The 72,089-nt window shown below is 36.9% G+C and overlaps 4 protein-coding genes and 1 pseudogene across 4 annotated transcripts; 3 read left to right on the top strand and 2 right to left on the bottom strand.

Annotated features, from left to right (window-relative positions):
* Positions 1 to 4,688: 4,688 nt before the first annotated feature.
* Positions 4,689 to 7,839, bottom strand: LOC102926273 (olfactory receptor 5B12-like). Its single transcript, XM_006995031.2, has 2 exons — positions 7,755 to 7,839; positions 4,689 to 5,665 (listed from the first exon to the last, which is right to left on the bottom strand). Exon 2 carries the CDS (start codon positions 5,640 to 5,642, stop codon positions 4,689 to 4,691), a length of 954 nt encoding a protein of 317 aa, XP_006995093.1. The 5' UTR covers positions 5,643 to 5,665; positions 7,755 to 7,839.
* Positions 7,840 to 12,870: 5,031 nt separating this feature from the next.
* On the top strand, positions 12,871 to 16,226 carry LOC102905656 (cell division cycle and apoptosis regulator protein 1 pseudogene; annotated as a pseudogene).
* Positions 16,227 to 36,592: 20,366 nt separating this feature from the next.
* LOC102926583 (olfactory receptor 5B12-like) lies at positions 36,593 to 37,537 on the bottom strand. Its single transcript, XM_006995032.1, has one exon. It carries the CDS (start codon positions 37,535 to 37,537, stop codon positions 36,593 to 36,595), a length of 945 nt encoding a protein of 314 aa, XP_006995094.1.
* A 6,001-nt stretch (positions 37,538 to 43,538) lies between these two features.
* Positions 43,539 to 44,480, top strand: LOC102905967 (olfactory receptor 5B2-like). The gene has a single exon (XM_006995046.4). The coding sequence runs from the start codon at positions 43,539 to 43,541 to the stop codon at positions 44,478 to 44,480; it is 942 nt and encodes a 313-aa protein (XP_006995108.4).
* A 14,529-nt stretch (positions 44,481 to 59,009) lies between these two features.
* Positions 59,010 to 59,939, top strand: LOC102906271 (olfactory receptor 5B17-like). The gene has a single exon (XM_015988585.2). The coding sequence runs from the start codon at positions 59,010 to 59,012 to the stop codon at positions 59,937 to 59,939; it is 930 nt and encodes a 309-aa protein (XP_015844071.2).
* Positions 59,940 to 72,089: the final 12,150 nt, after the last annotated feature.

Below are 72,089 nucleotides of genomic sequence, written 5' to 3'. Positions count from 1 at the left end.
CTGATCTGTCCACTGGTGAAAGTGGGGTGTTGAAGTCTCCCACTATTAATGTGTGGGGTTTTATATGTGGTTTAAGCTTTAGTAATGTTTCTTTTACATATGTGGGTGCCCTTGTATTTGGGACATAAATGTTAAGAATTGAAACTTCATCTTGGTGGATCTTTCCTGTGGTGGGTATGTAATGCCCTTTTTGATCTCTTTTGATTGATTTTAGTTTGAAGTCTATTTTGTTGGATATTAGGATGGCTGCCCCTGCTTGTTTCTTAAGACCATTTGATTGGAAAGTCTTTTCCCAGCCTTTTATTCTTAGGTAGTGTCTGTCTTTGAATTGAAGGTGTGTTTCTTGTATGCAGCAGAAAAATGGGTCCTACTTTCGTATCCATTCTGAAAGCCTATGTCTTTTTTATAGGTGAGTTAAGTTCATTGATATTAAGGGATATTAATGACCAGTGATTGTTCATTCCTGTTATTTTTTGGTGGCAGTATATGTGTACTTCTCTTCTTTGGGGTTTATTGCTGTGGCATTATCTATTGCCTGTGTTTTCAAGGGTGTATCTGACTTCCTTAGGTTGGAATTTTCCTTCTAGTGTTTTCTGTAGGGCTGGTTTATGGATAAGTATTGTTTAAATCTGCTTGTCTTGGAATGTCTTGTTCACTCCGTCTATGATGATTGAAAGTTTTGCTGGGTATATTAGTCTAGGTTGGCATCCATGGTCTCTTAGTGTCTGTAGTACATCTGACCAGGGCCTTCTGGCTTTCAGAGTCTCCATTGAGAAATCAGGTGTTTTCTGGTGGGTTTGCCTTTATATGTCACTTGGCCTTTTTCCTTTGCTGCTCTTAATATTCTTTCTTTATTCTGTAAGTTTAGTTGTTTAATTATTATGTGGCAAGGGGACTTTTGGGGAGGTCTATTCTGTTTGGTGTTCTATGGGCTTCTTGTATCTTCATAGGCATTTCCTTCTTTAAGTTGGGAAAGTTTTCTTCTATGATCTTGTTAAATATATTTTCTGTGCCTTTGAGTTGGTATTCTTCTCCTTCCTCTATTTCTGTTATTCATAGGTTTGATCTTTTCATGGTGTCCAAATTTCTTGGACATTTTGGTTCATGACTTTGTTGGCTTTAGTGTTTTCTTTGACTGATGAATCTATTTCTTCTATCGTTTCTTCAATGCCAGAGATCCTCTCTTCCATCTCTTGCATTCTGTTGGTTATACTTGCATCTGAAGTTCCTGTTTGTTTACTCAGATTTTCTATTTCCGGCATTCCCTCTGTTTGTGTCTTCTTTATTTTTTCTATTTCCCTTTTCAGGTCTTGGACTGTTTTCTTCATCTGTTTCACTGCTTTTTCATGTTTTTTTTCTTGGATTTATTGTTTTCTTCTGCCTTGTCCTTTCCTCTAGTTTTTATGGTGTTCTTCCCATTTTTTGTTTGTCTTTTCCTCAGTTTCATTTTTTATTTCTTCTATATAAGGCTCTATCCTCTTCATGATGTTATTCATAAGTTTGCTTTCTTCTGCTTCTTCCATTTTGTGATGTTCAGGTCTAGCTGTTGGAGGAGGGCTAGGTTCTGGTGATGCTGTATTGCTCTTCATTTTGTTGTATGTACTTCTGCCTTGACATCTGCTTATCTCCTTGTGGATTCGTTCTTGGTCTTATCAGCACTCTTGGTCCAGACAGAGCTAACAGATTCAGGAAGCCTCTCTCTGATCCAAATGGAAGCTCTCTTGTCCAGATGGGAGCTCAGGGGTGGGATGGGAGCTAGGGGCTGGTCTCTGAGTCTCAAGGAGTGGCTGGGGTCGTGGGCGGATGGGCATGGGGGCAGGGCATGGAGATTGCAGGGTCTGCTGGGGGTCTTGGAGAAGGAGAGCCTTCCCAGTGGAGGTAGAAGGGATCCTGCCCAATGGCCAGAATCTGGGGCCAAGTTGGGCAGGTCTTCCCCAGAGTGGCTGGTGCCCAGGGATGGGATCTAGGCTGAGCCCAGGCATTCACCTCTTGTCCAGAATGGAAGTCCGGGGCAGGATAGGAGCTGGGGGGTGGGCCCATATCACATTTTTGTAAATTCAATTCTTCAGTTGAGGGACATCTAAGTTGTTTCCAGGTTCTGGCTATTATGAATAAAGCTTCTATGAACATAGTTGAGCATGTGGTATGATTGGGTATTCATATGACCAAGAGCGGTATAGCTGGGTCTTGAGGAAGATTGATTCCCAATTTTCTGAGAAACTGCCACACTGATTTCCAAAGTGGTTGTACAAGATTGCATTCCCACCAGCAGTGGAGTAGAGTTCCCCTTGCTCCACATCCTCTCCAACATAAGCTGTCTTCAGTGTTTTTTATCTTAGCCATTCTGACAGGTGTAAGATGGTATCTCAGAGTCATTTTGATTTGCATTTCCCTGATGACTAAGGATGTTGAGCAATTCCTTAAATGTCTTTCAGCCATTTGAGTTTCCTCTGTTGACAATTCTCTGTTTAGCTCTATAGCCCATTTTTTTTTAAATTGGATTGTTAGATATTTTGATGTCTAGTTTCTTGAATTATTTATATATTTTTGAGACCAGCCCTCTGTCAGATGTGGGATTGGTGAAGATCTTTTCTCATTCTGTAGGCTGTCATTTTGTCTTATTTACCATGTCCTTTGCCTTAAAGAAGCTTCTCAGTTTCAGGAGGTCCCATACATTAACTGTTCCTCTCAGTGTCTGTGCTACTGGTGTTATGTTTAGGAATTAGTCTCCTGTGCCAATGCATTCAAGACTACTTCCTATTTTCTATTCTATGAGGTTCAGTGTAACTGGTTTTATGTTGAGGTTTTGATTCACTTGGACTTGAGTTTTGTGCATGGCAATAGCTATGGATCTATATGCAATTTAGACCAATACCTATGGAGCCTCCATGGGGCTGGACTAGGGCCTTTGCTTAAGCAAGACAGTTTTATAGCTTGATCTGCTTAAGGGGTCCCCTGGCAGTAGGATCAGGATACATCCCTGGTGCATCAGCTGGCTTTTTGGATCCAACTACCTATGGTGGGACACCTCATACAGCCTTGAGGCAGGGGGAGGGACTTGGTCTTGCCTCTATTGAATGTAGCAGGCTCTGCTGCCTCCCCATGGGAGGCCTTACCTTCTTGTAGGAGGGAATGGGGGTAGGTTGGGGGGAAGGCTGGAGGGATGAGAGGAGGAAAGAGGGGAATCTGTGATTGGTATGTAAAATGAGTAAATTTTACATACCAATCTTTCTTAATAAAAAGAAAAGAAAAAACAACCAATAAAGAAAAAAAAAGAAAATTGATAATGCAGTGAAGTACGAAGCATAGATGGATATAGTCTTTCAATATCCTACACTGGACTGCATTTTTAAGTTTGTGGTAAAAATGAATGTAGGATATCAGATAATTAAGACAGCAAAAATGACATTGAAGCTCACTGTATAAACAAGAACCAGCTCAGTGACATATCTGTCAGAGCAAGCAAGAACAATAACTTCTGGAATATCACAGATGATATTGGATGGTGGATCACATGGGGCCCACAGAAGGAAAGACTGAAAGTGTTCTGATTGTGGATGGAGGCATTCAGGAAACCACAGAAATAGGAACCTATAGAAAGACACACACTTGTAGTCATTGTGGTGGCATAGTATAGGAGCTTAACACTGCTGCGTATAGCTATCACAGGCCTTTGAGGCCAGCAGGTAACTTTCCAAAGTACGAAAGGTTACAAAAATGAACATCTGAGCAGCACAGTCATTGTAGGAAATGTCTTTTCCTGTGTCAATGAGTTAAAAATAACAAATACTAAAATAGGTGCAAGGAAAAGGAAAATTCATTTACTCTTGATGAGTTTTTAAACATGTGTAGCCACTGTGAAAATCAGTACAGAGAATTCTCAGAATGCTAAAAATGGTATGATCAAGCCATACTATACATATGATCAAGATATATTATTCCTTGGCATATGCCCAAAGACTCAACATCCTATTCCACAGACATTTTCAGAGCTGTGTTCATTGATGCTCTATTCACAATACTTAAGAAATGGAAACTATCTAAAATCCTTTTAAATAATGAATACATAATGTAAATATTGTAGATATACTCTGTGGAATACTATTCAACTGTAAATAAAAAGGAAAACTTGAACCATACAGGTAAATGGAGGTAACAAGAAAAAATAATGTTGAATTAGTTAACCCAAATGCAGAAAGACAAATATCAAATATTCTCTATCAATAGAGAATCTTAAAATCTTCAAATGTTAGCACATATCCTTAGTAAATAAAAAATTATGATGATAAAAAGATACCATTTTGGTGTAAGTGAGTTGAGAAGTAACAGAGGATAGCATTTTATATGAGATCTGATCTGGTAAATATGAAAGACAGTGTCTTAGAGAGTCAGCATAGAAAAGATAAAGAAGAGAGCATAATAAATATATTCATACTTTTAAGACACTTTATGCCAACTATGTGGAGTAGTTTGTGATGTTGAGTATACCTGGTGTTATAATTTTGGTTTTGAACTGAATTAAATCTTGTTTCGGGCAAGATGATCACAGTTTACTCTAAATTATATTCCAAAAAAAAATGAACAATGAAGTTTCATATGAAAATCACAGATAAGAAATAATTACAATTGAAGATATTATTAGACAATATAGGCCCAATGAAGTTTTTCATGCCTTGAAAAAGCTTTAGTTAGTTGACTAAGCCCCATGAAGACAGCATTTTTCCAGCAACCTTCTTGAATGCATTCTTGACTTCTTTGTTTCTCAAGCTATAGACCAGAGGGTTCAACACAGGAGTGATCATGGTGTAGAACATAGATGCCATTTTGTCTTTGTCCATAGAGTGACTGGAGTTGGGCCGTAAGTACATGAAGATGATTGGCCCATAGAAGAGAGAAACAGTGGTGAGGTGTGATATACAGGTTGAGAAAGCTTTTTTTTTGCCTTCTACTGAACGAATCCTCAAGATTGCAATGAAAATAAGTAAGTAAGAACTCAAGATAACCACAAGAGCAAAAACCATATCAAATGTGCAGAACATAAAGACTATAATCTCATTTATGTGAATATCAGAACAGGACAGAGCAAGTATTGGGGGAATGTCACAGAAAAAGTGATTAATCACATTGGAATGACAGAAGGAGAGGTGGAAAGCAAAAGCAACATGGATGGAGGATTGCAGAAGTCCATTGATGTAGCAAAAGGTAACAATTAGGACACATGTGGTCCTTGTCATGGAGCTTGAATAATGTAGGGGCTTACATACTGCTGCATGACGATCAAAAGCCATTGAGGCCAGAAGGAAACTTTCAGCAGTGGCAAAGGCTATCAAGAAGAACATCTGGGCAGCACATGCATTATAGGATATGATCTTCTGTTCTGTGAGAAACCCTTCCATTACTTTGGGAGTGACTGCTGAAGCATAAACAAAGTCCACAAGGGAGAGGTTACAGAGGAAATAGTACATGGGAGTGTGCAGTCGGGAGTCTAGGAGAATCAACATGATCATCCCGAGGTTCCCAATCAGTGTGATCAAATAAAGGAGAGTAAAAGTGATAAATAAAGGGACCTGAAGCTCTGGGGCATCTGTTAACCCCACAAGAATAAATTCAGTCACTTCTGAAATATTTTCCATGAAAGTCATTTGGGAATTGCTGTGTGATATGCCTAAGAGGAGATAAAAAAAAAAGTTAGCTGATAATCACTATCAAATAAAAAATGTGAGCAAGTTCTTGTGCCTATATTTTGTCTTTCTATCCAGAGCAGAAGTTACATGCATAATGACATACTGAAACTGGGTAGGAGCAGGTAAAGTTTGTTCATGTGGAATTGGTACATCTGGTAATTCAAACTTCTTTGTAGGCAGTTGCTGCCACAGGTGTTCCATATCATAAGTGTGGGGCTCAATTTCATTTGACTGGATTTACAACTGTATAGCTTGTTCTAAACTAAACTGTATAATATTAATTATAACCATTTCTAATAGCTACAAACATTCTTGTTTAAGATAAACATTGAAAACTTACCCAGCAGAGAAAACTGCAAAGAACAGGTCATCAAAATTTGTTATTATACAACAAATTTGAAAATGTGTTTCCCTTCTCCAATATATCCTTCACTACTTTAAATATATCCAATGATCTGTGACACTCCTCTACGGACACACAGATCTAATTAATTTCTACACAATTAATGAGAACCTTTGTTGGATAATTTCCTTTAAATATTGGCATCTTTATGAAGGTGTATATTCTATGGAATACATTCTTACTTAAGTACTGATATATTCTAACATGTCAAAGTAAAGGTGTAGGTCAGTGGGGTGGCATAGTGAGTATATGGAATTGGTGCCACCTGGTGAAAGAAAAGACTGACTTCCCATGTATATTATGGCATGTTTGTGCACCACAAATACGTACTCTAATAAATATATTAAAAAGAAAAACAAACAAAAAAGGACTAAGGGTTAAGATTCAGAGGTAGGGGAGCTTGCCAGCTTGCACAATACCCTGGGTTCATTCCCCGGACACAAATTAAAAACAATAAGTAAAAAGGGAATTTTCAAAAAGGCAGAAGCAAAGATTTGTTGCTCACTCTTCATATAATTTTTCTTTTTCCTACAGAACATTTCTTTTTTCCCAACAGCATTAATTTATTTACTTCATTTGTATTTAAAGAATGAAAACAATAAAATGGAAGAATTTCTCTTAGTCTTCCCTATATTCTTACTCTCACAACCAAGCCATATTTCATAGTGCATCTGGCTGTATTTCCCTCCATGGTAGAGGAAGTAACAAGTGACTGTACTACGGTGACTTCAGTAAGAAACAGCCTTTGAATCCTGCAGACAGGTTTGACTATGGAATGTTAATCTTACTTATTTTTCTGCACCAAGCATCCTTCTTATTCAGAGCAGGAGATGCTTGCTACTGCCTCATCTTCCTTTAAGGGTAGCTATCCCCTTAACCTTTTCTAATGGAATCTGGTTGTCTGACCTTAGAGAGTTTTATACTTTAATGACATTTAATGGAATGAAAAGTGAGCCCAGAGTGAGAGGCCTGCTAGAAACGGTGGTCTGTTCTTTAAGGGCTTAAAATGTCTGGATGCTATTTTTCATTTTTTTCCTCATTAGTAAATTTAAAATGGTTGGGCATTCTATCCCCTATTACAGATCTAACTTGCTATGGATAATTACTTGTTTGTAGTTTTTATTCTTCAAACTTGATTTTAGATGATTTTCCAAATACATTTTTAGGAATATTGTCTGTTTTCAGCCTCCCTTTTTATAACCCCTGTTAACATTCCCCCTCCCCACAAATCTTTCACATGTTCATGTTTGTTCATTTTGTTTCATGACTCACTGTGATAAACTGCACATTTTGTACACATGTGGGTCAGCAGTAATCTGTAGCTTGGTGAAGCTTGGTGAGCTAGTAGTGGGTATACAAATGCAGAGAGTCATTCCTGCTCTTCTAGGGTCTAGCAATATAGCCAGTATTTCAGAGATAAGGTTTTGTGTCCTGTGAAAATCTTCCCCTTCAATGATGTAGTTTTGGCAGTCTTTTCTGGTCCCAGTGCAGGCAACTACAGTAATTTCAATAGTTTTATGTACAGTCTAGAGCATGATATTTTGTATTACTCTAAACCATCATTTTGCTCCAGCGTACTTTCTGCAACTTCCTCTAAAATATTTCCCCAACTTCAGAGAGGGGGATATGAGTGTCTTGTTTAAGATGTATGCCTTTAAAATACTTACTGTTGTCCTAGGAACCGGAAAGTAGAGGAAGAAGGGCTGCAAAGATGGGATATGGATATGTAAAACTTTCACATCTACAGCATTGACCCAATGTCCACATCCAGGAAATCATCTCCTTGTGTATTCTTCTTCCACATCTGAAACTTTGCTTTGGAAGTAATTCTGGGCTTGTGCTTAAAAACTTCAAGTTACAGGTTACAGGCTTTGCAAATATCAAGGGGAATAGTGTCATGAGATTTCATATCTCTAGAGGCCTATAATCCAAGCAAACACTTCAGAGAGTTGTTAGCATTTTTTCTAAGAGTGTTTATGAAGGTGTTGGGGAATAGCAGTTCAGGGACTAAACTTACAATCATCAGTTCTACTGGACTACATCCATGTTAGACAGAAAAATAACAACAACAAGCTTCATTGAAGTCTCTGCACACATCATAGAACTCTTGTTTGCATTCATTATTATATTTTTCATTATTTAAAACAAGTTTCAATTCAAATATGTTTGATCACATTCTTCCCCTCTCCAAATATACAGCTTTACCACAAAAGAATTGGTATGACCTCAACACAAAATTTTCTTTCAGCTTATGTTTTGTAAGGAAAATATCCATTTTTTTTACCACCACAGATCTAGTTTGGTTTAATTTATTCATATTTGTTTTATTTTTAAATTGCAATACATAATGAATATAAGTGCATTGTAAAATATAATGACATAATATAGATATATATAATGAAATGATCATTCTGTAGGTCTATTTTGCATAGTCCTCATCTTATGCATCCTTATTTTTTTTAATTCTCAGAACTTTAATGTTCTTCCTACCTTAAACTCCATTCAATTTATTTAAATAATACAATAAGATACCTTATAACTAAACTACAGGAAAGAGTTACTTCCTCGAAAAATTAAGAGAATTTATTGTTTTTCTGATCTCAAGTCCTATGGTGGAACTTTCACTAGCCTTAGGGACACGGCTCCTTAATACATTGGAATATACCTGAATCGTTCTTTTCCAGAGATCTGTACCCATGATAAACTGGATTTGTGTCTTGAATGGAATAATATGTTTCAAAAATATGATGCCCAGTTAGAGCTTTTAAAAGCAGAATGGAAGGTGCTCTATGGACCCTGGGTTAAGAATCCTGACAAGAAGCCGGGCGGTGGTGGCGCACGCCTTTAATCCCAGCACTCGGGAGGCAGAGCCAGGTGGATCTCTGTGAGTTCGAGGCCAGCCTGGGCTACCAAGTGAGCTCCAGAAAAGGCACAAAGCTACACAGAGAAACCCTGTCTCGAAAAACCAAAAAAAAAAAAGAAAAAAAAAGAAAAAAAAAAAAAGAATCACATTTAAAAAAAAAAAAAAAAAAAAGAATCCTGACAAGACAAGTGACGATTTCTTAAAGAAGTGTCATATTAAAGTATATTTTTATGTGTATGTGTGTGTGTGTTTCCAAGGTTTATCTCTAAAGGTTACTTCTCTCTCTCTCTCTCTCTCTCTCTCTCTCTCTCTCTCTCTCTCTCTCTCTCTTCCAATATTACCCTAAAATATGATTTGTTATAAGGGCAAATGTTAAAGAATTCTGTCCCAGTAAACAAAGTTGCAAGGTGGACTCATCAGGAGTATCATTCAGAAAAGTAGGGTTCTAGGGACATTGGATTACGCATCATATTAAATCTAAGTAATCACATTATAGTTACTGTCTTTGACATCCTTCATTGAAGTGTCTCTCCGAATGGATTATTTAGATCTAAGTGAGCACAATTTACTTACTGTTCCTCTGACAAGATGCCTTTGAAAAACACATTCTGTATCTGAGAGCCATTGGTCATTATCAGTGGCATATAAAGTTCCCTGCCTTTTGTCAGCAGTAAAATAAGATTAGATCATAGGAGCAGAGCCTCCTACCTCATCCAAACTATTTTCGCAATTATTGGAATTCCCTGTCTTTCTGGCCTGCCTGAGTACTATCTTTTATCAATTGGGTTATATTAGTTATTTTTCTGTTTCTGTGATAAAAGACCATGACCAAAAGCAACTCACACATGACAGAGTTTGTTTACATTTATTGTTCCAAACACTTAGAGTCCATGATGGTGGGGAAAACATGCCAACTGGTAGCACGATCTGGAAGCTGGCTGATGACAGTTCTTCCCCATACAGGAAGCAGAAAAAGAGAACTGGATGAAGAGTGAGGCTGTAAACTTTCAAAACCTACCCCCGGTCCTCCAACAGCAATGTACCTCCTACAGATTCTGTAACTTCCCAAATGTCATTATTATCTGGGAACCAGGTGTTCAAATACATGAGCCTCTGGGATAATTTTCTCATTCAAATCCATACCAAAGTTAATTAGAGTAAGACTATTGATTTGTGTGATCCAGTGGCCTAATTTTGAATCCTAAGTTGCCACCTGTGGTGGCATGACCTTCCTCAAGGTATTTATATCTAAAAATTTCAGAAAAAAAACATACAAAAATAATAGTGATGTGTTTTCTTGGGTGAATAATAATGATAAAGTGAGCAGACACGTGCTCAGAGCTTAGGATAGCATGAGGAACATGTTAAGAGTTCAACAAATTTGTGTCACTATTTATTTGTCCATGAAACTGATATCACCTATGGACCTAGGCAGGGCATCTAAATTTTATACTGACTGCCTATCATTCTAAAAACCTCAAAATTAATAGGATTATAAACTTGTTGTATAAAATGCATTGTAGCAAAGGTAGGCATGTCAGGTTTAGGCACTCTAGCCTGTTTTACCAGCTGCTGGAGCTGGTGGGAAGGTCCTGATAGGCTCCCTGACAGCACTGTGGTTCTTGTCTTCTCTCAAGCCTCTCCATGTTGTTGAAGTCACCAAATATCAGAAGATCAATCTCAATCCCTAACATACTTTCTTTCAGGATAATAAATTCATTTGTCGGGAATAACTGCCAACCCCATAGGACAAACATAATTTTTTTCACCTGAATTCTACTTTTCATTAATGACTGTATTGAATTGTTCCTAATATTTTCAGGCATATCCAACTTTTTGACATTGTGAGACTATGTTTCTAGATACAGAGTTCAATGTCAAGAACTACAAATTGAGTTTAAAAAACAAAAAAAAACCCATAAAATAATTTCATATCATTTTTTTAATCAGAATATTATTTTGTATGGCCACATGTAGATCTATCCCAGGGTATATGAAGCTCCCAAGTTGTAGCCTCACCATGACTACAAGCTTACCAGAAGCTCACTAGCCCAATATTGGCTTTCCAATAAAACTTTTCACCTAGGTAATCCAAGTGGACAACAATCTTGTCAAATTCATTGATCAGGAAAGACACTTTTGGCATTATTTTTTTTCAAATCCTATTGTATTATTTTGGTACTTTACTAACTGAATTTACAAGCTCCTCAAAGTTCTTCAAAACTCATTGAAGCCTTTTTCACTGCATAAAGATTAAATATACCATGAGACTCAGGTAAAGCACTGTCACAAGATCACTGTTCATAAACTCATGAAGGCACACACACACACACACACATAAATAAAAATAAATAAATACACCTATTATATTTGAAGTAGCATTTTATTTCTGGCAAAAGAAATATAAACTTTACTTGAACATTATCATAAGAGGAAAACAAATGGGCAGCCCTGAAAACATATGTACAAGTATTATTATACAGACTGAGCAGTTTATACTCAGAAATATGTTAAGTATAAACATGTACATATATGTACAAAATAAGAAGTAATATAAAATGCCATTAATTTGAAAGGAAGTACATATTAAAGTATTTGAAGTGGAAATATATAATTTTAATCTCAAAATACAAGAAATAATTTAATGATAAAAATAAGTTTTAAATGTAAAATAAGGGAACATACAGAAAAGAGGAGTATGTAACAAAATTTATATTCAGAGACATTGTAGTATTAAAATTATAATAAAATTTTCTTACATGATAGAATGTTTATAGAAATTTCTTGTGGCTTATAATCTACAATTAATTTGCTAAGGATTTTGAAGACTGCCTTCCACCAGCCTTCTTAGATACACTCTTAGTCTCTTTGTTCTTCACACTGTAGGCCAGAGGGTACATCATGGGCCTGATCATGGTGGAGAATAAGGTTACCATTTTGTGAATGCCCCCAAAGTAACTAAAGTTGGGTTGTAAGTACATGAACATATTGTTCCATAGAAAACTGAAACACTGATGAGGTGGGATGCACAAGTGGAGAAAATCTTCCAGCCTTCAGCTGGTGAAGAAAGTCTTTCAGCACTTCGAAGACCAATAGAGAGGAATCAACATTTATTGCTGCCAACATGAGCATTACCCATCTCATTTGCATGATTAATAAAGAGTCAGTAATGATATAATGTCACAGAGAAAGAGGTTAACAACATTGGAATAGTATAAAAATGGAAAGTGAAGACAACATGAATGGAATATTACAAGAGTCCACTGATATAGGAATCATCAACAAGCAGAACAAGCAGGACACATATGGTACTTGTCATGTTGGTGGAGTACTGTAGAGATGTACATATGGCTGCATGATGGTTTTAGGCCATTGAGGCTAAGATGCAACTTCCAATAGTTTCAAAATCTGCAAAGAAAAGCATCTGAGAAGCACATTCATTGTAGGATAAGATCATTTCTCCCCTGAGAAATCCCTCCACACCTTGAGAGTGACAGCTGAAACATAAACACAGTTTACCAGCCAGAGATTACTGAGAAAAAAAGTAGACTATACTGTGAGTAGACTCAGGAGCCAATAGAACAAGCACAACCATCCCAATATACCCAATCAGAATGATCCAAAACAGAAAAAATATTATAAATGATGGGTCTTACAGTTCTGGGGTATCTCTTAACCTCATATGAATAAATTCATTCTCCACTAAAATATTCTCCAGCAAACGCAATTGGGAATGATCATCACTTGCTCCTAAGAGGTGATGATGTAATAACATCTGAAGCATGATCAAGGTCATGATATAGCATCATTTCTTTTGTGAAAAATTTTACAAAAATTAGGCCACCCGTTCCTCCCCGCGCTGGGAGGAGGAGGAGGCGGCGCAACGCGGAGGAAGAGGCCGAAGTTGGTGCATGCACCCGAGCCTGACGGCTTTTAAAATGGCTACGGTGTTCAACCGGCCCCGACTCAGATATCTGTTGTAGAGGAGAAACACGTGAAGGTTTAACCTCCTTGCATCATGGCTCAGTTTGAAGGACAGAAGAATCCACCATGGACTACTCAGTTTACAGCCACTGCGGTATCACAACCAGCTGCACTAGGTGTTCAACAGCCATCACTTCTGGGAGCATCTCCTACCATTTATACCCAGCAGACTGCATTGGCGGCAGCAGGCCTTACCACACAAACGCCAGCAAACTACCAGTTAACACAAACTGCAGCGTTGCATTACAGCAGCAATATTCACAACCTCAGCAGGCCTTGTATAGTGTGCAACAACAGTTACAGCAACCCCAGCAGACAATTTTAACACAGTGCTGTTAAAGGGAAAACCCCTCAAGTTGGTGATAGAGTATTGGTCGAAGCAATTTATAATCCTAATATGCCTTTTAAATGGAATGCGCAAAGAATTCAGACACTACCAAATCAGAATCAGTCCCAAACCCAACCTTTACTGAAGACTCCTACTGCTGTTATTCAGCCGATTGTGCCACAGACGACATTTGGTGTTCAGGCACAGCCCCAACCCGTCATTACTGCAGGCCCAGATTTCAGCTGCTTCTATCTCACCGCTCCTGCAGACACAGCCGCAGCCCTTATTACAGCAGCCGCAGCAGAAAGCTGGCTTATTGCAGCCTTCTGTCCGAATAGTGTCACAGCCTCAGCCGGCCCGGAGACTAGATCCGCCATCTAGATTTTCAGGACAGAGTGACCGCGGGGATCAAGTACCTAATAGGAAAGATGACCGAAGTCATGAAAGGGACAGAGAAAGACGCAGATTCAGAGAAAGATCACCTCAGAGGAAACGTTCCCGGGAGAGGTCACCCCGCAGAGAAAGAGAGCGATCCCCTCGGAGAGTCCGACGTGTTGTTCCCCGCTACACAGTGCAGTTTTCAAAGTTTTCTTTAGATTGTTCCAGTTGTGACATGATGGAACTAAGGCGCCGTTATCAGAATTTATATATTCCTAGTGACTTTTTTGACGCTCAGTTTACATGGGTGGATGCTTTCCCTCTGTCAAGACCATTTCAACTGGGGAATTACTGCAATTTTTATGTGATGCACAGAGAAGTAGAGTCCTTAGAAAAAAATATGGCTGTTCTTGATCCACCTGATGCTGACCACCTGTACAGTGCAAAGGTGATGCTGATGGCTAGCCCTAGTATGGAGGATCTATATCATAAGTCATGTGCTCTTGCTGAAGACCCACAAGAACTCCGTGATGGATTTCAGCATCCTGCTAGACTTGTTAAGTTTCTAGTGGGCATGAAAGGCAAGGATGAAGCCATGGCCATTGGAGGCCACTGGTCTCCTTCGTTGGATGGACCAAACCCAGAAAAAGACCCCTCTGTGTTGATTAAGACTGCCATTAGTTGTTGTAAGGCTCTGACAGGCATTGATCTAAGTGTCTGCACACAATGGTACCGTTTTGCAGAGATTCGCTACCATTGCCCTGAGGAGACCCACAAGGAGCGTACAGTTCCAGCTCATGTGGAGACAGTGGTTTTATTTTTTCCGGATGTTTGGTATTGCCTTCCCACCCGCTCAGAGTGGGAAACCCTCTCCCGAGGATACAAGCAGCAGCTGGTCGAGAAGCTTCAGGGTGAACGCAAGAAGGCTGATGGAGAACAGGATGAAGAAGAGAAGGATAATGGCGAAGTGAAAGAAATCTCCACTCCTACCCATTGGTCCAAGCTTGATCCAAAAGCAATGAAGGTAAATGATCTCCGAAAAGAATTAGAAAGTCGAGCTCTTAGTTCCAAAGGACTAAAATCCCAGTTAATAGCTCGCTTGACAAAACAGCTTAAAGTAGAAGAACAGAAAGAAGAGCAGAAGGAATTAGAGAAGTCTGAGAAGGAAGAGGAAGAGGAGGATGATAGGAAGTCTGAGGATGATAAAGAGGAGGAAGAGAGAAAGCGACAAGAGGAAATGGAGCGGCGGCGTCAAGAAAGAAGGTACATTTTGCCCGATGAACCAGCCATCATTGTCCATCCGAACTGGGCAGCAAAAAGTGGCAAGTTTGATTGCAGCATCATGTCCTTGAGTGTCCTTTTGGATTACAGATTGGAAGATAACAAAGAGCATTCGTTCGAGGTTTCATTGTTTGCAGAACTTTTCAATGAAATGCTTCAAAGAGATTTTGGAGTCAGAATATACAAATCATTACTCTCTCTTCCTGAGAAAGAGGACAAGAAAGAAAAGGAGAAGAAAAACAAAAAAGACGAGAGAAAAGATAAAAAAGAAGAAAGGGATGATGATACTGATGATCCAAAACCAAAACGGAGAAAATCAGGCGATGATAAAGACAAAAAAGAAGACAGAGATGAGAGGAAGAAAGAAGAAAAAAGGAAAGAGGATTCTAAAGATGATGATGAAACAGAAGAAGATAATAATCAGGATGAGTATGACCCGATGGAGACGCCGAGGAAGAGGAAGAAATGAGCAAGGGAGACGTCAGCCGCTATTGCAAGGAGAGGCCCTCTAGAGACAAGGAAAAAGAGAAGACTCAGATGGTCACAGTTAACAGGGATCTACTGATGGCCTTTGTTTATTTTGATCAAAGCTATTGTGGTTACCTTCTTGAAAAGGATTTGGAAGAAATACTATACACTCTTGGATTGCATCTTTCTCGGGCTCAGGTAAAGAAACTTCTCAATAAAGTAGTACTCCGAGAATCATGCTTTTATCGAAAACTAACAGACACCTTGAAAGATGAAGAAAACCAGGAAGAGTCAGAATCATTGCAGGAAGACATGATAGGAAACAGATTATTACTTCCAACACCGACAGTAAAACAGGAATCAAAAGATGGAGAAGAAAATGTAGGACTTATCGTGTACAATGGTTCGATGGTGGATGTTGGAAGTCTCTTACAAAAATTGGAAAAGAGTGAAAAAGTAAGAGCTGAGGTAGAACAGAAGCTCCAGCTATTAGAAGAAAAAACAGATGAAGATGGAAAAACTATATTAAACTTGGAGAATTCTAACAAAAGCCTCTCTGGTGAACTCAGAGAGGTCAAAAAAGACCTTGGTCAGTTACAAGAAAACTTGAAGGTTTCAGAAAACATGAATTTGCAGTTTGAAAACCAATTGAATAAAACACTCAGAAATCTATGCACAGTTATGGATGATATCCACACTGTCCTCAAAAAGGATAACATAAAGAATGAAGACAGAGATCAGAAATCCAAGGAGAATGGATCAAGTGTATGATAAAATGCATTTGGTGATGAGGAGTCATGTTATATAATGTACTATATAAAAATCATGATACAGGAATGTGTGAAGGCAATGCATGTTTGCTTTTAGTATTATAAACATATATGTTAGTTCAAATGATGTATAAAGTTTTATGAATGTGAGTCTGCTTTTCAAAATTGCCTGGAATTTCTAGCATTCAAATTAAATACTCACTGAGTGGAAGAATTTTGCATTGCAAAATCTTTTAGGATGAACTTTGTTATAGTTTTAACCCCAATAAAGTTCATCAGTTTAATTGACAGTAACATTTAATTACTAAATGTCTTTTATTGAAATATGTAGAAAACTAGCTTTTATTTATAGAGTTATTGTTAGTTTTATAGTTCCTTTTTGGTTTTGGTACAGATCATAAAACAGCATGCTGCTTAATATTTGCAACTTTTTTTAACTAAATATTTTCAGTCTTTAAATGCATTTGTTAAGAAGTTAATTCCTATTCTGGGCCTGATGACTCATTCCAGAAATCCCAAGATTTTGAGTTGGTAGACCAGGCTGGGCTGCATAATGAAATATAGTCTCAGAAACCATTCAATTCATCCAAAAGACACTGTATCTAAAACCCACAACTAGGAAATCGATATGAACTAGCGTTGTGCTTTTTAGAGTTTACATAGATTACTAATCTTGACGGTACTGTTACTGCACTCCGTTGTTTTACTTGCCCTGAATACTTCTATTTTAATTTTGAGAATTAAAAAAAAAAAAAGCAGTGGACTTCAAATGTACAGTTTAGTAACGAGCCAGTAGATTGTCAGTATGATTGATGCCTTAAGTTAAGTCATTAATTAAAAATATTTTTTAATTAATCTGTGTACTTCCTTCAGAATTTTGGTGGATGCTTAGGACTTCAAAAGACAGGAGATAGAATTTACCACACATCAGGAGTTTTTTGTTTGTTTGTTTTTTGAGACGGGGTTTCTCTGTGTAGTTTTGGTGCCTCTCCTGGATCTTGCTCTGTACACCAGGCTGGCCTTGAACTCACGGAGATCCACCTGGCTCTGCCTCCTGAGCTCTGGGATTAAAGGTGTGAGCCATGACCACCCAGCAATATTGACAGTTTTAAAGTTTTCTTTGTGTTGGATGGATGCTGCTGACATCTGATTGGTAGAGCTAAGGGTGTCGCTCAACATCCTGTTTTGTAGGACAGCCCCAACAAGGAGTTAGTAAGACCCATATGCCAGTAGTGCTCAGTTTGAGAAACACTAATAAGGAAGAGAGGGCTAGGTGACATTCTGTGAGTCACATTACACTAGAGAAAGCAAATTTATGGTCAGATTTGGCTACATTCCTTTGATTCAGCACTTGGGAGCCAGAAACAGGCAGATCTCTTGTGAGTTCGCAGCCAATCCGGTCTACATAGTGACTACCAGAACAGCCTGGGCTATTTAGAGACCCTGTCTTGGGCAAGGGTGGGGTGGGGTGTGTGTGTCAGAATTTGTCTGAGGTAATTAACTAGAAGGATGCCTTACTTTCATAAAAAGATAGGTTTGTATTTTATTTCATTTTCTTTTGCTTTGATTTTGATAGAATAATGGTCAAATATTCAGGAACAAGACATTCGAAGACAAAGCCAGATTTAAACAGTACCTATCCACAAACCCAGCCCTACAGAAAGCACTAGAAGGAAAATTCCAAGCGAAGGAAGTCAGATACACACTCGAAAACACAGGCAATAGATAAAGCCACAACAGTAAACCCCAAAGAAGGGAAGTACACACACACTACCACGAAAAACAACAGGGGTGAACAATCACTGGTCATTAATATCCCTTAATATCAACGGACTTAATTCACCTATAAAAAGACATAGAATTACAGAATGGATACAAAAGCAGGACCCATCTTTCTGCTGCATACAAGAAATACATCTCAAATTCAAAGACAGACACTACCTAAGAATAAAAGGCTGGGAAAAGACTTTCCAATCAAATGGCCTTAAGAAACAAGCAGGGGTAGCCATCCTGATATCCAACAAAATAGACTTCAAAGTAAAATCAATCAAAAGAGATCAAGAAGGATATTACATACTCACCACAGGAAAGATCCACCAAGATGAAGTTTCAATTCTGAACATTTATGCCCCAAACACAAGGGCACCGCCATATGTAAAAGAATCATTACTAAAGCTTAAACGACATATAAAACCCCACACATTAATAGTGGGAGATCTCAACGCCCCACTTTCACCACTGGACAGATCTCCCAAATCGAAACTTATCAGAGAAATAAAGGACTTAACTGATGTCATGACCCAATTGGACCTAATAGATATCTACAGAACACTCCATCCTAACAAGAAAGAATACACCTTCTTCTCAGCACCCCATGGAACTTTCTCTAAAATCGACCACATACTTGGCCACAAAGCAAATCTCAATAGATACAAAACAATTAGAATAACCTCCTGTGTTCTATCAGACCACCATGGTTTCAAGTTAGATTTCAACAACAACAAAAACTACAGAAAACCTACAGTCTCATGGAAACTGAATAATGCTCAACCGAATCACCAATGGGTTAAGGAAGAAATAAAGAAAGAAATTAAAGACTTACTAGAGATCAATGAAAGTGAAGATACCACATACCCAAACTTATGGAGCACTATGAAAGCAGTGTTAAGAGGGAAATTCATAGCACTAAATGCCCACATAAAGAAGTTGGAGAAATCTCACTGTAGTGACTTAACAGCCGACCTGAAATCTCTAGAACAAGAAGAAGCAAAGTCTCCCAGGAAGAATAGACACCAGGAAATTATCAAAGTGAGAGGTGAAATTAATAAATTAGAAACTAAGAGAATAATACAAAAAATTAATGAAACAAAGAGTTGGTTCTTTGAGAAAATCAACAAGATAGACAAGCCTTTATCCAAACTAACCAAAAGACAGAGAGAATCCAAATCAACAAAATCAGAAATGAAAAGGGGGACATAACAACAGACATTGAGGAAATCCAGAGAATTATCAGGTCATATTTCAAAAACCTCTACTCCACAAAACTGGAAAACCTAAAAGAAATGGACATTTTTCTGAATAGGTACCACATACCTAAGTTAAATCAAGACCAGATAAACTATTTAAATAACCCAATAACCCCTAAGGAAATAGAAACAGTCATTAAAAGTCTCCCAACCAAAAAAAGCCCAGGACCAGATGGTTTCAGCGCAGAATTCTACCAGATTTTCAAAGAAGAGTTAATACCAATACTCTCTAAATTGTTCCACATAATAGAAACAGATGGAACATTACCAAACTCCTTCTATGAGGCTACAATTACCCTGATTCCTAAACCAAACAAGGATACAACAAAGAAAGAGAACTACAGTCCGATCTCCCTCATGAACATTGATGCAAAAATATTCAATAAAATACTGGCAAACAGACTCCAAGAACACATCAGAAGAATTATCCACCATGATCAAGTAGGTTTCATCCCAGGGATGCAAGGGTGATTCAACATACGAAAGTCCATCAATGTAAAACACCATATAAACAAACTCAAAGAAAAAAACCACATGATCAGCCGGGCGGTGGTGGTGCATGCCTTTAATCCCAGTACTTGGGAGGCAGAGGCAGGCGGATCTCTGTGAGTTCGAGGCCAGCCTGGGCTACCAAGTGAGTCCCAGGAAAGGCGCAAAGCTACACAGAGAAACCCTGTCTTGAAAAACAAAACAAAACAAAACAAAAAAAAGAAAAGAAAAACACATGATCATCTCACTAGATGCAGAAAAGGCATTTGACAAAATCCAACACCCCTTCATGATAAAAGTCTTGGCGTGATCAGAAATACAGGGAACATACCTAAACATAATAAAGGCAATATATAGCAAACCAACAGCCAACATAAAATTAAATGGAGAGAAACTCAAAGCAATTCCACTAAAATCAGGAACAAGGCAAGGCTGTCCACTCTCCCCATACTTATTCAATATAGTACTCGAAGTTCTAGCCAGAGCAATAAGACAACATAAGGAGATTAAGGGGATACAAACTGGAAAGGAAGAAGTCAAGCTTTCCCTATTTGCAGATGACATGATAGTATACTTGAGTGACCCCAAAGATTCCACCCAGGAATTGATAAAGCTTATAAACACCTTCAGGAACATTGCAGGATACAAGATCAGCTCAAAAAAATCAGTAGCCCTCCTGTATACAATGGACAAAGAAGCTGAGAAGGCAATTAGAGATACATCACCCTTTACAATAGCAAAAAATGACATAAAATACCTTGGGGTAACACTAACCAAGCAAGTGAAGGACCTATATGACAAGAACTTTAAGTCTCTGAAAAAAGAAATTGTAGAAGATGTCAGAAAATGGAAAGATCTCCCATGCTCATGGATAGGCAGTGTTAACATAGTAAAAATGGCAATCTTACCAAAAGCAATCTACAGATTCAATGCAATCCCCATCAAAATACCAGCACAATTCTTCACAGACCTGGAAAGAATAATACTCAATTTCATATGGAAAAACAAAAAACCCAGGATAGCTAAAGGAAACCTGTACAATAAAACAACTTCTGGAGGCATCACAATCCCTGACTTCAAGCTCTACTATAGTGCTACAGTAATAAAAACAGCTTGTTATTGGCATAAAAACTGACATGTGGACCAATGGAATCGAATTGAAGACACTGACATTAACCCACACACCTATGGACATACAATTTTTGACAAAAAAGCCAAAAGTGTACAATGGAAAAAAGAAAGCATCTTCAACAAATGGTGCTGGCATAACTGGATATCAATGTGTAGAAGGCTGCAAATAGATCCATATCTGTCACCTTGCACAAAACTTAAGTCCAAGTGGATCAAAGACCTCAACATAAATCCAGTACTCTGAACCTGCTAGAAGAGAAAGTAGGAAGTAGTCTTGAACTCATTGGCATAGGAGATCACTTCCTAAATATAACACCAGTAGCGCAGACACTGAGACAAACAATCAGTCAATGGGACCTCTTGAAACTGAGAAGCTTTTGTAGAGCAAAGGATACGGTCAACAAGGCAAAGCGACAGCCTACAGAATGGGAAAAGATCTTCACCAACCCCACATCTGACAGAGGACTGATATCCAGAATATATAAGGAACTCAAGAAATTAGACATCAAAAAGACCAACAGTCCAATTGAGAAATGGGCTTTAGAACTAAACAGAGAATTCTCAAAAGATGAAACCCAAATGGCTGAAAGACATTTAAGGAATTGCTCAATATCCCTAATCATCAGGGAAATGCAAATCAAAACAACTCTGAGATACCACCTTACCCCTGTCAGAGTGGCTAAGATCAAAAACACGGAAGACATTTTATGCTGGAGAGGATGTGGAACTAGGGGAACTCTCCTCCACTGCTGGTGGGAATGCAAGCTTGTACAACCACTTTGGAAATCAATATGGCACTTTCTTAGAAAATTGGGAAAAAATCTCCCCCAAAATCCAGCTATACCACTCCTGGGCATATACCCAAGAAATGCTCAATCATACCCCAAGAGCACTTGCTCAGCTATGTTCACATCATCATTGTTTGTAATAGCCAAAACCTGGAAACAACCTAGATGCCCTTCAACTGAAGAATGGATAAATAAATTGTGGCACATATACACAATGGAATACTACTCAGCAGAGAAAAACAATGACATCATACGTTTTGCAGGCAAGTGGATGGATCTAGAAAAAATCATCCTGAGTGAGGTAACCCAGACTCAGAAAGACAAATATGGTATGTACTCATTCATAGGAAGATGCTAGATGTGGAACAAGGATGACTGGACTGCTACTCACATCACCAGTGAGGCTACCTGAAAAACGGGACCCCAAAAAAGACACGGAGAAATGGATGAGATCTACATGAACAGCCTGGTCATGAGTGGGAACAATGAAGAGCAACGGTCGAGGGAAAGAGAGTGGAAGATCCTAGCTGGATCAAGAAAAGAGAGGGAGAACAAGGAATAGGAGACCATGGTAAATGAAGACTACATGAGAAGGGGAGGAAGCAGAGAGCTAGGGAGGCCCACGGAGATCCACAAAGATACCCCCGCAAATGACTGCTGGCAATGGTCGAGAGACAGCAGGAACTGACCTACTCTGGTGATGGGATGGCCAGACACCCTGATAGTTGTGCCATAAACCCCATCCAAGGACTGAGGAATCTGGATGCAGACATCCACGGCTGGGCCCCCGGTGGAGCACTGGGAGTCTAATTAGTGAGAAAGAAGAGGGTTTATATGAGCGAGAATTGTTGAAGCCAAGGTTGTATAAAGCACAGGGACAAATAACCAAATGAATGGAAGCACAGGATCTATGAACCAAAGGCTGAGGGGCCCCCAACTGGATCAGGCCCCCTGAATGGGTGAGACAGTCATTTGGCTTGTGAGGCAGCGGTGCGTTGGTGCCGGGTCCTGGGCTCGTTGCATGAGTTGGCTGTTTGAATCCTGGGACTTATGCAGGAACGCTTGGCTCGGTCTGTGAGGCGGGGACTGGACCTGCCTGGACTGAGTCTACCAGGTCGACCTCGGTCCTCAGGGGAGACCTTGATCTGGAGGAGGTGGGAATGGGGGTGTGGGCTGGGGGGAGGGGGAGGGGGGCGAGAGTGGGAGAACAGGGGAATCTGTGGCTATTATGTTGAACTGAATGGTGTTGTCAAATAAATTTAAAAAAATTACAAAAATTCTTATTAGGGCAGGTTGCATGAGGTCACTAATGTGGGAGTAGTATAAATGAATATTGGAACTTTATACTTAGGGCTCATTTCAAATTGTCTGGTATATGATATTATTTATTGCAGTAATTCACCTCATTATCTTATTTTATTTACATTTTGCAATGTCCTAGAAGCATACTTAAGGCACACTTTGATTCTTTAACTATGCATCCAAAGTTTATTCAGAAGTTAAGAAAGGTGCATGCTTTAAATATCATGGTGAAAAGAACCCTAAAATGCATTTCCTGTCTCAGATAGCTGTACCAAGTTACAGAGGGTAGTGTCTGGAGCACTGCTCTAGGAATATACACACTTTCTTCTTCTATAAATTCTTTAAGTGAAAGCTTCAGTTTAAAATTTGGGCCATTTGGGTATCTACTTGATGGATGAAGCCTATGTATCGAGATATTTGGATATATTTACACATGTCAAAAATAAGAGAGTATTTCAAAACCCAAGCTATTTGGTATCCTTTCATATCTTGAGTTTTTTATGTAGGCTGGTATTTTCTCTTTTTCGATGACACAATTCTGCTTTACTTGTTTTGGGAGGAGACTAGAAGAAGCATAAAGAACTACTGTTCTTCTCCCCATGGACTCTGTGCCCTCAGCCAAGCTGTATTTTCTGATGTATTTGCTTATTCTCACTTCCATGATCAATCAAGTGACACTTGCCTATGAATTCTTGGTTAGAGTAGGAAGTTGCCTTTTAAGCCCCCAAATTATTCTAGTCTAGAGTCTTGGGTCTTCCTCATTTGCATTTATATATTAAAGTAAGAAATGAGGTAGCCTTACTTTAAGGGCATTCTAAATGAAAATCATCATTCCTTTTATTTACACCTACATAATAAATAATATGTAAGTTCTTTGCAAGTTATAAAAGACACTATAGTTTTAAAACCAGGCAAGCAATGGGAGATATTACTTCACATAATGTATCTCATACATTATTGGATACTACATTGTGTTCAGTTCACAATACTAATGCCTAACTATTGGTAGTCCTAAAGAAAGTTACATAATTCTTTGTGCACTCAAATAGGTGTTGGAAGATCTAATGTCTCTGAAATTACAAAGAGTGTTATCATCATTACACTTCTACTCTTGAACAGCATTCTAGATAGAATAAATTTATGAATGTAGTGTCACCTTTTTTTTTTTTTTTTTTTTTTTTTTTTTTTTTTTTTTTTTGGTTTTTCGAGACAGGGTCTCTCTGTGTAGCTTTGCACCTTTCCTGGAACTCACTTGGTAGCCCAGGCTGGCCTCGAACTCACAGAGATCCGCCTGGCTCTGCCTCCCGAGTGCTGGGATTAAAGGCGTGCGCCACCACCGCCCGGCTTTTGAACATCGCAATCTCTCCAGAGTCAAATAGACCTGAGTAAGAAAATCTATAGGCCTGAAGCAACACAGTACTACAGAAATAACAATGGTTCAAGGTTAAGAAAATTTTCAGAAATATTAAGGCTGTCGTGTTGCTCAGCTGTTTATACTTTCTGAACATTAGTTTTCTTTCATTCCTGTGCTTTCATTTAAAGAGTAAAGAAGATTGCATATTTTACAATCTTTTACAGTTCTAATTGGCTATGCTGTCATATTGATATGCTCTTTAATGCTTCCTGGTGTCAGACAAATATCGAGACAAAGGAAATATCAAAATTGCTTCATATCCAAAACAGTGGTTCAATGTTCACATTTAGGAAGGCATCTTGCTGTTATCCTCCCCCATCTGTAAAGTGATGATACAGAATGGAACCTGGGCTTGTACCCTTACAAATATCAAGGCAGAGGTGGAAGCTTTGCCTATGTCTCAAGGGAAGGAGTGCCATGTGAGTGGTGATCTCTAAATGTTTGTTACCCCATATTGGCCCTTCAACCTGACATTGGTAAGCACAACACAGTAAAGTGTCTCAATTGTTTGTGGAATGCTTATAATGGCAAAGGAAAAAAGAAGATTGGAATAAAGAACCCCAATTATCAGATCAGTGAGAACAGTATTTTTTTAAAGACAAAAAAATTTAATGTAGTTGAGACAGATTCAGAGTTCTTAGACAGAATAAGATTAGAGGGCTTGCACATATAGTTAGTAATGACGAAAGCCATAGAAAGTATCTCACTGAAAATCTTATAGTAGATAAAGACCAATGATGTAGTAATAAAAGTACAATTCATAAATGACTAAAGATCTAAGTAGACTTTTCTCCAAAGGACACATAGAAAGATGCACATAAAGCACATCAAACAATGCCAATATCTTTAACCACTAGGTACATGCAAACTAAAAGCATAATCACATGTCATTTCACCTACACAGGGTAGCCAAAATAAAAATGAAAGATAATATCAAATGTTAGATAATACCACTATAAAGAAATGAGTATCCAAACACCTTGATGGGCCCATTAAAAACAAATAATTTGAGAAATATTCAGTAAACTCAAAACCAATTAAGTACTTAGTCATCATATAACTCATTTATTTTGCTAGAAAGAAATGGCGTGGACTGTGTGATTTATAATGAACATTATTTCTGGCAATTCTGAGGCTTAATGCTTGAGCACTCCACACAGCACAGCTGAAGAGGAAGAGGAATGTAGTATGAGAGAGAAGCACAGACTCGGGTTTTGCCTTATGGTCCTCTCTGTCCATTGTTCTAATCTCAAGATCTGGGTACTGTGAGTCTTTGATGGGAAGAACATCCTTAACATGTTTGCAGTATCTTTAGGGTCATCGTCCTGTTTAATAGCACCTGAAATGTCTGTTCTTGCTACTCTCTCCCAAAGTTTGCTGGACCATAGCCTCAGCTTTTTAAATATTTTAGAGTCAGGGAGTCTTCCAAATCATTATTTTCTGTTATTATAATTCACAACTTCATGTAATTTCTGTCTTTTTAAATTTTATTCTAGACACTCAAGCAAAATTGCATAACAACTTTAATGTCTTGCCATTTGAAGTTATTTTTTACCCAAAATTTAGTTCATCAAATGACTTTAACTTCATTATAGACCCACTTTTTTGCTAAAAGACATACTTCTTATTACCACAGAGAATATCAGCTGTCATGATCATGAATGGAAACAAATATACAAAGAACAAGACTATTCTTTTCCAAAATTCCTAAAAAATCTTGTCAATTCAAAAATATACAAATATCTGGAATTTCAAAACCAGCATCCACATATAAGAAAACATGCAACACTTATCTTCTGGGCCTGAGATACCCACCTCAGTTTAATCATATCCATTTTGGCATTTTGCCACAAATTTCAAAATTGCTTTAAACATAATATTTTATGACATTATTCATAATATTCATACACAGCCACAATGTATTTTTGTCATGCCCAATTTCCCCAAACCTCCCATATCATTTTTCCACACTACTTCATGTTTTCCTTCACTCCCTCTCTCTGTTAATAATACCTGAATCTAATTAGTGTAACCCATATGACCCTGGGTCTGGGACTATCCACTAGTAGATTGCTAATAGAAAGAATCCAAGCATCCATCAGTTGCCAGTAGCTGATCAATTGCAGATGAAGCCTCAGAAGCTCCTGCCCCAGAGAAGAATTGCTGTGAGATAATACTTTTGTACATGGGTTTAATAAAATGCTGATTGGCCAGTAGCCAGGCAGGAAGTATAGCAAGAATAAGCAGACAAGGAAAATTCTGGGAAGAGGAAGGCTGAGTCAGGAGATGCAAGCCTGCCTTCCAGGGAACGGCATGTGATGGCACACAGGTAAAGCCCCAGAAAACATGGCAACATATAGATTAACAGAAATGGGCTGAGTTTAAGTGTAAGAGGTAGTCAGTAGTAAGCCTGAGCTGATGGCTAAGCAGTTTTAATTAATATAAACCTCTGTGTGTTTACTTGGGGGACACAAGTGAAAGAGATTTGTCTTGACCGCTGGCTGGCAGGGACACAGGAAAACTTCTGACTACAAATGGTGCCCTTTAGTTTATTGATACAAATTTAAAGCTAATTTTGTTAATATATATATATATACATATATATATATATATATATATATATATATATATATATATATATTTCTATTCTTGTTTAAGGTATTATGCTTATGTAACTCATTTAAATTGTAATGGATAATTAAGAAATACAGATTAGTTTCTGGACCAGCAGTGAGTATCCGGGCCCAACCCAGACCCCATCCCTGGACACCAGTCACTCTGGGAAGACCTGCCCAACTTGGCCCCAGGTTCTGGCCACCAGGCAGGTCCCCTTCTAGCCCCACCGGGAGAGATTCCCTTTTCCAAGCCCCCCCTGGCAGCCCTGCAATCTCCATGCCCTGCCCCCACGCCCATCTGCCCAAGACCCCAGCCCCTTCCTGAGACTTAGAGACAGGCCCCCAGCTCCCATCCTGCCCCCGACTTCCCTTCTGGACCAGAGGTGAGTATCCGGGCCCAACCCAGACCCCATCCCTGGGCACCAGCCACTCTGGGAAGACCTGCCCAACTTGGCCCCAGGTTCTGGCCAACAGGCAGGTCCCCTTCTAGCCCCACCAGGAGGGATCCCCTTTTCCAAACCCCCCGGCAGCCCCGGCAATCTCCACGCCCTACCTCCACGCTCATCTGCCCAAGACCCCAGCCAATACCAGAGACTTAGAGACAGGCCCCCAGCTCCCATCCTACCCCCGACTTCCCTTCTGGACCAGAGAGAGAGGGCTTCCATCTTGCCCTGGACTTCCCTCCTGGACAAGATCTCACATCCTGACCTGGACTTCCCTTCTGGACAAGAGCGCACATCCTACCCTGGACTTCCTTGTAGCTTTATATTAAAATTTACAAGATTAACATATATAGATATATATACATTTTAAAATTTGTTAAGATATGAATGGTCATATAGAGTACTAATTCTAAAAAAAAAAAAAAAGGCTTCAATTAGCTGCATATATATGTCTTTGTGTTTGAGTCTCTTATCAGTTTTCTGCAGGAAATCCCGGCCAGGCCTAACATCAACTGAAGTCTCCAGAAAGAAGATGGGGCCCCACAACAACAACAATTCCACGTGGACAATAATAATATCATTAAGCTGACAAACATCATCTACAGATCAGCTTTGAACTACAAGGTGCTCAGAGCAATTTTGAGATGACTAGCTGAGATGATCCAGTCTCAAAGACTACTTGAATAAGGACTTGAGATAAACCCTGAACTTTGGCATTATACACAGACTGGATAATGAAGGATATAGTTACCTTTCCTAGAATTTGACAACTAAACTAAAATTTTTCTTTCAGGATAAAGAAAACTTCGCCCATACCCAGCAGGAAGCAATTTTAAGAATACGACGCCCACATTCCCAAAGAGGTGGTGTGGGGCGGGTGGTTTTTTGGTCTTTTTAATGGGTTTTGTGTCTGGGATAATTTTCAATGTTTAGGGGGGTTGGTTACAAGTTGTTGTCAAGGGTTAGGAAAAAGGCTAAGCAAAGGAGATTAGATTTAAGGTTCTTATTTTTAAAAAAGAAAGGAAGAAAGAAAGAAAGAAAGAAAGAAAGAAAGAAAGAAAGAAAGAAAGAAAGAAAGAAAGAAAGAAAGAAAGAAAAGAAAAAGACAATTACTAGTTTTAAATACTTTACATTGGATTGGATTGTTTTATATTGTATACAAATTTGAAACTGATATTGTTAGAAAATGCTATATGTATATTTCTAATTGTATTCATACCATTCATTTAACAATGTAATGCAATTTCTGATCCTTGAATGTTATTATTACCAACTATTATGATATAAAGAAATGAAAGTTAGTAGTTAGACATTACAATAGAACTTGTAGTCAAATTAGATATGTTTTAAAAATTGAGCAGAGATGTTTTAGACAGGTCATCTTCAAACCCTTCAGAGATCTACAGAATATGGCATTTAAAATGTTTTAATAACTTAGAAAATTTTTCTTTTTTGAGACATGTCGGCTCCTGGCAGTACCAATCTACTTCAGAGAAAATATGGGCATTGAAGAAACTGCATATGGTGTCAACTTTCATTGTGGTAAAAGTTAGCCACTGGACAGCAAAGTATCCTCGAATCAACAGGACAAAATGGACAAACAGGACACGAAACAAAGGACTACTGAATCCTGAATCATGACAGGACACTAGTGGAATTCAGGTGTTTCTTGTACATGGACTGTTCTCACCCAATGTGAGGTTGAACTGTTGACCTTGTGTACATCCTACTTCACAAATGAGTCTGTCAGATACGCTAAGCCTATAGGCTGAAGATGATGCCCCAACACTGTGGAGAAACCTCAGGTGACTGCCCAGACAGCTAGCTGTTTCTGTCAACTCACAAAATTTTTGGAAGTTGCTTGCATGCACTTCCTGTTTTTAATTTTGTTAGCTAATATTATTTCCTTCTTGGGTCTCTGAGGGAGTTGAAGATTAGTTAGTTATAGTTGAAGGTTAGTTAGTTATAGTTGAAGATTAATTAGGATAGAAAATGAATTAGATACATTTTGGACTTACCAAAATAGAATAGATAATGGAATTATTTTCTGTGATTTGTATCCCTGAACACACAGAGATCTATGGGATTAAAGGTGTGTGCCACCACCGCCACGCTCTGTCTATGGCTCTAATAGCTCTGACCCCCGGGCATCTTTATTTATTAACATACAATCAAAATCACATTTCAGTAGAATTAGAATACCACCACATTTCCCCTTTTCTATTTTAATAAAAAGAAAAAAAGCAAAAGGTTATAACTAACAAAAGAAAAACTATATACAAAAGTACAATAACTATATACAATATATACAAGTAACAAATACCTAAATGATGTCTAGTCCATTTGTATTTGACAAATCAGAGAAAATAATTCCCTTATCTATCATATTTTGGTAAATCCAAAATGTATCTAATTCACTTTCTATCCTAATTAATCTTCAACTACAACTAACTCCAGACAGGAAGTGTGGTGGTATTATAATTGTACTGAAATGTGATTTTGATTGTATGTTAATAAATAAAGATGTCCTGTCTGGACAAAAGCTCCCATCCTTCCCCAGACTTCAGGTCCAGATAAGAGCTTCCATCCTGCCCCGGAGTTCCATTTGGACAAGAGAACTCCCATCTGGACAAGAGAGAGAGACTTCCTGAATCTGTCAGCTCTTTCTGAAGCAAGTACACTGATAAGACCAAGAAGGAACCACAAGGAGATGGGCAGACGTCAAGGCAGGAGTACATACAACAAAATGAAGAGCAATACAGCATCATCAGAACCTAGCCCGCCTCCAACATCTAGACCTGAACATCAAAAATTGGAAGAAGCAGAAGAAAGTAGCCTTATTAGTAACATCATGAAGAAGGTAGAGGCTTGTGTAGAGGAAAAGACAAAAAAATTGGAAGAACATTGTAAACAACTAGAGGAAAGGACAAACAAATTAGAAGAAAACAAAGTCCTGCAAGAAAACAATAAAGTACTGGAAGAAAACAATAAAGTACTGAAAGAAAATCATGAAAAAGCAATGAAACAAATAAAGGAAACAGTCCAAGAACTGAAAAGGGAAATTGAAAAAATAAAGAAGACACAAACAGAGGGAATGCTGGAAATAGAAAACCTGAGTAAAAGATTGGGAACTTAAGATGCAAGTATAACCAACAGAATGCAAGAGATGGAAGAGAGGATCTCTGGCATTGAAGAAACGGTAGAAGAAATAGATTCATCAGTCAAAGAAAACACTAAAGCCAACAAAGTCATGAACCAAAATGTCCAAGAAATTTGGGACACCATGAAAAGATCAAACCTATGAATAATAGAAATAGAGGAAGGAGAAGAATACCAACTCAAAGGCACAGAAAATATATTTAACAAGATCATAGAAGAAAACTTTCCCAAAAGGAAATGCCTATGAAGATACAAGAAGCCCATAGAACACCAAACAGAATAGACCTCCCCAAAAGTCCCCTCGACACATAATAATTAAACAACTAAATGTACAGAATAAAGACAGATAAACCATTTCAATCACACTGAAAAAAAGCTGTGAGCATAAGTAATCATCCCCTCACCATCCCCTCACCTCTCAGCACTCACTGTCCTTGTACTTATTATTCCCTATTATTTAAATAGTGTGAAGTTTTTCCAAAAAAAAAAAAAAAGCTTACTTTGACTGCAGAAGGATGGCCATTCCATGAGTTGGCCAGAGTTGAAATTTGGGGCAATAAATTGATGAAGAATTTCCATAAATAAATGAAAATCAAGTCATGGTTTTGATTCTAAAGTTTTCTCAAGCTGAAATGTAGGTTTCAGAAATCTCATACTACAATCAGATTGCATTACCCCGACAACTGTTTGGCTATTCCATCTAGTTTCCTCTCAATCTAACCAGCTTAATCACCAGTTTTAATGCAGATATAAATTACTATATAATGTAACAATGTATTGGATTCCTTCCAGTTTGACTGTCCCACACCTCTAGCGAGTTATGTTTTTATTACTTTAAAAATAAACTACCTGCATTCAAACCATTGCATTTGTCATTATTGAGAGAGGATAAACTAATACACATTTACAAATGGTAGGCCTTTCTCTCATAAAACCTCTCTCTGCCATTATCATCACCTTATGTAAAGAGGAAAAAAAGTTATGAAAGCAATATTAGTTGCAAAAATGTTCCATTCTCTTTTCTCCACACTAAAATTAGATACAGTGATGCTTTTCAATCTTGATGAAATTACATAAACTGTCTTCCAATATTCACATATTTGGAGATATCATATTTAATGTAAGATTAGAATTCTAGTTTAGCTAGGTATAAAAATCAGTTGGTTGACTAATTTTCCTCAGCCCTTGGAAAGCTATAGTTCTCTCGTAGCATCCTATATAGAACCTTCTAGAAAGATGGCTCCATAACATGTACATATTCTCAGCACTAATTATACCCAGTACATTAAAAGAAATAAAGACATGAAGTTATGAGGGAGAATGTTCTGGGGTAGGCTGGGGAAGTTGGAGGGTGGAGATCAGGGATTGATATGACTAGATCCATTGTATTCACATACAACATATTCATATAAATACTAAAAAAGTCAATTTTAAGAGTAAGTTTCATTGTCTGTTCACTTTTAAAATTTTAACAATAAGTATGCTATCAGTCTAGTGTTACTTATGTGTTTCTTAGGCATATTATTGTAGGTTCATAATAATATAATTAATTACTTATAAAATTGTTTTCTTATCAGAAACTGAAGTCTTTCCTATAGAGGTCTTATGAGATTATTTTTAAATTTTGACATTATTTTTATTCAGTTTTGTAGAATTCTTTTTTAAAAATTTAATGAATAATGTTCCACATATTTATAGGTATTATATTGATGAGAGAGAAATTTTTCCAGAGATTTTTTCCCTGATAATTTGCCTAGTGAATGACAGTTTCTCTTTATTACTATAGGACCAGGGTCTAGTTATGGAGACAAACTACCCAGGCACTCATATAATTCTTATAGCCTTTATTTGTGAACTAGAATAATATAAGCCAATACCTGTTCTTCCTGAACATGTTTTGTTTTCCCTTTTTCCCAGGGATGTCAGAGCTCATATGTTTGTTCTATTCACAAAGTTTAGTGCACAATGTCATCAGCTCTCTCCAGTGTGGATTTTTGTACTCTCTGCACTACAGGTATTTGTGAATTTATTTTCATCCCAAATATGAGGTTTTTTTTAAAAAAGTATATATATAAAACATTGGATCTTGTATCTTGATACTTGTATAAGAAGAAATTTCGGAACACCTTGTGCTTATATTTACTACTAATGAGAAGAGCATCAAGCCTTCATCTTCATACAATTTGAATATCTCAAATAGACAAAAATGAGATGAGTCTGTATATGAGGCCTCAATGTCAAACACATGTTAAGTGTTTTGATTAACAACTAGACCAAGAAATATCCTTGGAGCAAAGAATGATATCCCTAGGTAGATAGGTATGGACCTATCTGCAAAGCCCTGTTGAAAAGCTCAGCAACATGAAGATGCAGAAAAAAATGCTGTGGTAGTCTTGCAGTTGACAGGCAAAGATAAGCCATGTGCCAATCCTCTATCTTTTTCTAAAGGTAAAATAATAGTTTTATATTTACTTCCATGCAGTAGAGGAAACATTGTGCTTATTGATTCAAACATATCATCCTATTAAATGTCAGGCCAATTCAACAAAGTAAATACTTATATTGCTCTCTTTTTTTAATGAGGTCTTTTTTTAACCTATTGTATTAATATAATTGGAAGAGATTTCATACTGGAGAGTCAATGATTTAATTATGGTTATAAGGCAGCCATTGATGTCTTCTTGATATTTTGTTTCTAGTGTGAATTCCTCAGATAAGGTATTGGATACTTATAATTTGGTTTGCCAAGACTGAGCCTCACTGACCACATGTGAGGTATCTTTGAAAAATAAAAATTCTCTTTGTCAGTATGTAGCACTTTACCTGAATCCCCTAGATGGATGCCAGTTCACATCACCTTAGTTACATTCTAACAGGAGGTGAGGGTGAAGGATGGGCCGCATTCTTCTACATTTTCACCAGTAGAGATTCTCACATGAGCAGCAAGCATCTTTATACTTACTGTCAGTGTTGGTTTGACTCAAGCTCATCATTTTCTCTAATTTTCCTAAGTACAGAAACAATTTCAGGGTTCAAGTTAAAGGATATGTTGAGAGACAAGTTCTATGGTATAGTTAATGGAAACTTATAGTCAGGAGTGTAAAGGAAGACAGGTTATTGTCCACTAAGCTCATAGTTGTCCCTTCCTGAAGGTCATATAATAATCAGCCTCAGAGACTTGTGATTTTTTTTTTTTTTTTTTTTTGGTTTTTCGAGACAGGGTTTCTCTGTGTAGCTTTGCGCCTTTCCTGGAGCTCACTTGGTAGCCCAGGCTGGCCTCGAACTCACAAAGATCCGCCTGCCTCTGCCTCCCGAGTGCTGGGATTAAAGGCGTGCGCCACCACGCCCGGCTGAGACTTGTGATTATTAACAAGGAATACCATTTATTTTGTGTTCATTCATTCAGTCTCAGTTATGCTTCCTCTCACTCACCCACTCATTTACTCCCTTTTATAGTCATTCACAACTAAATAATTAATTGATTTGTTACTTAACTTTAATTATTTGTTAAATATTCATTTAATGAGGATGATACATAGCAAGCTTAGCAGATGACAAGAGGACTGATAGAGAGCAGTTAGTATCAGGAAAGCAAAGTCTCCTCTGGGTATCAGTTCCAGTGCTCATAATTACTGTAGTTCCACACTAACTCTGGTACTGAGATCCCTTATCAAATATCCCCCCTCTGCATCCCACCAGAAAGAACTTCTCACTGCTATTGCTCTTGACTTTTGTGTTGTCATTTAACTCAAAGTATTATTTAGTAGTGAATGGAAGAACTCATTGCCATTTTTACCTTTCTGATGGCTTCCATTCCATATGTAATCAAGTTATAAACTTTCAGGTGTTTAGATTCAGTAGCATATTTACAAAAGAAATCTACAAAAACACAGTGATGGAAAATTTTGCCGTATAAAAGTAATAGCTGTGGTTAAATATTATCTAAAATACAGGAAATGAAGAGATATTTTAGTTCACTCAATATTTTATCATCATTTTATAAATATTTTCTATAAGAAAAATACTACATAAATGGTGAGAGGGTTCATATGCTGCAAATTAGGACTATATGAGTTATGAAGTACACTAATTAACCTATAAATTAATTTTTGTTGGCTGAAGTCTGTATTTGACCTCTAGAATTCAGTATTAGATTTAGATAATGTTTCCCCTAATTATGAAAACTCCATCACTGAAATTCATTTTTTTGTTTTTTGTTTTTTTTTCAATTTTTCATTTTTCTTTATTAAGAAATTTTCTCCACATAACGCCCACAGATTCCCCCTCTTCCCTCCTCCCACCTCAGTCCTCTCTCCCAAGCCACCCTGCATCCCCACATCCCCCAAATCAAAGTCTCCCATGGGGAGTCAGCAGAGCCCAACACACTGAGCCTAGGCAGGTCCAAGCCCCTTCCCACTGCACCAAGGCTGTGCAAGGCATCACACCACAGGCACCGGATTCCCAGAAGCCTGCCAATGCACCAGGGATAGATTCAGATCCCCCAGCCTGGGTCCCCCCAAACAGTTCGAGCCACACAACTGTCTTCCGTATCCAGAGAGCCTAGTCCAGTCCCATGGGGCATCCATAGCCATCAGTCCACAATTCATGGGCTTCCACTAGTGTGGCCAGTCATCTTTGCACGTTGTCCCATCATGATCTCAACATCCCTCACCTGCATAATCCCTCCTCTCTCTCTCATCAATTGGAGTCCTGGAGCTCAGTCTGGTGCCTCGCCATGAATCTATGCATCTGCCTCCATCAGTCACTGGACAGAGACACTATGACGACAGATAGGTAATTCGCTAGACCTGTCACCAGAGTAGACAGGTCCAGGCATCCTCTGGACCACTGTCCGCAGACCAAGGTGGGAGTCATCCTTGTGGATCCTGAGAGCCTCCCCAGCACCTTGCCCCTTCCTATTCCTATGATGTCCTCATCTATCATGGTATCTCCTTCCCTGCCCTCCCACTCTGTCCATGTTCCAGCTTGACCCTCCAATTTCCCTACGTTCTTAATCCCCACTCCTTGCCCTTTGCCACTCCCCCCACACACACCCAGTCCACTCATGAAGATCTCACCCACTTCTCCTTCACAGGATCATCCATGTGTCCCTCCTAGGGTCTTCCCTGTTAGCTAGCCTCTCTGGAGCTATGGGTTGCAGTCTGGCCATCCCTTCCCTCACATCTAGGACACATGCTCAACTATGTCCATATCAGCATTATTCATAATAGCATAAACCTGGAAACAACCTAGATGCCCCTCAACTGAAGAATGGATAAAGAAAATGTGGCACATATACACAATGGAGTACTACTCAGCAGTAAAAAACAATGATATCATGAAATTTGCAGGCAAATAGATGGAATTAGAAAATATCACCCAGACTCAGAAGGACAAGCATAGTATGTACTCACTCATAAGTGGATACTGAAATTATTTTAACTTCAAGTTTCAAGATATCTGTACCACCAAAGCCATGTGAAATTAAGTTATTTGGGGTTAGATCCTGGAATTCAGCAGGACAAAATCTCAAGATAATTACTTATAGCACAAATACATGAGAAAAATTAATTTATGTCAGATTTAAATATCATGGAGTTATTTTTAACATTAACATTTAGTGAAAAACGAGGACATGAATTATAAAGAGAAGAAGCAGAAGTATGTACTATGATTTGGAGGGAAGACCGAGAAGGGGAAACTATATAATCATACACTTAAAAAGAAATAATAGTAATTAATAATGATAATATAAAACATTTGAAAATATAACTGTTGTCATGCATACATGAAGTTGACCTAAAAATACTTTATAACAATGAAGTAGTATTCCATGTGAATTCTCTAGCATAATAATATTGATTTAAATATTAAATTGACATCTCATTTCTTGCAAGATACACTCCAGATTCACTCTAAATTAGTCAGATAACCAATGCATGAAGACAGACCTTTTCTCTGTAAAAGAAACTGTTCAAAGAAATCATAGACAAGAAATAATTAAAAATAAATTATTCCTCAAGGGTAAAGGTCCAAAATTTCACATGCTCAAAAAATACTTTGGAGTTAATTGACTAAGTTCAATGAAGACTTAATTTTTCCAACAACTTTCATGAATGCATTTTTGACCTCTTTGTTTCTCAGACTGTAGACCATAGGGTTCAGCATGGGAATGACCATGGTGTAAAACACAGATGCAATTTTGTCTGTCTCCATGGAATGACTAGAGCTGGGCTGTAAATACATGAATATGAGTGACCCAAAGAAGATGGCGACAGTGATGAAGTGGGATGCACAGGTAGAGAAGGCCTTTTTCCGTGCATCGGCTGAACGCATCCTCAAAATTGCGATGAAAATAAGCAGGTAAGTGTTCAAGATAACCAAGAGAGTGAAAACAACATCCAGTGTAGCCAAGATAAGGAGTGTAATCTCATTTGTGTAGGTGTCAGAACATGAAATGTTCAGCAGTGGAGGAATGTCACAGAAAAAGTGATTAATCATATTAGAAAGACAGAAAGAAAGATGAAATGCAAGGCCTACATGGATAGAGGATTGCAAGATTCCACACATGTAGCAGCAGGTGACAATTAGGATACAGGTGGTACTTGTCATAGTGGTAGTGTAATGCAGCGGTTTACACACTGCTGCATGACGGTCATAAGCCATTGAGGCCAGAATCAAACTTTCAATAGCAATAAAGGCTACAAAGAAGAACATCTGGGCAGCACATGCATTGTAGGATATAATCTTGTTTCCTGTGAGAAAGCCAACCATTACCTTTGGAGTGACTGCTGATGCATAAACACAGTCCACCAGGGAAAGATTACTGAGAAAAAAGTACATGGGAGTGTGGAGTCGGGAGTCAAGCAGAATCAGCATGATCATCCCAAGATTCCCAATCAATGTGATCAAATAAATGAGAGTGAAGACAATAGACAAAGGGATCTGCAGTTCTGGGACATCTGTTAACCCCACAAGAATAAATTCTGTAACCTCTGAAATATTCTCCATTGGTGTCCTTTGGGAATGATCATGACAAGTTCCTAGGACAAATAAAAGAATATACTCTTTGAATATCAACAGAATTACAAACTATGACCAAGGTCTTTTACTCATTTATTTTTCTAGTGAAGGACACTGTTTAGAAGATAGTGAACTGCATGCTGGGGAACTGTGGGCAGTTTGCTCCTATGGAAGTGATATAGATAGACACTGAACTTCTTTGCTGCCAAAGATGAGTAATATATTTGTGGACCTCAATTCCACTAAATAGGGTGATACATACTGCACTAAACCATATGACACTCACTATCATTATTTGTAATGCTTACATACATTTTTGTGAAGAATAGACATTGAAAGTCTAATGAGCAGCAAACACTGTGAAGATTACATGGGCTTTTGAATATGAACATAAGGTCTAGAAAATGGATTTCACATGTCTGATATATCTTCCAACATCTTAAAAATATACAGTGGTCTAACAGTCAGATCTAGGCACACCCAGCTTTACTGTCTAATTAAGGACAACCCTTAGTTAGCTCTTCTTCCCTTTAAATATTATCAATTAGAGAAAAGTGCACAGTGTCTTCATATATTTAAGCTGGGCAAAATATAAGGGAATAATTTTTCAAAATGGGTGAGCAAAACTGTACTCTCTTTTTCTCCATATCACAATGTTTTCCATATAGACTAATAATTTCCCTTACTCACCATCAACCATGTCTTTATGATTTGTGTTTGGGGAGAACAGAGAGGGTAATAAGAAAATTGTTCTCATTCTTCCATAGAGACTTGGTGCTCTTTAGCAAGTGATATTGTATAGCATATTTGATTTACTTACCTCCACAGTGGTTCAAATGATAGATGGCAGCTACCGGGAAAATTATGAGAGTCCCTCCACCCAACAGAAACCTCTGACTCAGGAATGTTGAGACATACTAATTCTCAGCAGTAAACATCATTCTTATTCAAGGCAGGAGAAGATATATAAGGAGAGCCAAGCTGAGTGTGATTTTTCTCCTAACTCACAGGTTCCTCCTATTTCTTTTGAGTATAGCAATCACTTTACCAGCTTCTAACGGAAATCTTCTGATTCTCAGCATCAAAACATGAATAATATAAAGCAGTGTATTATGGTGAAAAAAGGAATAAAACAAAAGGGAGAAGATAACTAGTTCACGGTGTGTCTGTAGTAGGCCTATTCAAAATTAATTGCCATTATTTTTTATTGTGTTTTCACTTGGGAAGTAAAAATGGCTGGATTTTGTTTCTCTTACTATTCTAAATTGCTATCCCTGCAGATTTTAATACTAACCATTGTTCTAGGAACAGGCAAATGTACAAAGGGAATGGGGTATGAAAACCTTCATGCCCAGTATTGGCCTGCATCCACACTCAGGAAAGTATTATGAGAAATGCTCTCCTTTCCCTCCTGCACAAGCTCTGCTGTAGAACAGAACTCTGGCCTGTGCTTTTACCAGTACCATGGTGGAGATTACAAACTCCACATATGTATCAGGGGAATCAGGGTATGTAGTAGATCACTCGGGAGGCCATTCATTCTGACCTTAGTGGAGACATCAAAAAGTTTAAGTTTGATGGAGAGTCCTTATGAGAACATGAGGGAATAGATGCTTAGAGAGAAGTGACTCTAATTATCAGACCAGTTGGGCCATAGTAAGTTCAGAAAGAAAAATAAAATCCCACTAGAATCTCAGGGCCAGGCACCCACCCTGAGCTTCTGGTTTTGTCACATAGTTCTAGGGGTCATTTTTTCCTTTCCTTCTAGTTATTTTTAATAAAACATCCACTGTCTTAGCACCACAGATCTCCTCTAAGATTTTCCTTTGTTATTTCCTTTTATAAATTCATCAGCATGTAACAACTATATATATTCATCAAATTGTAAGGAAAATGTGATATTTTGGCACATATATTCATTGTGTAGTGATCAATGTGTAAGTCAGTGAAATTAGTATGTCCCTATATGTTTATCATTTATTTGTTTTTCTGAGAACATACAATGTTTTGTTTTGTAGATGTTTAAATTATACAGTTTCTCTTAACTAAAGTCATCTTATTTTGTACTATGCTTATAGTTAATTAGTAGAAGTAAGTTCTTTCTTCTCATTAAAATCTGAAGCTACACTCATAAAGTCTCACCATGACTGCCTAAATATGAACTGAACAAGGAAAACAACAATAGCATACAAATGTGTATGAGGTAAAGACCATGAGGCATCAGCCAAACCAAAGAAACTATGGGAAACTAAGGAATCCTGAAAGTGGGGTAAATAGTCTTGTCCAGGGAAAAACACACAATTAGTCATCCAATACCAAGTCACCAGACCTAAAAACAAACATTCATGAGTAAAATTAAATAGGCCAGGTTATATTTAGGAATACATATATGTTATATTTAGGCATATATATATATATATGAATATATATATTTGCATGTAGCAATAATCAATAAAAATTGAATTTGAAATATAACAAGGAGGAGGATGTGGGAGAGCTTGAAGGAAAGAAAATTAAGAGATAAATTATGTAATGTTATAATCTCAAAAAAAGAAAAGATGTGTTTCTATTTTATTTTTATATAATTACCTCTGATTTGAAGTCCCATAGTAGTATTTTCTTTATTCTACATTTGTCAATGTAGTCAAGAAAAGTTATCCATCTGTATTTCCTCTGGGGTTTACCTTCAAAGCTTGTTCCTGTTTCGTGTAGCAGTGTTGTCTTGGCTGACCAATTTAATCTCCCCAAGATTCAGTGTAACACTTGTGCAAAAAAAGCACTAAATGGATGTCCCATACTTGGTGACTTAGTTTCAAAGAGAAGAGAATAAGTTTTTAGGAGGATGTGATGGAGAAGATAATGTTAGGGCTAGGGTTAGGAATTTCACACACATACATAATAAATTCCTATATCAATCCCCTACTTCCTCTCTCTAAGCTTCCCTAGATCTCATGCAGAAAGTTGGAGAGGAAACTGAAGGATAGATGGGTAGTTATGAAATTTTATTGTATACATGTATGAAATTCTTAAATTTGGCAATTAAAAATAAACATTTCCAATAACTGTAAATGGATTAAACTTACTGCACATATATATTTAAGTGATATTTTAACAAAGAAAAGAGATAGAATGGTAGCAATTATGAAGAAGTTTCTGTGTGCTTTGAAACACATATGACAAGATTCTTGTGCATTTGAAATGCATCTTCATGAATAAAATATGACAAGAGAAATGACTACCCTCAAAGGGAATCTTTTCCCTGGAGAGCTCCAAGACTGCAATTCTCAAGATTCCTATATAGTAAGGTATATAATCCCATCTTGATTTCACATTGCATTGCTTCAAAGGGGCCATAGACTGAGCAGAATCCTTTTGAACATTATGTATTTAAGTGGTTGCTAATATTTTGTCCACAAAATAATCTTCTTCCATACTGAATATTTATGGTGAGGCTTCAACAATGGCCAGAGGAAACTTTCAAGGTATCAATTATACTGACTCATTCTGATACAATAGCCATATACTAAAAATTTAAAATTTATTCCTATTTTAGGTAGTTTTCAACAGCATTATTTCATGAATCGTGTGGGAAAATAATTTTATTTCTTTCCACAAAGTGAAGAAGATGTGCCTAGTCAAAAAAAATAACATCTAATAATATGGAAAGTATATATGGTAGATGCTAAACCTAAAGCAAAGCATCCTAAGTTCTTGTTACTCATCCCATCATTGTGTTTTTATGCCTCAGAAACCTTATAAATTTTTGCTGGAATATTTTTTTTAGAAACAACTTCTCCAAAAATATGTGTATATTGATTCATAATCCTGTACTGTATTATCCTTAATTTGTGAGGAATGCGATTTTATATTTAATAAAAAAATGCTAAACCTTTAATTAACGTGAAAACAAAGAATCACCTAAATTGTCTATAAAGTTTTGATGACTGATATGGATGTTTGAACTATTATTTCCTGAAAATTGCATAGTAGCAGAATTTAAAAATGAAAATTATGGCATTCACAGGAATGCAGAAATATTTATGGAATTACAAGGCTTCTCTTTTTGAAACAATTAGATGAAACCTAGTTTGGATAATGCCTTGATTGGGTTATTGCTAGATTCTTGATTTTATTGAAGGGTGAGCTTGTCCAAATAGGGTGAAGGGCATGTCTTCAAATTCCAGGGGTAGGTAATCGTTAACATACAGATGTCCTTATTCAATTTTTGGTCTCAGTTTTTCATAGCCTCATTCTTTTGAGTTGTTTTTTTTAATTTAGAAATTCCTGTAGTGGAATGACTTTTAAACCAATTAGAGATAGATTTGAGTTTTTGAGTAAATTTATTCTGGGTATAGACTGTTAAGAAGGCCCCTTTCCTTAATTCTCTGAACTGTAATATATATATTTATATACTCATACATATATGTAGATTTGTAGATATATAAACATGTGTATAAATATATATGTGTTTATACTTTTTAATGTATATGTTCATATACAGTATCTCTTTCCTTATTCTGATAAACCAGTAAATATACAGTATTTATCAGGCCATGGATTTGAACAACAATGGAGAGGGTTATTAGAGACAGTTTGGAGGAAGGAAAGGGAAGAAGAAATGTTTTAACTATATTATAATCTCATTCTTAAAATATAGCAAAATGACCATGTAAGAATGAATATTTCTTTATACACTATTTATGATACAATTGTAAATTGGAGTGATGTGTTATTTCTCTTTTTTAATAATCTAAATATATACATAATTTTCAAGTATATTTTTCAGACTTGTCTTGATAACTTGACAAATGGCTCTTCAGAAGTCCATAATCTAAGACCAGGTACTAATGTCTTTGTGCCTTTACTTGACTTTATTGTTGTGAGTGTTCTGGGTAGTCTAGATGGGCCCAATGGAAACAGCAGATGTCATAAAACACAGTACATATTTCTTCTATAAACATTCACACTTGAAGCTATTCTGTGGGTGAGATAGTAACAAAGTAAATACTTTAAGGTCAGAGGTGGAATACAGTGCAGCAGGGACAAGAGAGGAGGGATGAAAGTATAGTGGTTGTTGAAAGGGAATCTTTGAACACAAGCTAAAATATAAACTCAAATAATAAATTAGTTAGGATAAATTGGTTTTTCATTGCTCATGAGAATGGCTACTATGGTCACCTATATGGGAGATGAAGGAATATTACAGACATACTAGAAGAAGAGGAGAGATGAGATGATATAGCATGTAGGTAGAGGAAAATCACAAGCAAAGCTGCCTGATTTGAAAATTTACCTCTACCTTGAAGCCTTGGGCTCTTACCTCTCCTACCCAGGAAAAATATTATCTTCTTTTCTAATAATGCAGCTATTTCTTATCAGGCCTTTACCATTCATTATCTCATTTAAATCTTATAAGAATCACTTAGGCCCAGTGCAATCTACGCATTATTTATGGATAGAGAACTTGGATACAAACCAATATCTCTAGAAGTAAATAAGGAAGGTGATCAATGAATATTTACAACCTTTCCTAGAATATACATTTTAGATCTGATACTATATATTCTTTTAAGAATCACCTTTGTTGGTTGAACTGGAAGGCAATGACACCTTTATTTTAATGTATATAAAATGCAAATATTTGTGAATTGTGCTACAGTTTAGTTTCAAGTATTAAGCTGTATACACCAAATGTAATGCTTGAGTATGAACTGAATGAACTTAAAATGAATTCAAATTCATAAATAGAACATTTTGGAAGTTACTGCTTAACTTATCTGACATTCTATACTGTTGTGAGTATGCCTGTATAAATCTCACAAACTCTTTGATGCTATAGGCTCATATAGATATGGACATTATAACCAATCAGCTTCACAGGATTGAAGAGACTAAATATATATCTCCATATAATGTTCCAGGCATATGAGCCTTTATTCTTTTATTTTTGTCCATTTCAAAGAACATCCTTTGGATTCAGAAAACAGCCATGAACACCACAGAAGTGAGTGAATTCATCCTCCTGGGACTAACCAAAGCACCAGGGCTTCATGTTTTTCTCTTTATGATGTTCACATTTATCTATGTCTTCACTTTGGTTGGGAATCTTGCAATGATCCTTCTGATTTTGCTAGATGCTCATCTCCATACCCCCATGTACTTCTTCCTCAGTAATCTTTCCTTGGTTGACTTTGGTTCTTCCTCAACAGTCACTCCAAAGGTCATGACTGCACTCCTTACAGGAAACAATGTAATTTCCTACGATGCCTGTGCTGTTCAGATGTTCTTCTTTGTGTTCTTTGCCACAGTGGATAGCTACCTGTTGGCCTCAATGGCGTATGATCGATATGCAGCAGTGTGTAAACCCTTACATTATACTACCACCATGACAAAAGGTGTGTGTGCTTATCTGGCCATTGGCTCCTATGCTTTTGGCATTTTGAATGCTTCTATACAAACAGGGGACACCTTCAGCCTCCATTTTTGTGTATTCAATGTGATTAATCACTTCTTCTGTGATATTCCAGCAGTGAGGGTTCTGGCTTGCTCTGATAAGCACATGAATGAAATGATTCTTATTCTTATGTCTAGTTTTCACATTATGTTTGCTTTTCTTGTTATCTTGATTTCCTACCTACTCATATTTATGAACATTTTGAAGATGCATACAAATGAGGGATACCAGAAGGCTTTCTCCACATGTGCTTCTCACCTTACTGCAGTTTTCACATTTTATGGGACTGTCACCATAATGTATTTAAAGCCAAGTTCCAGTCATTCCATGGACACAGATAAATTTGTCTCTGTGTTCTACACCATGGTCATCCCCATGCTGAATCCTGTGGTCTACAGCATGAGGAACAAAGAAGTTAAAAATGCAGTTAAGAGGGTTGTTCAAAGGTCAAAGCTATGTGTAGGTTTAGAACCTTAGTGATGCGCATTGGTTGACTTATCATTAATTGTCTTTGATTACTTAAATGTTAATGATCATTTGGAATACTTAAAAAAAACTACACCTAATAACCTCATTCTTTCCTTTAATCTGATGAATGTATGTGCACATAGACATTGGGTCTGGTTAAATTTGGTGTAGATGTTTACATGTATTTGCAAGGGTTTTACAATAAGTTTATAAAATAATAAAAACATAAAACTAAAAATATATCATGATTTATATATAAATTATATTTGATGAACTACATGCTTGTTCTTATGATATGTTAATAGTTATGAAATTATAATAAATAAATAACAAATATTTAATCTATTTGAGTTATTTGGTAATAAAGCATTCACATGATAAAATTTTAAAGCAAAGTATTTGAAAAGGGGAAAAACCAAGTCATTTTTATCCTTAAGTGTACAACTACTCTCCTTTCACATTTACTAAAACAAAAACAATAGCATAAAAAATAACTAAAATTAAAATAGAAAACAGCATGTCATTCAAAATAACATTAGTTTCTTTGTCTGGAATTTTGAAATGGCTAATACCATTACTTTACTAGGTTTATGTATATAATTTCTTAACTCTCCTACCCATTCTGCCCAGTTCACTCACACTAAATTCTTTCTATTCACGAACAACTCTAAGCATGCTTCTGGCTTAGAATCTTAGCATTTGCAGTTGTCTTTGCACAAACTAATTAAATGATGTCTGCTTGGAAACATATCTTGGAGGCATCCATGAACTTCTGCATGATATTCAAAACACAAGTGGTTCCTCTTTTCTTCATCTGATTTACATTTTATAACTCCAGTCAATATACAATCTTTGTAATTTTTTTTCATAAATTAACCACTCTTCCTAGGCTTGAACAAAAACTCTTTGACAGAAGCTAGATATAATTTGTTTGGAGTTTTATCTTCAGTAATCCATATATTGTCTTTCATATAGAGACACAAATACTTCCTACATTAATAAATGAATTGAGGAAGTTCTATAAAATTGGACACATCAGTTCAAGATTGATAAAACTGTGATTAAATATTATATAAGATTTATGTTAATATTAGTGGAAATATAAGAGTGCAGTAGAAATATTTCTTTGTGCCCAAGTTCATATTAAAAGTTACATATTTTCTATTGTCCCTCATTTTCTAATGTATTACAAAATGAGTACATTAATGTTCTCATATTGGACCAAGTTTAAATTTGCAAAAATAATGTAAAATGTTTGCAAACTTCCCTCACTCTGTTTTGAATAACACTGCCATATTATACTGATTTGGTAGATTTGTTAGTGATCCCAATACTGGTAAATAACTAATTCCAGACGTATTTGTATTTCATCAGCTTTTCTAATAATATTCAATTTCTGTTTTAGTATCCACAAAAAATATTCAATAAATTACTTATTTATCTATGCTATCATTTTGAATGGTAATATTGTCACTATTACATAAAAAATTCACTTCATGTAGAACAATAAGCAAATTATACACACACACTCACACACACACACACACACACACACACACACACACACACACACACATATATATATATATATAAAGCAAAAAAAGTGCTAGAGTGGTAGAATTTATGATTAATGTCTATTGTGAAATTCACCATACACATGTTGGAATCTTACAAGATTTTATATTTGTTTCACATATAAAGCTACAAATAATGTTTTTAAATATTTTTATTCATTTTATATACCAACTACAGATCCTCCTCTCATGTCTCCTCCCACTCCCACCACTCCCACCTTCCTCTTACCCACCCACCCTCAACCCCACCTCCAACAGGGTAAGTTCTCCCATGGAGGGACAGCTAAGCCTAGTACATTCAGTTGAGGCAGGACCAAACCCCTTCCCACTTCATCAGGAGTGAGTAAGATGTCTGACCATAGGTAATGGGATCCAGAAAGCCAGCTCATGCACCAGGAATAGATCCTGGTCACACTGCCAGGGACCCTCAAACAGATCCAGCTATACAACTGTCTCCCATATGCAGAGGGTCCAGTCCAGTCCCATGCAGGTTCCAAAGCTGTCAGTCTAAAGTTCATGAGTTTCTACTAGCATGGTTCAGTTGTCTCTGTAGATTTCCAAATCATGATCTTGACACCCCTTGCTCATATAATCTCTCCTCCCTCTTTGACTAGACTCTGGGAGCTTGGCCTGGTGCTTAGTTGTAGATCTCTGCATCTGCTTCCATCAGTTACTGGATGAAGGATCTATGATGACAATTGTGCTGGGGATGTCTTTCTATATGTTGATAATGTGTGTTGCTCTGATTTGGTTGATAAATAAAACATTGATTGTCCGGGAGCCAGGCAGGAAGTATAGTATAGGTGGGATAAGCAAAAAGGAGAATTCTGGGGTGAAAACTGAGTCAGGAGACGCCAACCTGCTGTCCAGGGAGCAGCATATAATGGCACACAAGTAAAGCCACAAAAAACGTGGCAACATATAGATTAACAGAAATGGGCTGAATTTAAATTTAAGAGCTAGTCAGTGGTAGGCCTGAGCTAATGGCCAAGCACTTTTAATTAATATAAGCTACTGAGTGATTATTTTTTTAAGCGGCTGGAAGGTCTGTAGGGCTGGGCAGGACTAGAAAAAAACCTCAGCTACACAGTTGGGGGTATTCACCAATCTGATTAACAGGATAGGCCAGTTCAGGCACACTCACCACTATTGCTAGTAGTCTAATGTGGGTTGTCTTTGTGGATTATTGGGAATTTCCCTAGCATCAGGTTTCTCCCTTACCCCATATCTCTCTCTATCAAGATGTCTCTTTCATTGTTCTCTCACTCCATCTCTGTTCCAGCTCAACCATCTGCTCCCTCATGTTCTTATCCCCCATATCCTACTCTCTATTGCCCCCCCTCATCATCAGTTTACTCATGGGAATCTCTTCTGTTTTCCAGTTGCAAAGTGAGCTGTACAAACCTCTTAGTGTCCTCCTTGTTTCCTAGCTTTTCTGGACTTGTGAGATGTAGTTTGATGATCCTTTGCTTTAAATCTAGGATCCATTTATGAGTGAGTAAACACCATCAGTCTTCTGAGTCTGGGTTATTTCACTCAGCAAGATATTTTCTCCATTCATGTGCCTGCAAATTTCATGATATCATGGTTTTTTACAACTGAGTAGCACTCCGTTGTGTATATGTACCACATTTTCTTTATCCATTCTTTAGTTGAGGGGAATCTAGGTTGTTTCCAGGTTCTGGCTATTGCAAATAATGCTGCTATGAACATAGTTGAACAAGTGTCCTTGTTGTAAGATTGAGCATTCCTTGGGTACATGCCCAAGAATGGTATAGCTGGGTCTGTTTCCCAATTTTCTGAGAAAAATGCCATACTGATTTCCAAAGTGGCTGTACAAGTTTGTGCTCCCACCAATAGTGGAGGATTGTTCCCCTTGCTCTGCATCCTTTCCAACATAAGCTGTCATCAGTGTTTTTGACCTTAGCCATTCTGACAGCTGTAAGATGGTATCTCAGAGTCATTTTGATTTGTATTTCCCTGATGACTAAGGATGTTGTGCGATTCCTTCAATGTCTATCAGTCACTTGGAATTCTTCTGTTGAAAATTCTGTTTAGAACTGTACCCATTTTTTAAATTGGATTATCTGGTAATTTGATGCCTAGTTTCTTGAGTTCTTTATATATTTTGGAAATCAGCCCTCTGTCAGATGTTGAGATGGTGAAGATCTTTTCTCATTCTGTAGGCTGTGGTTTTGTCTTATTGACCATGTCTTTTTCCTTTCAAAGCTTCTCAGTTTCAGGAGATCCCATTAATTGTTACTCTCCATGTCTATGCTACTGGTGTCATATTCAGGAAGTAGTCTCCTATGCCAATGGTTTCTAGGCTACTTTCTACTTTCTCCTCTATCTGGTTCAGTGTAGCTGGATTTTGTTGAGGACTTTTTTTTCTTTTTTTTCCTTTTATTTTATTTTATAATACCATTCAGTTCTACATATCAGCCACGGATTCCCTTGTTCTCCCCCCTCCTGTCACCTCCCCTCCCCCCCCAGCCCACGCCCCATTCCCATCTCCTCCAGACCAAGGTCTCCCCAGAGGACTGAGATGGACCTGGTAGACTCAGTCCAGGCAGGTCCAGTCCCCTCCTCCCAGACTGAGCCAAGCGTCTCTACATAAGCCCCAGGTTTCAAACAGCCAACTCATGCAATGAGCACAGACCCAGTACCACTGCGTAAATGCCTCCCAGACAGATCAAGCCAATCAACTGTCTCACTTATTCAGAGGGCCTGATCCAGTTGGGGGGCCCTCAGCCTTTGGTTCATAGTTCATGTGTTTCCATTCATTTGGCTATTTGTCCTTGTGCTTTATCCAACCTTGGTTTCAACAATTCTCACTCATATAAACCCTCCTCTTTCTCGCTAATTAGACTCCCAGCGCTCCACCGGGGGCCTAGCCGTGGATGTCTGCATCCAGATTCCTCAGTCCTTGGATGGGGTTTCTGGCATGACTATTAGGGTGTTTGGCCATCCCATCACCAGAATAGGTCAGTTCCGGCTGTCTCTCGGCCATTGCCAGCAGTCTATTGTGGGGGTATCTCTGTGGATTTCTGTGGGCCTCTCTAGCACTTTGTTTCTTCCTTTTCTCATGTGTTCTTCATTTACCATGGCCTCCTATTCCTTGTTCTCCCTCTCTGTTCTTGATCCAGCTGGGATCTCCCACTCCCACAGGCTCTCTTTCCCTTGACCCTTGCCCTTCATTACTCCCACTCATGTCCAGGTTGTTCATGTAGATCTCAGCCATTCCTCTGTCATTGGCCGATCCTTTCTTGTGGTCCTGTTTTCCAGGTAGCCTCCCTGGTGATGTGAGTACTGAAGACACTTTATGCTGGAGAGGATGTGGAACTAGGGGAACTCTCCTCCACTGCTGGTGGGAATGCAAGCTTATACTTGTTGAGGACTTTTATCCACTTGCATTTGAGTTTTCTGCATGGTGATATATGGATATATTTGCAATCTTCTACATGTTGACATCCAGTTATGCCAACACCATTTGTTGAAGAAGCTTTCCTTTTTCCACTGTACAGTTTTGACTTCTTTGTCAAAAATCAGATGTTCATAGGAGTGTTGATTAATGTCAGGATGTTCAATTGGATTTCATTGGTCCACAAGTTGGTTTTTATGCCAATACCAAGCTGTTTTTATTAATATAGATCTATAGTAGAACTTGAGGTCTGGGATCATGATGCCTCCAGAGGTGACTTTATTATACAGGATTGTTTTAGCTATCCTGGGATTTTTTTTCCATATAAAGTTGAGTATTGTTCTTTCCAAGTCTGTGAAGAATTATGTTGGGATTTTGATGGGGATTACATCGAATCTGTAGATTGTTTTTGGTAAGATTGCCATTTTTTATTATGTTAATCCTACCTCTCCACAAGCATAGGAAATCTTTCCATTTTCTGATATCTTCTTTGATTTGTTTCTTCAGAGATTTAAAGTTCTTGTCATATATGTCTTTCACTTGCTTAGTTAGAGTTACCCCAAGGTGGTTTATATTATCTGTGGCTATTGTGAAGAGTGGTGATTCTCGAATTTCTTTCACATCCCATTTATCATTTGTATGTGGGAGGGCTACTGTTTTTTTTAGTTAATCTTGTATCCTGCCACATTACTGAAGGAGTTTATGAGCTGTGGGAGTGCCCTGGTAAAATTTTTGGGGTCACTTACATATAGTATCATATTGTTAGCAAATAGTGAAAGTTTGACTTCTTATTTTCCAATTTGAATCCTCTTGATCTCCTTTTGTTGTCTTATTGCTCTAACTAGGACTTCAAGTGCTATATTAAATAAATATGGGGAGAATGGACAGACTCATCTTGTTCCTGATTTTAGTGGAATTCCTTTGACTTTCTCTCCATTTAATTTGATATTGGCTGTCGGCTTGCTGCAAATTGCCTTTATTATATTTAGATAGCTTAGGTAAATGGTATGTTACAAAGATCATTCCAAAAGGTGTCCTATCCTAAAGAATCTGACTCTAATACTTAATATGTTCTATCAAAGATACATATACTAAGTTGTAACTATAACTGCTAGTCTTCAATCCCATCAAAGACCTGAGAAGGAATATAATGGTACCTGAGAAATGGAAGATGGATGCAAACAACTTTCGGGAATCTTGCAAGAGTAGACAGACAGCTGGCAACCTGGACAGTCACCTAATGTTTCTCAGCATTTTTGGTGCATTCAAATTGGCTACAGGCCTAGAATATATACAGGAATGGAAGGGAGAGACTGCCTGCAGCTGCCACCAGGACAAGAAAGATGTAAGGTACCAATATGCCACGAGCCATGTGGTAAAGTATAGATTAATAGAAATGGGCTGAATATAAGAGTAAGAGCTAGACAATGACAGGCCAGAGCTAATGGCCAAGTAGTTCAAATAATATAAGCATCTGTATGTTTATTTTATAAGTGGGCTAAGGGACCACTGAGGTTTGGCAGAACCCAGTGAGAAAACTCCAGTTACACCCTGAGACACAGCAAGCACAGATTGGACACAAAAGAAGCTACTTCCGAACTTTGCCAAGACCAAGTAGGAGAGTTCTTCAAAATTCTTGCTTCACAGAAAAGTCTGTCAGATGATCTAAGCCTGTTAGATAAAGATGGATGATCCAACATTTCAGAGGAATCTAGAGTGACTGTCCAGGTAGCCAGTTGTCTCTGTCATTTCTACAGGTTTGGAAGTTGTTTGCTCTGCACTTACTGTTTACTCAGGTAATATTTTATTCTTCTTGTGTCTCTGATGGGAGTTGAAGACTAGATAGTTATATCATTTTCTTTGTTATCAAATTCAAAAAAGAAGTTTATTAAGAGATGTAAAGTTCCTAAGGTTCAGAGACATAAAAGCTTAAGTTGTTTATCTAAGAAAATGTTTTAAAGTCTAAAATGATATTTTTAGGATGGTATTACAAGTTATTATGGATGATGGTTTAAATATAAAACTTTAGATTCATAAAGATAGGGTAGATAATAAAGTATTTTCTCTGAATACACCAAATGCAAATGGAGTGGACATTATGAATGTAATTCTTACCTGATAATTCTTCTTATTGTATATAGTTGTGTTATGTTAGAGTTAAAACCTTTCCTTTTTATTTAGAAAAAAAGTGGGAAATGTTGTAGAATATTCAAGGCATACATGAAAGCCATCAAGATGTGAAACAAGTAGGACATATAAAATGGTGCGAGGTAAAAGCAATATGGTAGAATTTAAATTAATAAAAATATGCATTGATTTAAGCTATAAGAGCTAGGGAGAGAAGCCTTTGCTAAGGCCAAGCTTTCATAATTAATAAGTCTGTGTCATTATTGGGGAGCTGGTGGTTCTGATGAGAATGTAAAACTCTAATGACCCAAAATTAACAGAATCTGAATTGAGCAGGCAGACATTACAACAAACACAAAATATTTCTAGAGAGTTACAAAGGAAAATTTTTAGAAGTTGTCTTCCATTAAATTGAAAAATCTCAAGAAATGGATGAATTTCTCAAATCACCCAAACAATGAAAGTAAAACTATGAAGAGACAGGAATATAAACATACCCATGCAAAAGGAAGTAATTGAACCAGTAATAAAAACACTTTTGATTTTAAATGTTCCAGACCCAGAAGATTCACAGTTGATTCTACTAGACTTTCAAAAAACAATTACAACCAATCATTTTAAACTCTACAAAATAAAAGAAGCATAATGATCACTCCCAAGCTCCCAGTATTACATTAATAGACAAAGCAGGTAAAGACATAACAGCAACAGAAAAAGACAGACCAATATCGCTAATAAATATACAACAAAAATTCTTAATAAAATACTACCAGATCAAATACAAGTACATGTTAAAGTACAGCCTTGGTGCAGTGGGAAGGGGCTTGGACCTGCCTAGGCTCAGTGTGCTGGGCTCTGCTGACTCCCCATGGGAGACCTCGATTTGGGGGATGTGGGGATGTGGGGTGGCTTGGGAAAGAGGGCTGGGGTTGGGAGGAGGGAGGAGAGGGGGATCTGTGGATAGTATGTGGAGTGAGTAGAAAATTTCTTAATAAAGAAAATGAAAATAAATAAATAAATAAAAATCCATCCCAGTGGAGTTTACTTTATCTCTGATATTCAGGGATGTTTCTACATAAGTTAGTCAATAAATATAATTAATATGAATAATAACATGGACTTAAAGACAAAAATCATATGATCATTTCAATAGATGCAGAAAAAACATTTGATAAAATTCAACATGCTTTCATGATAAATGTACTGGAGAGAGTAGGGCTGCATAGAGCATATCTCAACATAAAAAAAGGTTCTATGTGAGAAACTCATAGCCAATAATACCCTAAATGAAAATACCCTTGAAGTAATCCCATTAAAATCAGGAATGCAACAATACTTTCCACTATCCCAGTTCATTTTCAATATAGTGCTAAAAGCACTGTCTGTAATAATTGTGCAAGAAAGGGAAATTAAAGTGATATAAATTGGAAAAGAAGATGTCAAGTTATCACCATTTGCAGATGATAATATATTATACATAAGAGATCCTAAAAATTTCACCAAAAAATTTTAGAAACAGTCAAAACTTTCAACAAAGTGGCAGTATACAAAGCAATTTACAGAACCCAGTAGCATGTCTATGCACCGAAAACAGATTAAAAATCTGATCGTGGTCACCATCCCATCTATTTTTATTTTTATTTTATTTCAATTACAATAATTCTCCATCCTCTTTCCTCCCTATAAACCCTCATTTGAACTCTGCCCCATTCTTCAAATTCATGGCTTCATTTTTTCATCACTTGTTATTTCATATGTATATGTGTTGTGTACACACACACACACACACACACACACACACACATATCATGATCAGTATGTATAATGATAGTTGTATATCAGTTTTTACAGCTGATTTTTTTGGTACTTGACTACAAATTTATGTGGCCTTCTCTAAGGAGGGCCATCTCTCAATTTCCCAGCTTTATTTACTTGCATGTAGTTCTTTGTGGTCGAGGCCTCATGGAACTTACCCCATGCAGGTTGGAAAGATTGTTGGTGTCCTCCTTGTTCAATGCACATATGGGCCATCATGTTTGTAAGATTATGTGGGTAGATCTTTTGATATTACTAGAAGACTAAAAACTCAAAGGAAAGTTCATGATCCTCTTGTTCATTCAGTCTTTCTTTTCCTTCTTCTGCAATGTTCCCTGAGCCTTAGTTCTAGCAATGCTGTTTAGTTGTTTCCATTGGGACTGGACTCTACAGTTTAGCATATTGGTTGGTTATGGTTTTTTGTAGTGGTCTTTCTCTATAGCACAGAGAAGATTCCTTGATGAGGAATGTATATCACAGTAATCTATGGATATAAAGACAAATGTTTATAGATTGTTGTTAGGGATTATGCTGGGCTAGTAAGTGGTGGTTGTATATTCTCCTCAAATAAACGTGATTTTACTGGCAATGATGAGTTAGGTAGATTCCAGAACCAATGATAGTATTCCTTTTATTGAATGGGCCTTAAGTCCAATTAGAGAGCTGTTGTTTACCACCCAGATATGTGTACCTCTATTACCCATAGGGTTATTGAGGCATACTGATCATTGATGTGGTTCATAGGCATCATGTTTGGGTGGTATTATTGGTTGCTTCTCTCCTTTGGAAGTTTGTATGGAACCTTCTGTTCCCATGAGCTACTCCCATTTATTATACCATCAAAGACAATAAAATATCTTTGGATGAACCTAACCAAGGAAGTTAAAGACCTCTACAATGAAAACTTCAAATTTCTGAATGGTTGGTCAGAGTAGTCCCAGTCACTCCTAAAACAGTATTGAATATCAGTGCAGCAGCCCTTAGATGCCTCTCAGGAGTTAAGAGTAGGTGCTTGTTATTGACAACCCTGTACACTTAATTCATAGGACTCAGTTGATTTGGACCTAAAAGAATCTTACCTTTCCTTGAAGTCTAGCTTTCATGATTCCAGAGAGTACTATGCAAGCTGATAAGGAAAGGAAACAATTAAAAAGTCCTACCCAGTTTCAACAGCTATGAACCATGGCAATTACCAGCGTGGCAAGATATCCATAAAAGTCTAAGAATTGGCAATCTCATGTTGGTGGTAACCAACAGCTAACTAATTGGAATTAATGCCTACTCAACAGGAGAGAATTCATGTTTAGTACTTAAAACCTAACCAACTTCTCAGAGCTATTGATAGCATTAATCTTGAAAAGAATCTACTAAAGCCATTTTTGATAGCATAATTCCTCACTGCATTGTAAATCATAGTCTTACATCACAGAATAGTGTGGCTAACACAATTAACCTATCTTTGCTGCTTACAGAGACCATCACAAACACAAAATACTAGCTACAGTCCAGAGTCCAACAGATTGTTGTGATATCAGCACTCCCTCTCCCAAAAACTAGATGCCTCTACACCACAGTTCCTGTACCTATGAATCAATGAACATCAGGAAAGAGGAGGCAGAAAATTGTAAAACCAGAATGCCAGGATATCTGCAGTAAAGCAGTCCTAGAAATGGATAAAAAAACAAGACAGGGAAATAGTAACACCAGTAGACATGTTAAAGTAGAAAGAAGAGAGAAAATTTTGTGGGGTCACACTCTTAGACTAAGAACTACAGGCAACCAGCAACTGCTTGGAAAATGAGAATTTGCCTTTCTTAAATATATTGTTACATATTAATAACACTAACAATCAAATAAAAGAGGTAAGAAGCTTGAGAGCTGTGGGTAGTGTGTGAAGAATTTGAAGAAGAGGATCTTAGAGCTCTTGGATGGAGAGAAGCAGAGAAAGTAGTATAATTTTATTTCAATAAAAACATATTTAAACATGAAAAAGTAAAAATGGAACTACAAATTTTCATTAGTGAGTGGGATATTGCTATGGAACACTGGGGCTCAATTTTCCAGAAACCACTGAAACATCATAAGATTTGTGGAAGGGTCAATAATTGGGTGAGGCAGATACCAAAGAAATGAAGTGACCATCATTTCAGATGAAGATGTTCCTGCAGCAAAATCTGACTCCTGTGTCTAAGCATGTGGATATCTTTGAATTTTGTTCCATAGTGAATATTGGCTAGCTCATGAACAATTCATCTTGGTAGAATATACATATTGTGGTAACAGTGTGTGTTAAGGAAAGTTAAGTCATGATAGAAAAAAATCGTATTTTAACTACAGCTCTAAACCAAAAGTTTGAATTGACTTACAAAAACATTCAATTTCCCATCTCTGATACCTTTGTCATACTTCAATATCAATCATAAGCATGAAAGTGACAACTATGAATTCTTTAAATCCAAATAATCAGTACCCAGTGGGTTAATAATGCTATCTGTCATAGAAAGAATAAAAATAAATTAATAAAAACATAGAAAAATAAATATTAAAAATTACTAAAATAGCTACAATATGCTCATGTAAATTCATTAACTACACCATTCATATGTAAAATGGCAAATTAGAAAGTTCAAGACACAAGACAGAAATAACAGCAGTTGCTACTAATGAACTTATGTGCCACTCAACATAACAATATGATCTTCCTTGAATTTTAATTGCTGGATAAGTGGAGTGAGGAAAAATTGCTTCCCTCAGAGGGAGTCTGTTCCCTGAGAGAATTCTATGTTTGTATAATTTTCACCTAGCTCCCCAAACTGGCCTTTGAAATATTATCGTAGCCTCACATGGTAATACTTTAAAGAGATAAGACTCTGACCAGAGATCCTTCGTTTTACATTCATCCAAGTGAACTCCAAAACATTTAGGAAACTCAATGGACTTTACTCAGATATTTTGTGGTGAGTCTGAAACTCCAAGCAGACAAAACATATCCAATTCTGTGATATTGTATTAGAGATAAGTTTATCATGTCTATCCAAAGATGAAGAAACAGAACTCACTGATAAACAATTTCAAAATGCACAGAAAAAAAGAGATCACAATATCTATAAGACCTGAATACAGGTTTCTTAAATTTTAATAAGTCTGTAGTTTCTGACATGTTATTAAAGGGATATATCACCCCCAAAATGGTGTATCACTATGTCCACTGACTCTGAAAGAATTGTATTGAACCTACTTAGCTCATTACTACAGTCTCCTTTTTATTTATTTACTCACTGTCTCACCTGAATTAGTATTCACCTATAAAAGCTACCATCATAGTGATTACAGGTACAGACTTGAAAATCAGTTAGACATGGATTTAAGTTTTATTCTTTTTTCTTTAATTTTGAGATGATTCTCTAATTACATTATTTCTCACTTCTCTCTTCTCCCTCTAAACTCTCCTATATATACTTCCTTATCTCATCACCTTCAAATTCAGTGTCTTACTTTTTATCTATTCTTAATTGCATGTATTATATACATGACTTGACTTTTTAACTCATACTGCATATGAATAATGTAATCATAGTCTGAATTCTTTTATTTACATAAGATAAGATTATATGTCTTATCTGTCTGTCTATCTGCCTGTCTGCCTGTCTCTCTCTCTCTCCCTTTCTCTCTCTCTCTTTCTCTTTCTCTGAACATAAATATTCTCTTTTTAAAATAGCTATCAATCATTTATGAGGAAAACTGGCTCATAAGTATTAATTTAAACTATTAATAATTTCTGGAGATCTGACTTAAGACATAAATTCATACAGTTATTTTGATATATTAATATTTCAATTTTCTCTTTTGATTAATATACACAATTATAAAGAAGGCTATATAATCTCTGAAGACAGCTCAGCTTCAACAACTCTAACTATAAAGGTAATTATCTATATTTTATTCATATATGCATGTCAGCCATTAGTAAAATGGTCCATAAAGGGTCCCCATTAAAACCCCAGACACCTGCAATTAGGTTGTTTTATGTGATAGAAAGAACTGTTTAGTGATTAAACTGAAGATGAACCTGGGACTAGTGTAAATACATTAACCATTCTAAAACAGAAAATGCTAAAGTATAAATAAAAACTGAGGCTCATCTTAATAGTTAGGCTATGCATTAACAAAACAGTTAATTTAAGATCCATATTTTGCAATCACATGTGGAGAGACAAGAAGGTGATAGACAATAACAACAGTAAAATAAGTCCCATGTAAAATGAGATTCTTGAAGCACAAGGAAAAATTGTTCTGCAATGAAGAAATAAAGCAAATTGTTTGCTATAGGTATCTACCTGAGAGAGAAAGGATAGGGAAATACTGGAGTAAACAACTTTGAGTAGACTTAGGACATAGGAAAATACAAGTTAAAATGTAAATTTATCAGAGTACAACCATTTGTTAACAACTCCTTTTCCTACACCAACACAGATACCACTCAATAATTTAATAATCATGTTGCAGCTGATCACTCATCAGGACTTAAAAATTTGCATCATACTTGTATATGCACTAATTCATTTAATACTCAGTAATTTGAGCTTGATAAAAAAAGACCAAGTAAATTATGTTTTACTGACAGATAAAATAAAATTCAGAGAATCAGGTTATACTGAATGTCTCACAACTAATAACTAGTATAGATTTTATTCTAATGCACAGTCAATTCCCTGAACACTGAGCTTTATACCAGTGCTGTATTTTCTTTTCAGAACTGACTTTGTTGGTTGGACATGACTCTGATGCGGTATTTATCCCTCTCCATCCACAGTACATTCATTTGTAAATTATTCTATGAGACAATTTTATTCATGAGTGTGACACAATAGGGATAATTTTTAAATATAAATTAAATAAAATGAAAATCAATTCAATTCATTACTGGTATTATGTTTTGTAGCACCTTCTCATGTTTGTTTCTACCAGCTGATACCTGTGCCCACTTGAATAAAATTTTTCTATTAGAAAGTTTTTTCATACATAAATGTGCATAAAAATTAGTAAATCTTGTGTGACTGAAGGGAGGTTGATAGGAATATAGACAAATTCTGGTGTGCGATAACTACACATGTGTAAACTGGTAGACTGAACAGATCTTATTTGAAAATGTTACATTATGAATTTGTAACCCAGGAGAGCTAAGGTTACATGTTCTTTTTGTAGCTCAGTTTATTCATAAATGAAATCAGTGACCCTGGAAGCTGAGTCATGAAAACCATTCATAATTAAAATCATGTTATTAGTTTAGTGTAGTGTTGTAAGTCTATAATCACTGTACTCTGGAGGCAGAAAGAGGAGATTCTTGAGTTCAAGTTTACCCTGGATTATAGAGACTAAGTTACAAAAGATAAAAAAACTTGAAGCAAAAATTGTGTAACCCACATAGATTATTTATCCTCTAAATTGTATGCTTGTTTATATTTTATAACTGTTAAAAAGAAATTGTCATAAAAATAAGTTTAAGTGTTTTAATTTACATCCTGATTTTTTCTTTTTTACTCATATTTTCCTTTATTTTACTTTGCTGTAGATCATCTTGTAATTAACAAAATACCATCAATGAAGAATATTACAGAGGTGAATGAATTTCTCCTGATGGGACTAACCAAAGCCCCAGAACTACAGATTCCACTGTTTATTGTGTTCATACTTATTTACATTATCACTTTGATTGGGAACCTGGGAATGATCACAGTTATTCTGCTTGATTCTCGTCTCCATACTCCTATGTACTTTTTCCTCAGCAACCTTTCTCTGGTGGACTTTTGTTCCTCCACAACAGTCACTCCAAAGTTCTTATCTGGCTTGCTTCTTGACGATAAGGTCATCTCCTACAATGCATGTGCTGCCCAGATGTTCTTTTTTGCAGCCTTCGCCACTATGGAATGTTATTTCTTGACATCCATGGCCTATGACCGGTATGCAGCAGTGTGTAAGCCCCTCCATTATTCCACCATCATGACAAAAAGTGTTTGTGCTCGTCTGGCCACAGGTTGCTATATCATTGGTTTTGTGAATGCTTCTGTGCAAATTGGAGACACATTTTACCTCTCATTTTGCATGGCCAATGTGGTCCATCACTTTTTCTGTGACATTCCAGCAGTCATGACTTTGAGTTGCTCTGATACAGGCAAAAGTGAGATGATTCTGATTCTTATTTCTAGTTTCAATGTTATATTTGCACTTTTTGTTATTTTGATTTCCTATCTATTCATATTTGTCACCGTTTTGAAAATGCGCTCAGGTGAGGGGTACCAAAAGGCATTTTCCACCTGTGCTTCTCACCTTACTGCGGTCTTCCTCTTCTATGGGACTGTCATCATTATGTATTTGCAGCCTAGCTCCAGTCACTCTATGGACACAGATAAAATTGCATCTTTGGTCTACACTGTGGTCATCCCCATGCTGAACCCATTAGTCTATAGCCTGAGGAACAGGGAGGTCAAGAGTGCATTCATGAAGGTTGTTGAGAAGGTAAATTTTCTCTAGGGTTAGTCATTTGATGATATCAAATTCCAACAAAAGGATTTTAATCCCTCTTAAAATTATTCTATGAAATAACACAAATGTCAAATATCACTTGTTCATAAAATAAATTTGTCTTAATATTATAAATTTCCTTAGCTGCAAAATTTTTCTCCATAGCCACAATTTAAAAAATATTACAATGTTTAATGAACTGTACTTTGTAACATTTTATCCAGGAATAAATAGTCACTACCTCTTCAATAATAAGTACTTCAGTCTTTGTTGAATTGTTTTAGCAAAGCTTTTATATGTGACATTTTTAAATAATAAACAGTTATGTTAGAGTGAAAAGACAGACATTACTTAATCACTTTTGCTGTATCATTATGATAGATAAAGCTATCCAAATTGTATTTCTCAATGTATTTAACATATAACAGTTTCTTCCAAACAATAATAGCAATAGCATATCCCATGAAACAAAATATTTTAACATTGAAATGATGTAAAATATTTTATGAATCAGAATAAAATTCACATGTCAGTCATAGAATCACAAAATTTTATTAATATTATTTTAATTGTACATACAGATAGAATATTGTATGGTAATTTGATGCATATATATGACATGGACATACAGATATATATGGGTTGTAATGTCATATATATGTATACATATATATATATGTGCGTGCGTGCGTGCGTGCGTGTGTGTGTGTGTGTGTGTGTGTGTGTCGAATAGTGCAGTGGTTTAACTAGCAGTGGTGCCCATAGGCCCATATAATTGAATGCTTGGTCATTAGAGAGTGATATTACTTGACAGTGATTAGGTGCGGTCTTGTTAGAGGAAGTATATCACTACATGTGAGCTTTAGGGTTTCAAAAAGCTCAAGCCAGGCCCAATGTCTCTCTCTTTTTCATGCCTTCAAATATTGATATAAAACTATCAGCTACTATGTCTGCCTACCTGACACCATGCTCCCTGGCATAAGGATAATGGACTAAACCTCTGAAACTGTAAACAAGCTCCAATCAAATGCTTTCCTTTGTAAGAGTCTCCATGGCCATGGTATCTCTTCACAGCAATAGAATACTGACTCTGTTAGAAGTTGGTACTGGGATGTGGGGTATAGCTGTGATTGACCTGACAATGCTGTTTATGGGATGAATACTGAAGACTTGGTGACTTTCAACTAGAAAAAGCCATTGGCTACTTTAAGCAAACATTAATGAGCCATCCTAGTATAAGCATAGAAGACAATGCTGAGGGTGGTTTGAACTGAAGAAGCTCAAGAAGTTTCAAAGGGGAAGAATATTGGTAAGTGGCCTAGAGATGGCTCTTGTGGAATTTGGCAAGGAATGGGCTGCTTTCTGCCCTTGTCCAAAAATTCTGCCTGAGGCTAAATTGAAATGTTTTATATTAATGGTATTGACAAAGAAGATTTCAAAATAGCCAGACATTGACTGCTTTGCTTGATTATTAGTGACCACTCATATGCAGATCTATAATGACAAGAAGCAAGCTGAACAAGGAAAAATACAAAATGTAAAATTTAGGGAGAGAATGAGCACCAGGACTTGTAATAGAGCTTTGTCCAGTGCACAAAGAGATGAAAAGTTCAAAGAAAAACATAATGCTAAATAGAATAAAGGGAGTGGTGACATAGAGGCAAGACCCCACCCACCTATGCTTTCCACTTATGAAAAGTATTAAAGAAAAGTTTAAGCAGTGAAGGAAATGATCTAAAACAGAAAATTGGTAAAAGTGTGTTTGAATGAGGATGTCAACTTCCAGTCCCAGGGAGCAGAACATGGCAGCCTCAGCCATGGTGATTCTGAATTTCAAGTACAGGATATAAAGAAAAGGGGTTTGGAATCTCTGTCTTGTCTAAGAAAAGCTTCTGAGGCCAAGCATGTTTCAGAAGTGTTCCTTTATAGAGTCCCAGAGTGACCATTGCATACAGCTATGAAAGTGAAGCCTGTATTTCATTGGAGACTCCAAAATGAAGGAGATGTCACAGTCATGAGATATCTGGCAAGGAGAGCTGCTAACAGGATGTGGAACCAGCCCCCCTCCAAAAAAATGGGCTGCAGTCAACAAAGATGAAACGAGTTGGAGATCTGAAGAGTGCTTTTGAAATCAGACATGGAATGCAGAATTTGCAGTTTGCCCAGCTGGTTTTTGGTCTTGCTTTTGTCCAGTGTCTGTAAGCAAGCCCCATTTAAATGTTTTCCTTTATAGAAGTTGCTCTGGTCATGGTATCTTGACAGCAATAGAACAATGACTAAAATGGATAATTGACATTTTCATTTTCTTAAACATTTTTTATTTAATTTTCCATTTTCAAATTTTGTATTACATTTTTCTATTATTTATTTTTTATTGTATTTTGTTCATATTCTCTCACCCCTCCCAAATCCTCCCAGATTCTTCCCACCTCCTGAATGACCCAACTTCATGTTGAAAAAGAAACCAAAACCAAGGAAACAAGTCAGCAAGAGACCCTTCAACTGCCCCTAGAGAAAATACCCCAAACCTTGTCTATTTGAGTTATAAATGGGCCTCTATGCTTCACTCCCCAAGGGAGTGCCTCTGGTAATCAGGAATTGAAAGACACAGAAAGTATTGCAGGAACCAAAGTCTCAAACCTTAAAGACACCATGACTCATACCTCTCAAGTCAGCTATATCAGGTCAAGTTTATGATTCCTTGCATTACCAAGCTTAAATTAATAACAAAAATTTATAATATCTTTTTGATAAAAATGCCCCAATCCTCTCTTACAACAATCTTAATTATGGTATACAATATTAGGACAATCATCCTTTAGGTAATAAATTGCCTGTTTTTCAACAATGTATTTGGACTTTTCTCACAAATAATTTTTAAATGCAATCATAATTTATAATTTGCTTAGAGCTGAGAAAAAGTTTTCATATAATAAATTGCCCTCAGTTTTTGTATATATTCTACTCTGAGTCCTCAGTCTTCAACAGTTTTATTACATCTTTCTCATTGCAGGAATGCAAAGTGATTATAGGTTTGGCTTCTTTATTATTTTTTTTGTTTAGATTATAATATAATTACATCATTTCCACCTTTTCTTCCCTCCCAGATATCACTCCTTACTCTTTTTATTTCAAATTCGTGGTCTTTTTTTTAAATTAATTAATTGTTGTTATACAATATATGTTTATGTACATACATATATGTTCTTTATATATAATCATATATATGTGTGTGTGTGTGTGTGTGTGTGTAATTAACTTAATTTCACATATCAGCCACGGATTCCCCCGTGCTCCCTCCTCTCACCCCTCAGCCCTCCCCGCAATCCACCCCCAATTCCCATCTCCTCCAAGGCAAGGTCTCCCAGGGGAGTCAGCCCAGCCTGGCAGACTCAGCCTAGACAGGTCCAGTCCCCTCCTCCCTACACCAAGCCTGAGCAAAGTGTCCCAGCATAGACCCCAGGCTCCAAAAAGCCAGCCCATGCACCAAGGACAGGTCCTGGCTCCACTGCCTGGGGGCCTCCCAAACAGTTCAAGCTAATCAACTGTCCCACTTATCCAGAGGGCCCCGGTCCAGTTCCATGGGGGTTCCTCTACCATTGGTTCACAGTTCATGCGTTTCCACTAGTTTGACTATTTGTCCCTGTACTTTTTCCAATCATGGTCTCAATATCTCTCACTCATACAATCCCTCCTCTCTCTTGCCAATTGAGCCATGGATCTCTGCATCTGCTTTCATCAGTCACTGGATGAGAGTTCTATCATGACAGCCAGGGTGTTCCGCCACCTGATCACCAGAGCAGGTCAGCTCAGGCACTCTCTCGACCATTGCCAGTAGTCTACAGTGGAGGTATCTTTGTGGATTTCTGGGGTCCTCTCTAGCACTCTGCTTCTTCCTATTCCCCTGGGATCTTCATTCATCATGGTATCTCCCTCCCCATTCTCCCACTCTGCTCATGATCCAGCTGGTACCTCCTGCCCCGCTAAGCTCTCTTTCCCTGACCCTTGACCACACTGGACTACATGAGAGAAATAAAACCAGGCAGTGGTGACACATGCTCTTAATGCCAGGATGCAATATGGCAGGATACAGAAAGGTATCTAAGTCAATGGGAAACAGGATCTCTCTCTCTTGAGGCTAAGGATTTCATAGAGGTAAGCTAGTGTCTGGTTGTTCTGCCTCTCTGATCCTTCAGCTTTCACCCCAATATTTGGCTCTAGGATTTTTATTAAAGGACTATTTAAGATTTGTATTACATCTGTCACCCAATATTTGTGGCACAAATTCATGAAAAAGGTGCTTGTCTATTGGCCTTGCAGACCCCAGCTCAGTCCTGACCTGCATGTGGCTGGAGTCTCCACCCCACATGGGCCAGAGCCCCTAATCAGCTGAATCCATATGGATATTTCACTTCTTCTCTCCTGGTGGACTGTGGAAACACTCTGGATACCCATCTCAGGCTGCTACCACACTAGGTAGCTCCGTTGAAACCTGCTTGGGCTTCCACTGTTCTATGCATTCAGCAGAGTTGATGAGTCAATTAAGATTTCTTAAAGGGAAAATGTGGTTAAAAGATAATTTTTCCCACATTAAAAGATGGGAAATATTTTACAATGGAGGGTGTTTGGTCTCTGTTTAATAACTCATTTGGCAGTCTGGAAAGGGAACAACTAAATGAGAGGATAGCTAATGTTGTTGGGATAGATGTAATGTGGATTATAAATATTGTTTGTTCAATCATTTCTGTTTTATTATTTAAAAAAGTTGGTTAATGTGAGTGCCAACATAAAATTTTTTTTAAAACTTGTTAAAACAGATCATAGAGAATTTCAGACCCAGACAGAGGAATTTAAAGGTGAACCTATCTCAGCATTACATTATATGGTTACAGAAAAACAGCCTAAGGCTTTCAAATAATCAACCTTAATCTATCTAGTAACCTTACAGGAACTGCCAAATGCTCAAGGCCGTGTAGAGCTGGTTGAACTCCTGTGCAAATGTTAGATTTGAGGAGATTCAAAGAAGCTATAGTGTCATATGGTATGCATTCTCCATTCATAAAGCAAATGTTAAACTGGTGGTCAACTTCTAATAGAATTATCCCTCAAAACTGGAAATAAATGGTTACAGCAGTCTTAGAGGCTGGTCGCCAGTTATAATGGAGGATCTGGTGGAAAGATGAGGCTAAGACCATTGAACAACTATGTAGGGCTAGAGGTATGGAAATTTCTCAAGATCAACTTCATAGAGAAGGCGATTATGCTGATATACAAAAACAATCTTTATATGATGACCACACCCTAGCTTTATGCTGAATGGCAGCCTTGGATGCTTGGACAGAATTGAAGAAGTAGGAAAGAAAATTGAGTCATTTACAAAAGTTATACAGGGCCCCAAAGAAATCTTCAGTTTTCTTACAAAGGCTGTCTTCAGCAGTAAATGGAATGATACCAAATTCAGAAGCTAGACAGATAATAATTGAATCTCTGGCTTTTGAAAATGCTAATGCACAATACAGAAGGATAATTAGGATGCTAAAGGAAAGATCAATCCTTTGGAAGAATGGATCTAAGATACAATGAATATTGAATCTGATGACCATGATGATACTTGCATAGGAGAGGTGATTTCCAGAGGTTTGAAAAAAAAAAACAGTAATGTCAGGTGTTTCAATTATGGTAAATGAGGTCACATAAAAAGGGACTATAAACAGGACATTACTAGAAACAATGTTTTTTTTTTTTAAGGACAATAGCAACAGAACTCTCCTCCCTTCTGGATTATGCAGAAGGTGTGGCAAAGACAAACATTGGATCTAATTGATCTAATACATGTAGATCAACAAGGGACAGACAAGATAATCCTTTACCTCTGACATTGGGAAACTCCCTGAGGGGCCTTTCTCAGGCCCCCATGACAAATTTCATTCAGTCCTTTCCTGTCATTGTGGAAGAAACTCCTTACCTGAGCAATTAAAGAGCCTAAAGCCTATTGTAAAAAAAAAATCACACTTCTCTGGATGATAGAAAAGCTATAGAAGGGAGAACAAAAATTTCAGGAGAAACCATAAATCAAAATTGATAAAGACTAGATATAGAACTTCCCCAAAGTTAGGTTGGAGAAAGATTTGGTTTTTGTCTTTCAGAAAAATTAAAACAGCAATCTTGAAGAATTTAAAAACAAGACATTTGAACAGATAAATATCCAAAGAAGAAGAGAGAATTATCCAGGAAAAAAAAAGGATCAAGAAAAGGAATAATCTGACCTAATGCAGTCTTTGAAGTCTTCAAAAAGATGATGGGACCCCACAATGAAGCCATCAGGACAATGATAATGCCACAAAGCTGACAAACACCACCCAAAGATTGGCTTTGAACTAAAAACTGATCAGGACAATTCTGAAATGGCTAGTTGAGATGATCCAGCCTCACAGACTACATGAGCAAGGACTTGAGATAAGCCCTGCACTTTCCCATTTTGCAGAGACTGGCCAAATGATACAGCTATCTCTCTCAGGACTTGACAATTAATCCAAAATTTTTCTTTCCAGGATCCCCGAAAGATGCCATCACCCCCAGAGAGCAAGAAATAATTTTAAGAACATGACTCCCACATTCTCAAGAGGTGGGATGGATGGTTTTTTGTCTTTCATTGGGTTATGGATAATTGTCATTGTTTAGGATGTTTGGCTACAAATTGTCATTGTTAATGGTCAGGAAAAAGGCTAAACAAAGGAAATTAGATTTAGGGTTCTTGTTTGAAAAGAAAGAAAAAGGGGATATAGATATAAGATAAAAGGTAAATTATTGAATCTACTCTGAAAAGAAAAAATAGGATATAGATATATGATTAGATAAAAGGTAAATTATTGAATCTACTCTAAAAAAGAGATATAGAAATAATAGGATAAAAGGGTCAATTATTAAATCTACTACTACTACTTCTACTGAAGAAAAAGAGGAGGATATAGATAAAAGATAAAAAGGTAGATTATTGAATCTACTTTTAAAAAGTGACTACTACTTTTAAATACTTTACATTGGATTGGAATTTTTGTATATTTTATACAAATTTTGTATATTCATACAAATTTGAGATTGATTTTGTTAGAAAATACTATATATATATACATATATATGTATGTATATATTTCTAATCTTGTTCAAGTTATTGCACCTATACAGCTTACTTAACAATGTAATGAAAATTGCTAGTTATTATTACCAACAATTAGATTATATAGAAATGAAAGTTAGTAGTTACCTATTGCAATCAAGCATGTAGTCATATTAGGTATGTTTTCAAGGTAAAAGAGATATATTTTAGATATATAGGTCATCTTCAAACACTTCAGATATCTATAGAATATGGCATTTAAGATGTTTTAATAATATACATTCTTTTTTATGACTATGAGACTTGTCTGATCCTGGAAGCACCAATATACTTCAGAGATGATGATGGACATTGAAGAAACTCCTTATAGAGTTTCCTTTTTTGTGGTAAGTTAACCACTGGTTAAGAAAATACCCTGCTGGTCGGTGGTGGCACACACCTTTAATCCCAGCACTTGGGAGGCAGAGGCAGGCGGATCTCTGTGAGTTCGAGGCCAGCCTGGGCTACAAAGTGAGTTCCAGGAAAGGCGCAAAGCTACACAGAGAAACCCTGTCTCGAAAAACCAAAAAAAAAAAAAAAAGAAAGAAAGAAAATGCCCTTGCCTCGACTGGTGACAGTATGCTGTTCAAATGGGACAAGCAGGACCTTGCCAAGACAAGGTAGGAAGGCCCTGTAGAAAATCCTGTTTCAGAAATGAGGTCTGTCAGATATGCTAGGTCTGTAGGTTGAAAATGGATACCCAACATTGCAGAGAAATCTTGGGTGACTTTCCAGGCAGTCAGCTGTTTCTGTTATTTCTCACATTTTTTGGAAGTCACTTGTTTGCACTTCCTGCTTACTCAATTAATATTATTTTCTTCTCAAGTCTCTGAGAAAGTCAAAGATTAGACAGTTATAGCTTTAGTTTTCCTCATTAACAAATTCAGAAAAAAACTCACTAAAGAGTTGTAAAGTGTATAAGTGTGAAAGACATCATAAGATATTTTTGGTTGGTAATACAAGTTAGGATAGAATGTGAATTAGGTACAACATTTTGGACTCACTAAATTAGGATAAATAATGGAGTATTTTCTCTGAATTTATCAAATGTTAATTGATTGGACATTGTTAATGTAATTCTTGACTGTATATACTATATATACTTATTGTATTTAGTTTTTCTTATATTAGTTATAACCTTTTATTATTTTAGACGAGTAAGGGGAAATGTAGTGATATATTGTGTACATCAATAAAACTTACCTGGGGATCAGAGGACAGAGAAAGCCACTAAATTAGACATAGAGCAGAAAATAACAAGTTTCACCAAAGATGTAAGGTACTTGTAATCCTTATACTTTGTTAATAAGAGGGGAATCCATGGCTGATATGTAAAATTAAATTAAATTATAAAATAAAAAAAGAAAAACTGGATGGAATTAGTAAAAGGTTGATAATCTTCAAAGTTATTCACAATTATGATAGGAAAATGTCATTTTCCTAGTACTGAGGTAGTACAAGAATGGGAACAATTCCTTCACACAGTGCTCATAGCAGCACTATTAATAGTTGCCAACACATGAAGCCAATTCATGTGTTCAACTAAGAATGAATTAAAAGGCACTGGAAAGATGGATCAGCATTTAAAGGCACTTTCTACTCTTGCAGAGTACCTGAGTTCAGTTCCAAGAATTCACATGGCACTTTACAATCGGCACACTCCTATTTCATGGCATCTGATGCCCTTTTCTGGCTTCTGTGGTATGTCCTTCATGGAGTTTGTTCTGCTAAGGCATAGGGGCTTGTTTCCATGAGTGTATTAAATAATTAAACATTTAAAACAATAACTCTCAGTATATTTCTTAGCAAGCAAAAAAGATAGTCACAGCGACATTACATAGAAAAAAGTTAAGAAAATAAATTTTTGCCATAAAGGCATATTACCACAAGAAAGCCAAGGAACGCAAGCAACAGATGATGGACAGACACAAGGCTGACTCCCAAGAGAGTTTCTAGAGATTGATATCTTACCAGTGAACCTATTTCACACACACACACACACACACACACACACACACACACACACACACACGTAACTAGACAATTATATATTTTGAAAAATATTACCAAGAAATAAATGATAAAAATAAAAATTGTGAAGACCTATGTAATATTTGTTATAAAAATCTCTATAAATTTGCTATCTAACTCAATCATTATTTCATTAAGTACCAGAAAGCTTTGTTTATTATATATACTACACTCTGGGAATAAAGTCCTAGAGGAGGAAAGATCTTTGGTCTGAAATGTTTGATAATTCACTAGCAAGTTAAATATGTAAAACCAAAACAATATCATTTAATAACTGTTCTAGCAATTACAAGGAAAGGTTGACAAAATAGATCATTTAGTTATAGATATACAGGTAAAATAATGGAAGGGAAGATTATCAATATTGAAAAGCTACTACATCTAAGAGAATGTGGTATATTCTTGGCTGAAATGGTGTGTGCAATATAATTCTGGGAGCTTAGGTGGTATGTTTCCACATATATACTTAGAACACTTAGCCATCAATAAAAAATTTTGTTAGTTACCTTTCTGCTGCTATGATAAAATTTGCCAACATGCAGCATAAGTCAAAACAGGTTTGTTTTAAACAGTAAAATATTTTCTCTGTAGAAAATAGTAAAAATGATAACATTCCCCAATAAGCCCCTATAAGCCAAATGATAGCTGAATTATACATATAAATATTGACTAGATTCTGGGATATAGAAGAAACCTATCTTCATCTGTTCAGAGAGCTACGTTTTACTTAAGTTGTATAAGTGAGACTCCTATTCATCTTCCCCTTCACTGTTTGATTTATGGTAGACATTTTTCTATAGGCTAATCCATAATCTAAAAAGATTTTAGCCTCCCCTCTTGAAAACATGGCCAGCATTTTCTTTCATCAGCTTGATACAGTAAAAATTCTTATCCTAATAGTGAAATGTTTCACTGAAGCTTGCCCAGTGATTGGGCAAAACCAAAATTTATTATAAGCCACAGTCATCCTAGGGTCCCCCCTGCTAGGTAGCCTCCCTGGATCTGTGTGTTGCAGTCTGTCCTTTGTTTTATATCTAGGATCCACTTATGAGTGAGTACATATCATGCTTGGCTCATCATTCTAAAGTACTCAATCATGGAGAAAATTCATAACAGAAGATTGAGGCAGCCAATAACATTGCATTTACAGTCACTTGGTGAAGGTACCTGATGTCAAGCCTCATAGTCTGAGTTAAATGCTCAGGGTTCACATGGTAGAAAGGAAGAGCCAACTCACACAGGCAGGAAGCAGAGAATGATGAAGGCTTATGCCGGGCTAGCTTTCTTCATTTTTTTCTGTCTAGTACTCTAGTCAAGAAAATGAATAGTGCAGTCAACTTTTATAGGGATTCTTCCAACCTCAATTAACACAACAAAGATAATATCTCATAGGCATAGCCAGAGGCTAACCTGAAGAAGACAAACCATCATAGTCATGCTCAGAAGCTAGGCTCTTAGGTGACTCTAGATCCTGTTCAATTGATACCAGTATTCACTATCACAGGAATGAATTTCAAATTAAGCTTTATTTAATACTTAAAAATCATTCTATTTTTATTTGTGAAATTATTTGAATTCTGACTTGGAGATTATGTGAGGAATCACAAATAAATATGGTGATAAATGATTTTTGGAAACCTAAGCCATTGTTTCACTTACAGATCACCAAATCTCTTCTTTCTATAGTATCCAGTTGTCTCATAGTAGCTTTGCATAATAATGAGAATAAGCAATGCTATATACTTTGTGATCAAGTTACAAAGCAGTTTTTTTTTCCTTTCCTGTATGTTGTTCAATTATTTGTTTTATGAGAACTCATGCAGAATTTAATAACATGTGTGCTTTCCACTTAATCATTTCAATACATTTCTGTAGTGGTTTCTTTCTTACATCTTTTCTGTGTCTCCACTTAGTCATTTTAACATCTGCTAGTGGTCTCTACAACTCATCCTCCTTGTGTCACCAGTGATGAGGACAGAGAATCACATGGGAGACTTCATGGTATAGATTTGTGAGTGGCATATTATGACTTTCAAACATAACTCATTAAATAGAGTAAAATTAAATGATTGCAGGAGACATGAAGTCAGAGAAGTTGAGTCTGTGTGCCAGAAATGAAAGCAAATAATTTGGAAAACAACCAATGACTTTTTCCAGTTTATTACTGTTTTACATCTGATCCCTCAAAGGAGACACACTAACTACTGTCTCCAGGGATATAATTCATTTTCCAACCACTCACTATAGAACATCAATGTCCTAGATATTGAACAATTTTGACTTTTTTTTACATAAAGCTCCAGTAATCAAGTACCTTACACCCCCTACAACATACACATACACATAAAACTTAGTCCATTCTACATTTACACCTAAATCTACAATACAGGATCAGAGTAAATAAATTTATAAGTAAACTTTCTTGTTCATAAAAGACACCAACATGAGACACCCAGATGAATTTGATGGATTTCCATATGGACAGTGGTTTATTATAGGTAGATATGCAGACTGATACAATGTTACAAACATGAACCTGAAAACAAAGATATTAATAAGTATTATTAGCAAACACAAAACTATCAATAACTCACTTCAGTGAAAGATATCAGTTGGGAGAATGAATGAAGAAGAAAGAGAAAAGGATGGTGAGAGGGAGAGGGAGCATGAGTGAAACCTCTAATAGCTAATGGATTTGAAATAATGATGAGGGATTTATAAAAGCAATTGGATGGAAGAAAAGAAAGAAAATGATGTAATTATAATCTCAAAAAAGAAAAATCATATTAAAATCTAATAGAAGCAATTGATGGTTAATGTGTCAGATTAAATAACCATTTAGAAATCTGCTCCCAGCAGATCACTTACCCCAAGTGTATTGGGGGTCTTGTATACTTGATAATTTACATGGGTTATAAAAGAAATCTCAACTTAAATGGCCATAGCCTTTGGGAGTATAATACAATCTAGTC

Source organism: Peromyscus maniculatus, chromosome 1 (genome assembly GCF_049852395.1).
Source record: "Peromyscus maniculatus bairdii isolate BWxNUB_F1_BW_parent chromosome 1, HU_Pman_BW_mat_3.1, whole genome shotgun sequence".
NCBI lineage: Eukaryota > Metazoa > Chordata > Mammalia > Rodentia > Cricetidae > Peromyscus > Peromyscus maniculatus.
Note: the sequence above shows the minus strand (reverse complement) of the source record. Positions and strands in the feature narration are given on the sequence as shown.

Bases quoted from the DNA above. Each gene is read 5' to 3' on its own strand.
- LOC102926273 (XM_006995031.2), bottom strand. From the start codon at position 5,642: ATGACTTTCATGGAAAATATTTCAGAAGTGACTGAATTTATTCTTGTG.
- LOC102926583 (XM_006995032.1), bottom strand. From the start codon at position 37,537: ATGGAGAATATTTCAGAGGTTACAGAATTTATTCTTGTGGGGTTAACA.
- LOC102905967 (XM_006995046.4), top strand. From the start codon at position 43,539: ATGAACACCACAGAAGTGAGTGAATTCATCCTCCTGGGACTAACCAAA.
- LOC102906271 (XM_015988585.2), top strand. From the start codon at position 59,010: ATGAAGAATATTACAGAGGTGAATGAATTTCTCCTGATGGGACTAACC.